Source organism: Hyalella azteca, unplaced genomic scaffold (assembly GCF_000764305.2).
Source record: "Hyalella azteca isolate HAZT.00-mixed unplaced genomic scaffold, Hazt_2.0.2 contig385, whole genome shotgun sequence".
In the NCBI taxonomy this organism is placed as follows: Eukaryota; Metazoa; Arthropoda; class Malacostraca; order Amphipoda; family Hyalellidae; genus Hyalella; species Hyalella azteca.
Window position 1 is genome coordinate 198484 of NW_025930738.1, and position 60948 is coordinate 259431.

At 37.6% G+C, this 60948-nt stretch overlaps 3 protein-coding genes and 1 long non-coding RNA gene across 4 annotated transcripts in view; 1 reads left to right on the top strand and 3 right to left on the bottom strand.

The window, feature by feature from the left end:
- The window catches only part of LOC108673685 (clotting factor G beta subunit), a 16783-nt gene extending 446 nt beyond the window's left edge, over positions 1 to 16337 (bottom strand). The window contains exons 1-9 of the mRNA XM_047879570.1: positions 16018 to 16337; positions 15562 to 15750; positions 14898 to 14957; positions 14421 to 14512; positions 12629 to 12760; positions 11727 to 11836; positions 11312 to 11489; positions 10928 to 11027; positions 346 to 518 (exon numbers count right to left, since the gene is read on the bottom strand). Coding sequence (XP_047735526.1) covers positions 346 to 518; positions 10928 to 11027; positions 11312 to 11489; positions 11727 to 11836; positions 12629 to 12760; positions 14421 to 14512; positions 14898 to 14957; positions 15562 to 15750; positions 16018 to 16078 — 1095 coding nt within the window. The 5' untranslated portion in view covers positions 16079 to 16337. The remainder of the gene's footprint in view (positions 1 to 345; positions 519 to 10927; positions 11028 to 11311; positions 11490 to 11726; positions 11837 to 12628; positions 12761 to 14420; positions 14513 to 14897; positions 14958 to 15561; positions 15751 to 16017) is intronic.
- On the bottom strand, positions 3312 to 6620 carry LOC108673684. Its single transcript, XM_047879575.1, has 5 exons — positions 6057 to 6620; positions 5520 to 5607; positions 5070 to 5261; positions 4777 to 4836; positions 3312 to 3362 (listed from the first exon to the last, which is right to left on the bottom strand). Exons 2-5 carry the CDS (start codon positions 5578 to 5580, stop codon positions 3325 to 3327), a joined length of 351 nt encoding a protein of 116 aa, XP_047735531.1. The 5' UTR covers positions 5581 to 5607; positions 6057 to 6620; the 3' UTR covers positions 3312 to 3324.
- A 3213-nt stretch (positions 16338 to 19550) lies between the features above and the next one.
- On the bottom strand, positions 19551 to 21972 carry LOC108673696. The gene is made up of 3 exons (XR_001930991.2): positions 21845 to 21972; positions 20660 to 20832; positions 19551 to 20332 (listed from the first exon to the last, which is right to left on the bottom strand). It is a non-coding gene; the product is annotated as an uncharacterized LOC108673696 (long non-coding RNA).
- An 11354-nt stretch (positions 21973 to 33326) lies between these two features.
- LOC108673691 lies at positions 33327 to 36994 on the top strand. The gene is made up of 5 exons (XM_018161551.2): positions 33327 to 33393; positions 33544 to 33862; positions 34105 to 34281; positions 34604 to 34768; positions 36569 to 36994. Exons 2-5 carry the CDS (start codon positions 33559 to 33561, stop codon positions 36808 to 36810), a joined length of 888 nt encoding a protein of 295 aa, XP_018017040.1. The 5' UTR covers positions 33327 to 33393; positions 33544 to 33558; the 3' UTR covers positions 36811 to 36994.
- Positions 36995 to 60948: the final 23954 nt, after the last annotated feature.

A 60948-nucleotide genomic window follows, 5' to 3' on the forward strand; every position in this document is an offset into this window, starting at 1 on the left:
AGCTAAGTGACAGCATCCATAGTCAATTACAAGGAATAAAAACATCAAAAGAAATGAGTGAGACTTTGTCCAAATAGTAATGCACTTTTGCCCTTGGGTGGATCATACTGACCTAATTTAGCCTGGCAAAATCAAATCGTCGCGAATAGTGCAACGTTCAATCTCTGGTCATACTATGGGCAAGAAAATGTCACTATTTCTACAATGCAACCCATCCATTTCTCTTAGTGAATTAAAAGTAATCAAAGTGGTGTGAGTAATTGTGCAATCAATTTAGAATTGGAATAGTAAGAAATAAATGAAGAATTAGTTGTAATTGTAGAGGCTGTTTAAGCTAGCAAGCACCTGGCAAGTGTCCGCGCCCCCATGAGGCTGGCCAGCACAAAGGAAAGTGTCCTCCGCGATGCCGCGCGGCCACCTGGCGGAGTAGAAAGGAAGCTTCGAGTAGGACGCGTTGCAGACCTCTGATGGGAACACCGTCACCGATGCTTCCTGCAGGATGGGACTGCCATCGCCTCCTGCGACGAGGAGTGTTAATGGTAATGTGTATTGTTGCTACAAGTTGTTGATGTACCAAGTTGGAGTCTTCAGTTGCCAATGGCGTGCTACAAACTAGTTTATTTGTTCATATATTTTCCTTTAAATGTGGGTCAAATGTCAGGTACACTTCAACTTCCAGAACCTCGTTGGGACCAACCACTGTGTATAATTTTTGCTCAAATTTTGGGAAAGTTATGAGTTGCACAGAAAACCAGTAGTCCTAGTTGCCCAATTCTGCAGGAGGCAGATGGACGATGCTGATTTATCGGCTATATGATTCTGCTTTGGACCATTACGATGCTGATTGTCGCGGTTCCCGAATGCTGAATTTGCAAGATTCCGCGAACAAAAACCTGCCAAGAAGTTGCTGAAAATACGCTCATTGCGCCGTTCTCACTAGCGTAGGGGGAAGTTGAGTCATACAAAGAGGCAGAAAGTATTTGTTATGAGTCGAATCCCAAGATGAAACATTCTCTGTGCTCTTCCAGATCAAAATACGAAACTAAGAAGAAAGGAAAGAACTAGTGAGCCGTGACATTAGGCCACACACTCCAGTAGTGCAAGAGAAGCAATTGTAAACATCACACATCAAATTCATCTATAAAAGCATAAATTTCTCTCGCGACTGTTTGATTTAAAGCGAACACTGCGGTGGTATAGAGCCACTCGATACTCAAATACGTAGATTGAAGCTGTGCGCCAAGTCTACGACTCACCGACGACTGTGGCACCCCAGCCTGTGATGGTGGCGTTTTCGTGATGGAGGTTATGTAAAGCTTCATCTCCCCACGGCAGACAAATGGGTATTACGCCCTCCTGAGTTCAATTTTCGTGAATAAGCTCCAACGTTCCCGAAATAAGTGGTAATTTTGAAACGAAGTAAATTTTTAGCTTATTTGTGTAAGTCAGGCTTTGGAGTGGTACGATCATGAAAAAATATCAAACAAAGCCCCGACATGCAAGATGATATCAAAGACGAAAAACAATCGCAAATAATTTAAAGAGTATGAAAATCCTAACTAAATTGACCATATTTCAATCGAAAATGTTTTCCTAGAACAGCTCTCTCATAAATTAGAAAATTAAACAATTTTCGAAAATTACCAGAAAAATAGTACAACTAAATTATACAGCAACGATTACAAAATATATGGTCCAATGAAGACGAAGTAACGTAAAAACCTATCAATTAAAAATGTTTTGCGCATAAAAAATATTGGTGATATTTAGACAAAGGTTCCTTTCAAAAGTACGCACAGTTTTCAAAATCCTAGAATATGAATCATCTTAAGTGTAAGCTGAAATTTAAAGTAATTTTCGAATGCAGACGCGTCGCATTGTTCGACGTGAATGAGCACTGATGAATGACGAGGGTGCGTAAGTAAGTTTCTAGATTACAAACCAGCGGAAATTTTTACGCCTCACCAGTCACTGTGGCGACATTAACAATAATAATAATACATTACAATCACAATATAATCCAATCGATTTATAGAACAAGGAAAAGCTGAGACTAACCAAGTCAATAATACCAAATAATTAACACAAATGGTTCAAGCAGTGATTATGCAAGACGTCTGTACCCTCATCATTTGTAAATTATTCAACAGCAAAAGTATACTTCATATAGAAAATAACAATGGCGTGTCCTTCGCAAGGTACGAATGTGACATACGTTTGAAAATAATTTATCTGTGCATTAGTGGCTGCACTAAACCTGCTTCTCATAATATGCCTGAACTAGCTCATATTTATTCATATTTATAGATCATACTGGAGCCAAGTATTTATAGGTTTTAGAGAAGTTAAAACTGTGAAGCCGGTCTGCCAGAGAGACGATGTGGCATAAAAAGCTATATTTCTTTGGATACGAGCGCTTGCTTATCAGTATCCACAATGCCAGTATAATACGCATCAGTAACGCATGTTAATGAATTTAGCAAACCTTCAATTATTTATCTACTCAAAACTCTGAAAAGTACGGGTAAATACACAGCGTATCATGTTCTGCAGAGTGATCGTTTTTAGCAGTGAGCATCTTTTGACAATAAAGAGTTTCCAATTATAGACGGGAAATGAATAGACAAAAATTGCTGACTGGCAAATAAATGCGAAGTAGTAACAACGAGCGATTCGTTACTGAGCAATTCTTGAATAGTTTTGGGGGCAGGTAAATAAGATGGGGTGCAGTACATCATGAATTTATATTAAATAGAATATATTGGAGGAGTTAGCAAGCTTGACAAATAATTTAATTTTGTTGTCGAAAATTTCATCAGCTTCTGTACCGGGAGCAAGTCTAACCACGATTATATGTGACAAAAGCTTCTTTGGTTTGTTGTCAGTTGCATGCTATCTTGTGCCAAAAAATATTGTTCGTGTAACAATTCATGCAACCAAAATGATTATAAGGGACAAATTTTGCTCATTATTCCATTTTAATTTTTTTTTTATTTTGATCAAATTAAAAAAAGGGCAATATTTTGTTTTGTCGATGGCTAACATGCTATGCAGTATGTAGCCAGTGAAGAAGTGCATGGACCTTTTATCTCCTTGGGAGGATAACCAAACAGGCAATCACTGGCCAAAACTGAGGAAATTTTGAGTAAATCGGGTATTAGGCAATCTTATCTGGCATAATCATAACTCAATTGAGGTGTGCATACGATATCTTCACATACCATCCACGGATGTCTGTTTTCAGGGGCGTTGAATCCCTCAACCAACCCAGCGTCAGTGACGGAGAACGGAGGTTCGGTGACACTGAACGAAGGTTCTTTGTCATCATCGGAGGGAGGTGCTTCCAATGACCTCTTCTCTCTCTGGAAAATATGATAGGTTTTACTCGGAGAATCATTCATAGCGACACAATTAAGAGATGAACTAATTTTTTTTCACCGCTAATTGTATCGGGGAAATTTGTCAACCCAACACAGGGACGAACTTGTGGCATGAGACATCATGCGGAATGCGAAAGACCGACAAAGCACCATTCTAAAAGCTGCTTTCAAAAAATGCAAGATTAATTAGGATAATTTGGTACGTCACCACGAGTTCTATTTTGAAGGCGACTACTTTGAAGTCTGACTTCCAAATCAATAAATATGTTTATGCCGACCAGTGGCTTAACACTTTTTGAAAACGGATCGTAGTCAAATTTTCAATTAGTTTGAACAATTCAACGAAACATTAATGATATCTGGAAAATTTTTGTTGAACACAAACTGACATAGAGTTGAATAAATTTAAATTGAATGGAACTAAAAATTTTTTTCATCGTTTAAGTTTCATGTTAAGGATTGAACTGAAATGTCTCGAAATGTATTTTGAATTCAGGAAAAAAATATGAATTCAGGAAAAGTATTGAACTTCAATTGAACCCCAAGCACCCTTCACAAATCGAATCATGCGTATAGTACCTAACATCCACTTGTCTTTGTATCATCTTCTGTCCTTTTTGGTCTTCATGTGCCATCACAAGGTGATGGCTTTTTCCTAATGACACTGTACTGCTACTATTACCAAACTTAACTCGAGTACAGTTGCTACAGTTGCAGTCGAGTTCAGTTGCTATGTCTTTGCGGTAAACAATTAATGGAACAAGTGTCCTTGTAGCAAACAGTTTGTGTACTATTGCTATATGCGGCCTGATAACGTGACTAGCTCCACCTGACATGTAATTGGTTAACATGCACCGAAACTTCACTTACTTTCCAGGGCGAAGTTTCCTCCTCTGGGACCTCTCTTCGGACGAAATATATTTTGCCTTCTATCAACGGACTAAGTACACCGCAGTCTGCGGCGCGTACCGGAGGCCATAGACAATAGTTGTTTAGTGAATAGAGTATTTTCACAGAGTTTTGAAAACATAATCACTAGTACATCATGCACATTATAAAAAAATTGTTGAAAATCTTTTTGGCAACAAGCAACATTTGTGTGAAAAAATATAGCTTTAAAAGACCAATTAACGTTCAAACTATAAGTCTCATTATTTATGCTGTTGGAAATTGAAAAATTTGTAATTCATTTCTTTCGTTCTAGGTTACTTTATTTTGTTATTCACCTTTTCTAAAATTGTCTTGTACCCGCATAATTAAATATTTTTAGAATCGTAGCAGAACGATATAATACAAATGATGATAAAAAGTCTCAAATCTTCCTATGAAAGCCTGGTAGATTTTACTATCATATATGTAGTTTAATATGTTTTAACGTGATATTTTTCACACTCACTTGGCACGTTTGGTGGAGCAGGAACACTTATTCGCAGTCTCTTTCCTTCCGTGAGGCGTTCTGTGAGGAAATTTATCCATTTGAGCACTTATACTTCTATTGAAGAGCTAATTTGCCTAATAATCTCTTTTGACTAGTGTCCTCTCGTTCTACGCCGTCTAGTCTACGTGTGAAATATTTAAAAACCCTTTTTTATAACCTAATCAATGAAATTTACAGATAGTAATTTGTTTAGTTTGCTCAAAAGAAACTCGCTTATTTAACCTTTAACAGTGCTTTCACTATCCGCTCACCAGCCGAACTGGGGCAGCAAAACTGGAGCTGCCCAAAGCTAACGCCGCACGCTTGCATTTCGATGAGAGTTCCATCAACAGGACTGATGAGGGCTGGACAGTCCTCGAATAGCTTACACTCCCCCTTCTGCCCCGTCCTTGTTATGGTGCACGACAGGGAGGGGGAGTCCGATGACCCGGGGAACACCAAACCTTCAAACATAATTTCTCTCATTAACATCTTGACTTGCTAATAATTGTAACATGACTGTAAGTTGTGCGAGATTTTCGGAAGAAAACCGAGCATGAAATTTACAATATAGTCGTGACTTGTAATAAATCATATGATGACATCATCTTGAATCGTTGCGTTACTCCAATCATTGTAGTCTCCTCACTCGCACCATGGGTGCGCTTTTGTACATTCAACATCCTACACTAACTGGTGTAGTGCCTCCATGGGGCGCTCACCTTGGCCCACGGCGCCCCGGGTGTTCACCAACGCCGCCAGCAACAAGCACCACCGCCACATCCCAGCGGGATTCCCTGCGGTCTTCCACTGAAAGTTATAATCGGTTATATACTTCTCTTAGAATAGGGGCTCCATTAATTGTTTAAAATAATGCTGACATAATATCAAATAATGTTCTAGCTAAATTTTCAATGTTTTTTATCATTTTAATTTTATTTCTCAATCGGAGGGATGTCGATTCGGAAAAATGTTGCAACTTGAATTGGCTCAGCCCAAAGAAAACTTAGAAGCAGCAAAAATAATTTCTCTTGTAATTTTTACAATTATTTTTCTCATAACGATGGCGAACCCTTTTGATATATAAGACACAATTTCGTTGTTATCTTTCCCAATTCATATTACGTACTCATTGCACTAAAATAGCAACAAAACATAGTCTTGCGCAACACACAATGAACAACACAGTGAACAGAATAAAATCTCCTATTAATCACAAAAAACTTGGCTCGACGATTTCCTGACGGTCAGTGCATCACCTGCTCGTGCAAGTTGCGTGGCGGGATGTACAGTATTTTCCTCGGCGGGATGTATAGTATTTTTCTCGGCGGGATGTATAGTATTTTCCTCGGCGGGATGTATAGTATATTCCTCGGCGGGATGTATAGTATTTTCCTGGAGTCTCACTCGCTTCTTCTGTTGCAGTGTTTCTCAAATTGCGGTACGCGTTAGCCGTCGAGATACGCGAACGCTTTTGACCGATTTTCTCAGTTAGGATTTTTCACGAGTACTTTAGCAATGCCCTAATCAGTAGCGTATTGAGAAAAACAAAATGCTACTAATGTTACATATCATCAGCTAATATGTAGTAATTGTGGTACGCTAGACTATACGGGACCTTAAAGTGGTATGCGATCACATAAGTTTTGGGAATTCCTGTGCAACAAACGAACTGAATATTTGAAAGCTCATTTTGTAACTGAATTCTCGAATATCGATTATATTTCAAGAATTTTATACAAATTTGAACTTCGGGTGTCCCAGTAAATGTGCTGAGAAACAAATTATCTTTGAATACGAAGAATTACACATCGACCAACACGTGAAAGTTTGTCAAACTGAAACTTTTGGCTATGCTATGCTGCGTGAGTGGCGTTATCAACAGCAAGCGTTTCCAAGCGATTGCAATTTCCTTCTCTGTATTGCCAAACATCCTGTGTTTGCTTCCGATGCCGTGACATGTAACGCTTTAGAAACTTATGAAAATTAACTTTCAGAGTTTATATTGCAAAAATATGTCAACGGTGTTTTATTCTTGAAATAACCACGAAGTGTTGATAATTCCCATTTTATTCGAATTGCATAGACGTAAATAATGTCTCAGCATAATTAGTGTAATGTTGAGTGAAAAAAATCATTATCTTTTTACTGAGAAAAGTAATTTTAAAGCCTCCTCTTTTGCTAAAAAGATTCTGATAAATAAGATCTTAATCTAGTGAAGCATGTAGTAGGTATGTTCTATAGTTCAAGTATTCAACATAGATTTTTTTGTAGCGACCTTTTTATCTGCAGATATTTCCTTGGAGATGTTTTTAAATCAGCTCATGATTAAGTCACGGCATAGATAAAAAGCTAAAACGAGTATATTCTGTTATTCAAAGAAAGTGCATTCACAAAAAAAAAAGAGCAAAATACCTGCTCAAAATTAATCATTCTTCCTCTTCTTAATTTTTCCACATTAATTTACAACCTCTGCCTATTGAACTACGCATAACCTATTCACCAACCAAGGACTGCTATACCGTATTTGATGGACGCTTGGGAATTACCGGGCAAAGTAGATCCGTTGAGCAATCTCTGCCGGTGCTTGCCGCGCGCAAAGGCTGATAAGTGCCTATAGGACCTCTAAGCTCACAAGTCTGTCAAATGACTTTCTCCTAATGCTTAGTTGTGATGAAATGCAATAGTTTTCTCAAGCTAATTAATAGGTAACGTTACTCTTCTACTGTGACACTTAGGCAATCTCTCCCCGACCGAACTTAGTGGTAGCACTAATGATCACACCACAGCTTTATCGATCTAACTTCCCACTTTGACGTAAACACCACGCTAGTGCGGTGATCAAGATTCTTGCGCGGTCCAATAAGACATTTAATATTTCTAATATCTACATGAATACTCTGTGCTTCGTGCATTTGTTCGATAGCACCCGCATTCGCGGCTATCATTTATCATTTTGGGGGTGTATAATGACCAAATCACGGAAACAGTAGTGCAAGATGCGCATTAAAACGAACTTCTGAAAGTTTAATAAATACTCAACTTTTACTGATTTCGGTATTATTTAATTTTCTTTTTCACCTTGTAAATCACCTCATTACATTTTTTCATGAAGTTTTGAAAATTGTAAATGTCAGATAGAGTCTATCATTATCTAGGCACTGATTGAGTCGGCTTCTGAAGTTTCGAGAAGCTCATTCATAGATAACCAGTATATATTTTAGCAATCCGAACGTTTTTCTTTAACGATAAGTCAAATGCTGTGGATGACCTTTGTAAACGATAAACTTCAAATAACTCCACAGGGTGAAGTAGTATGCAGCAAAACCTGGAGAGCGCGCAGGCCAAAAAAATTCTTCTTTGGGGGACGAGACGGTCAGGGAAATTTGATCTCAAATACAACAACATGGAAGCCCAATCTGTGCAGATTGATGCTTTATAGTAGGTACCACCCACAATAAACGTCCATTTCGTCAAGATAGTTAAAGAAAATTCTAATATTCTCCCTGCGTTGAGCGAATTCACTAGCTAAGACCACGCAATTGTTAATATGAGGAATAATATGCGTTTAAAAATTACTTTTAACACTTCTAAAGAATCCAGTGTCTCCAATGTTACACATGTACAATGAATTTATAATTTTATTATAAAGTATTACAAAAACTAATTTTTTAATTTTATTTATTAAATAAAAATAAATAAATCTAACAAAATTATTTATTCTGTCAATTGATTCATGCATTGCCTCCGACTTTACGCAAATGTGGAAAATTTCACATCGATTGGACAGGTAGAAGTGTGTTGAATATCGATTATAAGATTTGTAGCAGACAGACAAACAAACAAACAAACAACAAGAAGTGAAGTTAAAGAGAAGTTTTGTAAAAAGTAGGACCAAAGATAATCAATGACGAAATCGCTCACCAAGCGAAAAACGCTCACGATAGAGATGGCTTTGAGGAAGTTTTCGTTGATATATATATTCAGCACTCTACAAAGATGTAGAAACTCAAAAGATGTAGAAGCGCATGTTCTGTTTGATGACAGACATGCAATTTTGCTCCTGCAATATTTTATTTTTTGCAGCTCATAATCTACGTTTTATCTCACCGACTACTGAAATCAGCGAATGAATCAAAATCTTGCCAGATATCGCTCTGCGAGAACTTGACATTTAGCAATAGACCATTGAACGATAGACTAAATATTCAACAATAAAATTCAATTGCCCAAGAAAAACTTCGACAGAGAACAAGTGGCGCTTTCTCGTCCAAAGCGGGAATACACTTGCGCTGACAACTTAAATATGTGAACAAATCACAAATTACCAATTTTGTTCATCACTGTAAAGGAACTCTTCAAGAAAGCCGAGGTACTCGTATCGAGATACTCGTATTTATTGTCACGATCATCTTTTAATTTCACTAATATAATTTCAATGTTCATTTTAAATGATCAACAAAATATAGATTTTTATATGAGAAAAATTATTATTTCATTATATTAATTGATATTATGAACGCGAATTTTATGAAACAATACTAGAGTTCTGATACAAGGCAGTATTTTCGGTGTTCAGTAATCGCCGAAAGCCTCTTTTTTAATCCACTGAAGGTAATCCGGGTTGGAGAGGGGCACGTACAGGCCTGGGAAGTCTTCAAGTCCACAGCCGCAGCCTTGGGACAACACGCCCACCTGCGTGAAGTCCCTGCCGTTGAATTGGGAGTATACCAAAGGACCGCCGGAGTCACCCTGCTCAACAATAGTAACTTCCTTATTACAATCAATAGGATTTAAAAGAGAGTCCCATTTCTTGAAGATTATAGAACCAAGGGCAACTGAATAGTGTTTCTCTAAAATATCATAATCTTACACTATAAAATGAGAGATAAGAATGTTATAGAAAATAAAATACTTTTTAACTGAGTGATCGACAGCATTCATAGTCAATTACAAGGAATAATAACATCCAAAGAAATGAGTGAGACTTTGTCCGAATAGTAATGCTCTTTTTGCCTCCGTGTGGATCATACTGACCCAGTTTGTCTTGGCAAAAAAGTGTGGTCGTGCTGTGAGTAAGACAATGTCACTATTTAGACAATACTACCCTTTCTTTTCTCTGAGTGAATAAAAAGTAATGTCCGAGTGATGGGAGTAATTATGATATCAATTTAGAGCTGAAGCAGAGCGAAAAATATAATAAAGAATTAATTAGTATTGTTGGTATTGTAGAAAGTGGTTAAACTGGTACCTGGCAGGGGCCCACGCCTGCGATGGGCAGTCCAGCACAAAGGAAAGTGTCCTCCGCGATGCCGCGCGGCCACCTGGTGGAGTAGAAAGGAAGCTTCGCGTAGGACGCGTCGCAGACCTCTGATGGGAACACCGTCACCGATGCCTCCTGCAGGATGGGACTGCCATCGCCTCCTGCAACGAGGACTCGAGGAGTGGTATATGTGTATTGTTGCCTCGAGTAGTTCATGTACGAAGTTTAACTCCTCATTTACCAACGGCGGCAATTAACTAGTTTATTCTGTTCATTTATACGTTCCTGCATGGTAAGTTTTGAGAAATATAACATAAATCTCTGAAAAGTTTTGATTTCTATAGCACACCAATAGTCATAGCTGCCAAATTCTACAGAAAGCTACAGAACGATGATTTAGTGGATGTATGATTCTGGTTTAGACCGTTACGATGCTAATTGTTTCGGCCCCCGAATACTGAATTTGCAAGGTTCCGTTAACAAAGAACTGATAAGAAGTTGCTGAAAATACGCTCTCTCTAAGAACGACTTCACGCTCGTGAAGTCGTTCTTAGTACTATAGGAGAAAGTTGGTTCAAGCAAAGTAACAAAAAAAAGTTCGTAGTCTCATCTGAAAATAACTCATCTTCTGGTCTTCCAGACCAAAAGACAAAACTTAGAAGAAATAAAAGAACTTGTGAGACGTGAAATTGGGCCACTCACTCCAGAAGTATAGTGCAATAGAACCAGTTATCTACATCGCACAGCCATTTTAACTATCAAAGCATAAATTTCATTCATACAGGTCGATTTAAAGCGAACACTACCGTGCTAGAACCGCATGATACTCAGCAAAGAGTGAAGCGGTTCGCCAAGTCTACGACTCACCGACGACTGTGGCGCCCCAGCCTGTGATGGTGGCGTTTTGGTGATGGAGGTTACGAAGAGCTTTTTCCCCCCACGGCAGACAAATAGGTATTACACCCTCCTGAGTTCCATTTTCGTAAATAAGATCCAACGTTTCTAAAATTAGTGGTAATTTTCAAACGAAATAAATTTTTAGCTTAGTTGCTTGTAATTTGTTCGGCTGGTCTTAAGACAGATTTCAAATTGGCACGATCGTCAAAAAATATCAAACAAAATAATGCCCCTATAGGTAAATAATTACGTTCTATTTAATTTGATGAAACATAATGAGGATGAACCGCAATAAAATTTGTTCTATATGAATCACGAGCCGCCACAGTCTTGTCAAAAGAGGTCACGACGCACCTTGAATTCGATGACCTCCGTCAATTTGATGAGCGCGAGGTCGTGGTAGGAGGAGAAGATACCATCTTCTTGGTAGCCGGGGTGAACCACCACGTCGGCAACCGTGTAGTCGGTGTGGTTGAAGCGTTCTTGGGTGTGGTTGTAGTTGTGCTCACCGAGACGCACCACGTCAGGTCGGCTGCAACCGATGAAACTTCAGTTTATTTAAGCAAACCATTCTGAATAGGATATGCATAATGGCCGCTAAACACTTTATAATAAATATTATATTGTGTGTAACGTCTTTTTTCGACAGTTTTGGGTATGCCACGACTGCATCTTAAGGTAATCTGCAATTCGAAATAATAATTGTGTAAAATAGGGAGCATAAATAAGAATTTAACTCTCGTTTAAAATATTTATAATAATAACTGACCCGATGTTGAGGCAATGCGCCGCTGTCAACACCCAGCGGTCGTTGATGAGGGAGCCACCGCAGTGCCAAGTGAGGGCTGCACTTCCCTGCTGACGCCTCCCCAGCAGCGCCTGCGTCAGTGGGTATTACCAGCGCTTGTTCGTTATCACCTTTGCCTGTTTGATATGCATCACCAGCATTTGTTAATGAATTTATCATACCTTCAGTTATTTTTTCTCGAAACTTCAATAGTCCAGCAATAGCTACACCCAGCATCTCATGTTCAGCATAACGCTCGTCTTTATAGCCCACCTTACATTATGCACAGTATAGGAGTAGAGAGTTAAATACAGACGAGGAAGGGAATAAACAAGGAATGCCAACTAACCAATAAATGCGAGGAGTAACGAGGATTAAGTCTTGAATATTGATGATTGCTGGCAGTGAAACAAGAAGTATAAGCGCCGTGTATCGTAAATAGCTCATTGCTATTGCAAAAGCAATAACAAGTATTGGAGGAGTAATAAGAGCTTGACAAACAAATAAATTTGTGTCAATACTTCTTTCAGCTTCTGCACAGGGAGCAAGTATTGCCACGATCATATTTACCGAAAACTTCTTTGGTTTGTTGTCATTTGTTTGTTTTCGTGTGCCTAAAAGTGTTGTTCACTTAACAATTTCTGTCAACAGAATTATTATGATTGACAAAGGTTATTCCTAATTCCTTTTTGAGGCTTTTTGCTTTGAGCAAAATTACTATCATTATTACATGAGAAAATTCTCTAATTTTGTCAATATTAATGATAAGCATTCTATCTGCAGCTAAAGAAGAAGTTGATTTCAGGCGGACAATTAGAAGGCAACCACTGGCGAAATCTAAGGACATTTTTAGTAAATCGGATATATAGGTAAGCGTAACATACCATCCACGGATGTCTGCTCACATGAGCGTTGAATCCCTCCACAATTCTTAAGACAAAGAACGAAGGTTCAGTGACAGTGAACGAAGATTTACTGTCTCCATGGGAGGAAAGTGCTTCCAGTGAAATCTCGCTCTGAAAAATATGCTGGGTTTTATTCCGATAATCATTCAAATAAGAGACACAACGTAGTGCTGAACTGATTTTTTCACTGCTAATCGGGTTGGAAAATTTTCCCAACCCGAGATTCCCACGTGGACGAAATTGAGGCAATAGAATACATCATGCTGAATATGACGGACCGATAAAGCACCATTCCGAAAACTGCACTCCAGGCGTTTTTCTAAAAATGTCAACAAAAATGTTTACATCACCAAGAATTCTATTTTGAACTTTCGGATTTCTAATTAAAAAAATGTGCTCATTCCGACCACAGGCTTAACAATTTTTGAACACGTGTCGTAGTCAAATTGTCATTAAGTCTTATTGATGCAACGAAATAATATCTGTATCTGAAAAAATGTGAGGCTCAAAAACTGACAGTGTTAAAAATTTTAAATTAAAATGGAATTAAATTAAAAATATATTTCGTTACTTAGGTTTCATATTAAAGATTGAATTGGTATGTCTCGAGATGTATTCTGGGTATTCGAGGGTATTCTGGGAAAGTGTAAAGCTCCAATTTCGGACGAGACGACTCTTTTGGTCTCGGCATCTTTCCGAATATACACTCAAAGTTGAAAGTTGTCCTGCTGTTGACTAATAATTTTTTTAATATTTTTTAATCGGGACAAATATTTTTGAATGATTTCTTCCCAAATAAAAAAGTATAATGAGGCGAAATGCCTAATTACGACCACATATCCATAATATAAACAATATCTGTAAGCCAAATACGAAAACAAATCCGCTTCCGTAAATCCTTTCATTGAAAATTCTGGGCCTTCTGAAAACAATCATCATCGCAGCACATAGATTCACTCAACCTAACCCAACGCTGGAAAAAATGACTTATACTTAAACAAACATAGAGAATAATCTACAGAACGGCACAAAATCCCTATTTCCTGCTAAAAGGCACAGCGCATTGGTCCCGCGGATCAAACTCACTCGTTTTGCCCCCACCTTCTTCACTGTACAAAGTGTACGTAAAGCACCATCAAACCTATATACACCATAACCACCTAAAATCCAATATAACTGGCCAGCCGCACATAGACGACAATTATCATGACACGTCATAACAATTGCATAAACAAAAACGTTTAAAAAAACAAAAATATATTACACCCCACAAATATATTCTCGAGCGACCCACACCCATCGTCATTGTCTGAATTTCTAAAAGAACATGCAGAGATAAAATTTAAACCCAAGTAAATGGAAAATTCATATTTCTTCTATTATCTTTGTTGAACTAAAAAATGTTAGTTATGTAAATATGAATGAATAATCACTAACCTCACTCCACATAAACCCATCCCTGACCCTGAAGAGATCCCTCTCTTTCACCCTTAAACTTTGACCCAGCCACCAGCACTCTTCACGACTCTAATCATGCCTATAGTGCCTACTTTGGTCTCCACGTGTCTGTTTATCACCTGCATTGTTTGGCCTTCATGTGCCACCACAAAGACAACAATGTAACAATTGATGTTGTAGCAAGCGGTCTGCAATGTAACAATTGTTGTTGTAGCAAGCGGTCTGGACCATTGCTATATGCGACCTGACAACCTGACTATATATCACTGTACATTACATGTAGTTGGTCGACATCCACATACACGCCACGTACTTTCCAGGGCGAGTTGTCCTCCTGTGCTACCTCTCTTCGGACGAAGTCGAAAGAAATTCTGCCTTGCATCAACGGACTAAGAACTCCGCAGTCTGCCGCACGTATCGGAGGACCATAGGAAATTGTTGTTTCGCTAATTAAGTTTATTTTATGCCATGTTAAAAAGGGGATCAATATACAACATTTACGGCGTGATGAATTTTTTGAGAAGCTTTTCAGTTGCAAGAGACAAATGCTTGTCGAAGATATTTCTAAAAGAGACCAATCAACGTCAAACTACCAGCGTAATTATTGTGACTGTTATTTAATTCATTTTTATCACAATTTAAAGTACCGGTGTTAATAAAAATATTTATTAAAATCGCAGAAGAACGATATAATGAAATTAAAAATGACACAGATCTAGTCTGCCCATGGAAGCCTGCCAGGTCGTACTATCATGCATAACAACGTTTTAACGTGATTATTCGCACTCACTAGGTTCATTGGACGGAGCAGGAACAGTTATTCTCCCTCTCTTTCCCTCCATGAGGCGATCTGCGAAAAAGTGTAAACATTTTAGTAGTATCAGAATTTTTAAACATTGAGTATCAGAATTATAATCATACATTTATTTGCCATCTCCTTTAATCGTTAAAACTACTTTTAATAGTGAACTAATTTACCATATATCGGTTTTTGAGTAGGGTACTATCGTTCGACGCTGCCTATAGTCTGCGCTGTACAACACGTAAAAATCCTAAATTTTTATAATAATATTAATAAATATAATATAAATTGGTTAATTTTTTCGCACAAATATAGCTCCAGGCGTTAAATCTTCCACATGCAGTACTACATTAACGTTTTAGTAGTATCAGAATTTTTAAACATTGAGTATCAGAATTATAATCATACATTTATTTGCCATCTCCTTTAATCGTTAAAACTACTTCTAGAAGTGAACTAATCTACCATATATCGGTTTTTGAGAAGGGTTCTATCGTTCGACGCTGCCTAGTCTGCGCTGTAAAACACGTAAAAATCCTAAATTTTAGTAATAACCTAATAAATATAATATAAATTAGTTAATTTTTTCGCACAAATCGAGCTCCAGGCGTTAAATCTTCCACATGCAGTACTACTTCTACACGCAACTTACCATTCGACATGGGGCAGCAAACCAAGGGCAGTTCGCTGCTGACGCCGCACACGTGACTGACGGCCCCCTCGCCTGCCGCTCGCTGGTGGGAGGGGCAGTGAGTGGACAGCTTACACTCCCCCTTCTGCCCCGTCCTTGTTATGGTGCACGACAGGGAGGGGGAGTCCGATGACCCGGGGAACACCAAACCTTCAACCATAATTGTTCTTAATTAGTGCCATTCACATTTTGATATTTTTGACTTGAGTGGTTATGATTTTTAGGTCTTAGGATAATTTTAATTTAAATGGAATCCGGACATATTTATGTCTTGTATTAGTTTGCAAGACACCATCATCTCCAATCGCAAAGTTATTTCAATCTTGTAATCTCGTCATCCCTCACCATGGGTACACACTCCTTCGTATTTACAACACCCTACACTAAATGAATGTACCTCTGTAGGGCGCTGCTCACCTTGGCCCACGGTGCCCCAGACGTTCACCAACGCCGTTAGCAACAAGCACCACCGCCACATCCTAGCGGGACTCCCTGCGGTCTTCCACTGACAGGTAACATCAATAATTCTATTCTGTTCTGTTAAAAGTGAATGCTAGTACTTCTATACTTTTTGGGCCTACATCAAATAATTGTGGCACACGATGACTATATACGGGACAACCAAGTGGTATGCGATCACATAAATTGTTGCGAATCCTTGCTCAGCTAACGGACTAAATTCTTGAAAGCACCCATTGACAAATTCTTGAATTTCAATTAAATTTCAAGAATTTTTTACAAATTTAAATATCGAGTATGCAATAAGTGATTAAGAACCAAGTTATCCTTGAATGTAACGCAAATAATTGACCAACAAGCAACGGATGAAAGTTTACCAAAGTATACGCTCTGCTACGTGTGAGCGGTCTTAACAACAGCAAGCGTTTCCAAATGATAGCAATTTCCTTCTCTTGCCAAACATCCTGTGTTTGCGTTCGATGCCATGACATGTATCGCTTTGGAAACTAAATGAAAATTAACTGTCTTGATTTTTATAATATAAATAAGTAAACAGTGCTTTCTTCGTGAAATACCTTGAATTGTTGATAATTCGCATTTTATACGAATTGCTGATACATAATTCAGCATGTTCTCGAATAATGTTGAGTGAGAATAAATACAAATCTTTGGACTGCCGGAGGTCATTTTTATGCCTCCTATTCAGCAAAAACGGTTCTGCTAAATAGCATCTGTTTCATGGTAGTTTATTCAACATTTCATTTATTTGTATTGCATCGCATTTGGTTTTTGTATATATTTCCTAGGAGATGTTTTAAAATCCTCCAATCATTAAGTCACAGCAACGATAAAAAGTTATTCAAAGAAAGTCCACTCACGAAGCAGAGCTAAAGAAATAGCTGCAAAATTGATCACTCATCCTCTTCCTAATTTATCCATATTAATAAACAATTTCTACCTGATAAACTAAGCACAACCTCATCACCATCCACGGATTTCCTATTGTACTTGACGTGCACTGAGAATTACCGGGCTAAGGAAATCCGTTGAGCAATCTCTGCCTGTGCTTGCCGGGCGCAAATGTTGATAATAACAATAATAATAATAATAATAATAATAATTATAATAATAACAATAATAATAATATTAATAACAATAATAATAATAATATTATTATCAAATTGTACTTGACGTGCACTGAGAATTACCGGGCTAAGGAAATCCGTTGAGCAATCTCTGCCTGTGCTTGCCGGGCGCAAATGTTGATAATAACAACAATAATAATAATAATAATAATAATTATAATAATAACAATAATAATAATATTAATAACAATAATAATAATAATATTATTATCATTATTAATAGCGGTTTCAGCGAATAGTAAGCCGTAGGCCTTTCGCCAATTCTTTGCATCGCAAAACATTCACATTTTGCGGTCTCGTACTCGCAACTCACTGCTACAATTCTGCTGTGCTTAATTAACCGCCCGGCCTCCTTGCCGATTCTGACAAGAAACTGGCGCACAGAGCTGGGATCGAACCCTCTCTACTCCAATCTTGGTGCTCTGAACTTTAACCACCGAGCCACCAGTAGCCAGTACTGAATGCAGTAGCCAGACATCTCTTCACAAGAGATCCTTCGTCATTGACGCATTGCATCATTTACGTATTTCATTCTTATAGCAATTCGTCATTTACGCATTTCATCCATACAGCAATTCTTCATTTACGCATTTCATCCTTAAAGCAATTCATCATTGACACCTATGAGTGTCTATATAACCTATGAGTTCCTATACCGATGAGGACCTCTGAGCTCACAAGTCCTTACGAAATGGCGTACTCCTGATTTTCAGTTGTAATGAAATGCAGAGATTGGCTCAATTGTACTTATAGACAATGTTTATGCTCTGTTATGAAACTTATGCAATCTCTACCGAACTGAACTTGGTGATAGCACCGATGATCGCACCACAGATTTAGCGATCTATATACCTAAAGTTCAACTTCGAAGTCAACGTCGCGCTCAGTGTTCAGGATATTTGAGGCCCAAAAAGACAGATTTGTAGTTTCAAATATCTACAAGAATACTTAAGACTACAAAAATACTATGTTCTTTATGTATGTGTTCGATAGCACCTGTATTCGCGGCGGCCATTTTATCATAAACATTCTGGGGATGTAGAATGCAAAAATCACGGCAACAATAGTACAAGGTGCGGCAAAGAGACGAACTTTTAAAGGTTTAATAGATACTAAACGTTTGCAGATGTCGTTATGATTTAATTTTTACCTCTTTATATTTTTTCGCAAAATTTTAGAAATTGTAAATGTCAGATAACGTCCATCATTATCTGAGCCCCGGTTGTGTCGGTTTCTGAAGTTTCAAGACTCTCAAGCATGTCTTACAGATATTTAAACGATCCGAATGCTTTTCTTTAACGATTAATCATATGCTGTGGACGCTCGTTGTAAACGATAACGTTCAATTAACTCCATATGCAGGCCAAAGTTGCATAGATAGTGCGCAGGCCAAAGAAGTTCGCCTCACAGAGGTGAGACGGCCAGGGAAATGATTCATGTAGAATTTCATCGAGGCCAGGCCAGTGTGGACTGTAGCTCTAGTAGATACCACCAATTCCTTACGTCCAACTCGTTAAGCTGTTCAGTGCCAAATTCCCCGTTTATCTTATTGCATTGAGCTAATTCCCTGTGACAACGCACGCGTTTAAACGAGTGAAAAGTACTATGAAAGACAATCAATGACGAAATTGCGCACCGAGTGGAAAACGCTCACAATATAGAGGGTTTTGGTGAAGTTTTCCTGGATATTCAGCACCTCTAGAAGCGCAAGTTCTAATTAATTGTTGGGGACTATTCAATAGATAAGAAAACAAAACCTTCGGTTTCCCCAAACACTTGATGAATAACTATATAATAATAAACAAATGAGAGATACGAGAATAAAAATAAATACAAGAATATAACCGTGTGTTCTCGTTGCTCTTGTTCTTACTTCGGACTCAATATTCGGAGCCTTTCTGTAATGTAAAAACAAACCTAATTCATCACTAATCAACTACACACTGAATACGGAACCACCACTGAATACGGAAAGATGAATAAAAAATTCTATAAATTTAGGATAAATTTAAGCAATGCTAAATTTACACGAACAGAATAATAAAAAATATTATCAGAACAAATGCAACCTCGTAGCTCCGTTCTGGATCGAGCAAGAATGACAACTAAGGAACCATTCATGGATGAAGTCATATCGGTGATGATTCTAAAATTCAAATGACAAATTGCACGAGTCCTATTGCAATCCCTTACATAATGACAGCCTTGCAATTTTGCTCTTGCTACAGCTGATAATCTGCGTTTTAACTCACTGCTGAAATGCGGTAATCAGCAAAAGAATCATATCCTTTGTGCCGCCTACTTCGAGGATAATAAATCTTCTCCCGTAGGTGGAGTAACAGCCTCCAGGATTTGGGGTATATATTTGTTAAAACTGCAAGGAACCAGAAAACACGAGTCAATTCTAAAAGCTACGTTTCCCTTCTATTATATCAATATTCACAAGCACGGTCGCTTAATATAGAAATGAACAAAGCAATAACACATTGTCACTTCCTTTAAAATTTACGACAATGCTGCTTCGGGGCTAGTTCAGCGTCGACTAATTTATTTGCAAAAGCACCCGACAACGCATAAAAGGATGTTGCCACTAGCAGGGACATAAAAATTTCTCTGAATAAGTAATCTCGTGTTTCACACGAGACATCCTTGGATGGCACTATACGAGAATAACACTGAACATTGAATGATGGAAATTCAATTACCAAAGAAAATCTTTGACGGAAAACAAGCGACCCTTTTTCATCCAGTACGGGAGTACGCTTACGACGAAAACTTAATTAACTTCACATAATTCACTAATGTACGTTCAATATTCATGTTACATGATCAACAAAATATGGATCTTTCTATGAGAGAAACATTAATATTTAATTATGTTAATAAATATTATGAACATGAACTTTTTGAAACAAAAATAGAGTTCTGATACATGACAGTATTTTCGTTGCTCAATCTTCGCCGAAGGCCACCTCTTTAATCCACCTAAGGTAGTCCGGGTTCGAGAGAGGCACGTACAAGCCTGGGAAGTCTTCAAGTCCACAGCCATAGCCCGTGGACACAACGCCCACCTGCGTGTAGTCATGATTGTTGGTTGGGGAGTATACCAGAGGACCGCCGGAGTCACCCTGCTCAACGATCGTAACTTCTTTATTACGACCAACAGCAGGTATAAGAAAGAAGAAAATCAAGAGCAACTGAATAGTTTATCTATAAGAGACATTAATTGAAGGTATAAATAAACAATTTATAGTGAATAACTACTTTTTAAGTTAACTTCATCATCATAGTCTACTACGAGAAATAACAGTGGAGGTTGAAGTCGGAGTGGTGTCATCAAAAGTGAAATCAGTTTTCAGTTGGAATAAAATGAACCTATTTTAGACGCCATTCAAACTAGTCAGCGCCTTACAAAACCGAATAGATGAAGAAATAATTTGTGTTGGAGTAAGCACCTGGCAAGTGTCGATTCCGCCGCTGGAGTTTCCGGCGCACAAGAAAGTGTCCTCCACGATGCCGCGCGGCCACTTGGTGGAGTAGAAAGGAAGCTGCGAGTAGGACGCGTCGCAGACCTCTGATGGGAACACCGTCACCGATGCCTCCTGCAGGATGGGACTGCCATCGCCTCCTGCGACGAGGAATGTTGATTAATAGCGAATGCCTCTTGCTGCTTCTTGCTGCTGAAAAATAGCTCACTACTAATTTATTTTGTGTTAGGTAACTGCAACGATCAGCGCGTGCGAGCTGTAAAAGGCCTGTGAATCAAGTGAAGTGTTAATAGTAAATGCAAATTATTTCTAAGAGGTGTTAATAAACATTGTTGCACTCTTTTAGCTACCAACGGCGGACAACTCGCTAGTTTATTTGAAGGGTACATGTCACTATACAATACATGCAAGTATGTGAAAGCTGTCAAGTATATATCAACTTCCAAAAACTCAATGAAAAATCACTCTATAAATTATTAATTATTATTAACATTGAAAATTTCTGAACAATATAGCACATCAGTGTTCATAGTTGCCAATTTCTACAGAAGGCATCAGGTCGATCCCGGTTAAGTGGGTGTATGATTTTGCTTGAGACAGTTACGATGCTGGGGCCATACTTTCAAAACTGGCTAAGTGAACGTAATTACTTACGCTCATTTTTCTTGTCTATGATTGGTGATTTTGCTTGAATGGCCGTCAATGATTGGCTGAGGAACTTACGATCTCTTAATTTTTTTAACCCTGATTATCGCGTCCCTGAACGCTATATCTTTAAGATTCCGGGATTAAATACGTGTAAATAAGTAGCTGAATAGGCGCCCATGAAGTCATTCTCAGTACCACAGAAGAGAGCCAATTCAGGCAAAGAAACAGAAACGATTTATTTTGAATTTCTCTCAAGATTGTAGATGAAACTCAACAAAAATTAAAAGACTTTGTGAACCGTCAGAGACCTTAGGTAATGCAAGTAGACATGAGATATACAACGCATTGCAAGTCCATCTATGAATGTATAACTTTCTCGCAAAATCCTTCCCTCTCGAGTGAACTATACTGTTGTAGAGCTTCACGATACTCAGGTAGAGTGGGAGAGTCGCACTATACTCAGTTGCACTCAGACTGCAGAGGCAAGTTCGGTAGACAACTCACCGTAGACTTTGGCTCCCCAGCCGGTGATGGTAACGGTTTTGTTGTAGAGGTTACGTCGAGCTTCAGCCCCCCAAGGCAGACAAATGGGTAAAACGCCCTCCTGAAGAAAGTTCCATTTGCATGCATAAGCTCTAATTTCTCAGAAAAGCGTTGCAATTTTCAAACAGACAGTGCGTATAGTCAGTCGTCGCGTTTTTAAGTAGAGCGCATTTAAGTCAGTTTTTCAGGCTTGGAAGTTGCATGGCCATGAAAACAAAATGTTGGACAATGCTTCGGCGTGTAAAATTCTCAGACGAAAAATATTATTGCCATATAATTTAAAGTCAAGGATGATGCTGACAAAATTGACCGTAATGTTTTTGGAAACGTTTCGTAGAACAGCTCTCTCGTTAGTTCACAACCTAAAAAAAATTAAGTACAGTATGATCAAATAGTATAACAACATTTCTACGGTAGAGATTGAAAAATATGTTGAACAACAAAGTACGAAGCAACGTAAAACCTAAAACTTGGCCAACGGATGTTCATATATGCCATGTAAATTTAACCGTAAAAATTGTTTATATTTATGCAACTGAATTTTTAATAGATGATGGGGCTGGTCTCTACTGAACTTTTTAAATGAAAATATAGTGACTTTTCGCCCAATTTTTGTTCTCAGATTCTTGGCATGCGATTTAAGCAATCCAATAATCATAATATAACACAAAGTGATTTTCAAAATGTTTGGAGAGAGATTAGTAGTGCAGTGGCTTTCAAACTTTTTCCATCACTCTTCATAATAAGTCAGTCTGAATTTTTCGGCCCCACTTGTCTTTGAAGCGTCAACAATAATATTAATATAAATTATTTTAACCTCCATCAACCCACACAAACTAGCATATACTCTTCACAACGAATCGAGTCAATAATATCAAATAAATATAACAAGGTTCAGAAAGTGAAAATAACAACACGGTTATGGCCTCATTGTTAGAAGAATATTCTAGAATAAAAGTTAACACCAATAAATAACCGCGGCATTTCCATCACAATGCTTGGATATTTTGAAAGTCATAACTTTTCAGCGCATTAGTGGCTGCAGTGAGCCTGCTTTGCACAATACAACTTTTCAAATCTGGCTTGCTGCCTCCAAGCAGACGCTCTTAAATCGATGTTAAGCTGGGACTTGTATTTTGGTTTTAGAGTCGCCTCAGCTGTGAAGCCTGTCTGGCAGAAATACGATGTGCCAAACGGCGCACTCCCTATTTTTCTATTATGAATTATATTTGTCTAATAATTAGTTTCTAATTCCTATTTACTATCATATTCTGCTTTCTATAAACAGAATGAGGACGAACGGCGATGGAATTTGCGCTACATGAATTTATGAGCAGCCTCAGGCCTGCCACCAGTCGCCACGCACCCTGAATTAAAACAGAGTTGCTGGTAGAGGCGGGACGTAAACAGAGTTGCTGGTAGAGGCGGGACGTAAACAGAGTTGCTGGTAAGAGTTGCTTGGCGTAACCTCATAAGAAATAGTAACATGGGGTGAAATCAGGTGATCTCGGTGGCCATAAGTGTAGAGCCTGATCTTCATTTCCAATGCGTCCTTGGCAACGCTCAGGAAGTGACTGGTTCAAAAGGTTTATTAATATTAATAAATATAAATATTTATAAATATAAATATTTATAAATATCAATAAATATTAATAAATAAGTTTAAACAAAAGGTTAAAAAATATAGAACATGTTAAAAAATTAAATCTTTCTCTTTCCATTCGCGTATAAATTATTCATTTTAAATTGATACTGAAGCGAATACGAAGTTATTAAATTGGGTCTGTCATTTAGAATAACCCTGCACTACTATTATTCTAGGAGGAAATTTAATCAATTTTTTTGGCGGGCAGATGAGATGTGTCGAAAGTTATCACTGGCGAGTCCGGTTAAATTGCGGAAATTTTTTCCATACACTTCTATTTAACTTCACTTCTTAATTGTCGTTTGTCTGTTTACTTCATATCTTTTAATCAATATTTAACGCATTGCTACCTGTCCAATCGATCTGAAATTTTGCAAACATGCGTTAAGTCGAAGACAATCCATAAATCAATTGAAAAAAAAATAAAAAATTAATATTAAAATAAATAAAGTATTTAAAAATAAATTAAGAAATTCATTGTACATGTGTAACATCGAAGACACCGGCCTCCTTAGAAGATTGGTCTTTAAAAAGTATTTTATATTAGTATATAAATATTATATTAATTAGTAAATGAGCATATTAATTAGTAAATGAGATGTCAGGCAAGCGTATCTTGTATACTAATAACTCTCGAAAGTAAGGTGTGTATAAAATGCATGACCTTACTTACCATCCACGGATGTCTGCTCTCACGGGCGTTGCGTCCTCCGACTATCCAATCCTCAGGCGGAGGTTCAATGTAATCGTAGGGAAGAGCTTCAAGTGACCTCTTCCTTTTCTGAAAAATATGCATGATTTTACTCAGAGAATCTAATGTAAAAGCATGATAAAGTGTTTAAGAAAATTTTCACAGCTAACGTGGTTGAGAACATTCCCCAACCCGAGAACGCAACTGTGACGAATTTGAGGCAAAAGAAAACATCGTGCGGAGTGTGACAGTCCGACTGAGCCCCATTCTAAAACAATACCAAAAATATATGATGTATTGGCATAATTTAGTACATCAGCAAGAATTTTGCTTTGTAGGCGACTCCAGTTTCGGACTGTAGGAATCTTAGCTTAATATTCAAGAGTACATCGGGAAACAGAGGGAGAATAAGAACAATAGTAACCAATGTGTAGAACGTAGAATAAGTTGAGGTGTTGACGATCCGGTAGCAGCGTACGAATTCAGAGCAGACTTGTTGTGGGACAAAAGCAAGAACTAGTTTATGAATTCAGACAACTGCAGAGGTATGTGTGGTGTTCTAGACATTGTGGAGACATTCTACTGTCGATATTAATCAACATTGTATTTATTAGCTCTTTGTTGATACTATCTGAGATACCTAGTAGGGAAATTATTCAACTGATTGTAAATTTGATTTTGTTCATGTAGGGAGAAGTCAACCCGGATAGAAGATCACAGGAAGCTGGTATTTCTAGAAGATTCAGTGTTGATGCATATCGAAATCTACTACTGTGTTGTGAGGAACAACATCTACTGTGCTGTGCCCTGGCATATGAAAGAAGAAACAGTTTTGTGCCCTGTAAGTAACTATGCTCATATGTTCACGTTAACTTTGTTCAATGTTCGTAATTTAAGCGTTCACTTTTCATTAAAATTAAAGTAATTGTGTTAATCGGGAGACCTTTATGGAACCCTGGTACGAAAGATCATTACACGGACATATCAATAAATATGCTCAATTGCTGATGCCGGCCCGAGGCTCGATGCTTTTGAACACGTTGTCAGTCTAATTGCTGCAATGAAATAATAGCGATAACTGATTTTTTTGTGAAGAGCAAAAACTGACAAAAGGTTTAAAAATTTAAATAAAAAAGTTCTTAAGTATGTAATTTCATTCACATTAAGGAAAGAACTAGTTTGTCTCGTTATGTATTTTCAGGTCCAGTTAAAAAAAATTGTTAAGCTCCAATTTCGTCCAGGACTTCTCTGTTTTTTTTTTTTTTGACAATAAACTAAAAGCTTACAAATTGACTGGATTTTTGTCTAATCAAAAAATTTGCTTATTTCTCAATTTTCTAATTGGGGTAAATATTTTAAAATCTTATCGTTCCGAATAAAAAATATATAAATAGACGCAAATGCTTACGACAACATATACTCTTCATAACCTTTATATCTGCATACCAGAATCTAATTCAGAACCGCACCCGTAAATCCTTTCGTGGAGAATTCTGGGCCTTCTACAAATAAACACTATCGCTGCACACAGCACTCAAGCTCCCCGATCCAACACAAGAATAAATAGGCACATTTAAACAAATAGACTACATCAACAGAACGGCCCTGAATATCAAATTCCGGCTACTTAAATACACCTTATATTGTTACCGGTAACAATCTCACTCATTCACTATGCCCCCACTTATACGGCTCTGAATACATAGCCACCAGCCCCTACACACCAGCACATACAAAACAGGTCATGGCACATCATCACGGCAACAGGTTATGGAGCATTTAGATTCTAGGCGAATGTTTCCATAAAACGTCGTAGCTATTGCCTAAACAAAAACAGTCAAAATACGAACATATTCCATCCTTCAAATCTCGAGAACGATCCACACTATCGATGTTGCGGGACGCAGTGTAATAGTGTTTCATTACCAGTTTTTAACTTAGGTTTTGAGTCAACGCTTACTTGACCTCTTACAGACATGCTATGTGCTTCTTCATTGCTCTATGATCCTACGTTCTTTTATTTTGTCTGTTCATTTTGTGATAATCTATGTCGATTTAGTTATATTTTTCATTGGCTATCTGGAATAGTATTATTTTTTAGTCAATTATTTTTTGTCAAGCTATTCTTCTATATTTTTAAGTTTAATGGTAACTTTATTTTTAACTTAAGTTCTCAAGTTATTCTTCTTTATTGTTATTTTCTTTTTTATTAAGTTTAGAACATTACAAGCCCTTAATTGTGTTTGTGTATCTATTTGCAGAAAGCCTATGAAGCCGACACTAAATCACAGTTTAATAGACAAGGGTTCGGGGTTATTTTTATTTATTTGCATTTTTTCTTTGTTTATTGCTTTATATTTTTTATCATTTGTATTCATCTTTAGTGTAATAGTTGGCCGTACAAAAACGCAGGCCGAGTTGGTACGTTCCGGTGACCACACCATCGTCATCATTATTAATTCTAAAAATATAAGTAAGGAAAAAATGAAAAGCATGTTAATAGAAATTACACATTATCATTTTTCATCTTGATATCACTGTGAAATGTTAATCGTGCATGTAGATATGAACCATCATTATACTCAGCCCGTGCAAACCTATCGCAGTCCCGACGAGATCGCCATCCTTTCCTTCTCAAACTTTAAACCAACCTAAAGCATCCTTCGCAATCAACAATGTGAAGCATCCTTCACAATCGTGCGCATAGTGCGTATTGTTGGCTCCACCTACCTTTGTATCAACTTCTATCTTTTTTGCCTTCATGTGCTACGACAAAGTTGTGGCTTTTCTTAAAGACACTGCGCCGCTACTATCATCAAACTTAGAATCGGAAACAATTGTTGCTACATGCGGTCTGAGATCGTGGCTAGCACTTAATGACACGGCATTGGTCAAGATGCAACAAAACACTACCGGTACTTACTTTCGAAAGCGAGTTGTCCTCCTCTGGATCATCGACGTAGTCAAAAGATATTCTGCCTCTGAAGTCCGGTCTAAGAATTCCACAGTCTGCGGAGCGTTACGGAGGAAAGAGGAAATTATTGTTTAGTTAATCGTGTTTGTTTCGTTGTGCATTGAAAAAGTAATCACAAATACAAAATTTACACAATAAATTTTTTTTTTCAGAAGTAACTTGGCAACAAGCAGGTTACTCTTGTTGATAATTTATCAAAAAAAGACCGATCATGGCTGAAAATACAAGCCTCATTTTTGTAACTGTCAAAATTTAAAAATTTACGATTCAAGACTTTCTTCAAACGGTGTGAGTTAATTGATTATATGATTCACTTGTTCTCACACTTTAAAGTAAAAGTACCCGCATGAATACAAATATTTTTTTAATCGCTACAGAACGATATAATTAAATTAAAAATAAGAAGTCTCTAATTTTCCAATAGAAGACTGGTAGGTTTTACTATTATGCCTAACAACGTTTTAACGTGAATATTCACACTCACTTGGCTCGTTGCGCGGAACAGTAACAGTTTTTCGCTTGAGTTTTTCTCTGTTTCCCTCCGTGAGGCGTTCTGCGAGGGAATTTAAAAATTTGAATATCAGAATTATCATGAAACATTTTGATGTCATCTCCTTTATAATTAAAGCTATTTATGTTGGTGAACTAATTTGGCTAAAAATAGTTTTTGAGTAGTGTTTTCTCGTTCTCCTTCAACGGTGCCTAGTCTACGCTGTAAATCTGTTCAACAATCTTGAATGTTATGTAAAACATTTTTAAAATGCAAAATTTTTGTGAATTACCTAATGAATAGAATTTGTTTAGTGTTTGCTCGAAAAGAGCATCAGAGGGTTTTTCAGAAGTAGATGCATGAAATCAAGCGCATATATAGTTGTGCATGATTCGTACTTCTTACTGATATTATCTTTAATCGTTACGTTAATCCAATCATTTTAATCTCCTCACTCGCACCATGCGTGTGCACACGCTTTCGTATATTCAACATCCTGCGCTAATTGATGAACATTTTCTAACCTTGGCCCGCGGTGCCCCGGATGTTCACCAACGCCGTCAGTAACATGCAACACCGCCTCATCCTAGCGGGACTCCCTGCTGTCTTCCACTAAAAGTTATAATCGTTTATAGTGTATGGTTCTGTTAGAATATGAACTCGCTGTAAATAACTAATAATAATGTTTACATATTATAGAATAATGTTTATATAATATAATAATGTCATTAGAAATAATGTTTACATTTTATAGAAGGTGATGTTCTCTTTGACGAATAATCAAAAACGAAGATTTTTAAATTATTATTAATCAAACTTCATTAGCTTGTCATGGGTTGAGTGGTCTCCTAAATTGTGTGAAGTAAGATGGACTCAAGATCACAGAAGTATCGACTCAGATAAATTTTACAACTTGAATAGGCTCAGCGCAAATATATTATAAATGCGGCGTAAAAATCATTTTTATACAATTTTCTAATTCACTCCATTCTTACGAAATTTCGAAAGCTTCGGATAAATAAGACAAAATGTCGTTGTTATCTCTCTCAAACCAGATTTTAATTACCTTCATGTTACTCCCCGCATTAATGAGACAAAGTCATTGAACATAAGTACGCATAACACACAAATGAAGCATAGTGTTAAAAAAATAAAATCTTAAACTAATCTCAAAAAATTGGCTCGACGATTTCCTGCAAGACGGTCAGTGCATCGTCTGCTAAACTTGGACAGTGCTAGTCGCGTGGCGGGGTCCAGAATTTTCCTGGCGTAACTCACGCTTCTTCAATCGCTGCGTGATTCTCTAACTGTGGAATATCATATATCAAATGGCATATATGGGACGCGTGAGTCTTCCAGATAGTACGCGAACTCTTTTGAGGTCGTGACCGATTTCAGTTAGAAATTTTCAACTTCACCGATGCATTAAATAGTTGCGTTGTGATTAAAATAAAATGCTACTAGTGTTACATATCATTGGCTAATATGAAGTAACTGAGGTACGAGATGGCTAAACGGGACCTCCAGGTAGAAAGTGATCACATAGATATCGGGAAACCATTCTTAATTACAAGACTAAAAACGCGGATACACCTTCTTGAACTGAAATATCTAATTAAAAATACTTAAGAAATTCAAACTTTGGCTTTCGCAGAACAAGCGTTGAGAACAAATCGGTCATGAACATCACGCGAATAACTAACAACAACGAACCAACGCATGAATGTTAGACAAAGTTATGACAGATTTGGATGTGCTCTGCGTTTTGACTGCTTATCAACAGCACGAGTTTCCTAAAGATTGCAATTTCCTTTACAGTATTGCAAGACATACTGTGTATGCTTAAAGTTAAAACGAGTCTCCTACGTTACTCAAAGTGAGGCACTCACAAATCGGAGCAAAGTAACAGCTCAAGATCACTGACTCATTTTCTTCTTTATTTTTCCTAAATAATTAAGAAATTATGTCAGTTAAACTACCTGAATTCCCTTCACCTTCCACGGTTCAATGCCTTACTTCTTAAGCCTCAGAATTCCCGAGCGATAAGAGAATCCGTTGCACGATCTCTGCTTGCCGCGCGCATGACGAGTGCCAGTGACCCAGGCTCTCCTTTCCGGCCGAAATAGCGCACTGATGATATTCTGTTGTGATGTCGATGCATTAATTCTCTGAACCGCATTTATAGACAACTTTAATACTCATTTACGATATTTATTATACTTGCCGACCCGTCCGAGCTTTATAGTGACATTGATACTAACATATCAACTTTAGCAATGCAACTCCTATTTCGACAGCAGCGCTATAAGCTCACTGATCTAGAAACTTGAAGCTCAATAAGATGAGATTAGAATTTCAAAATTCTTTAAGAATAATCAGCGAACGGACATTTAAATATACATGATTTAAGCACAGACTGTGAAAGAAAAACCTAGCATCTGACTTGATTGTGTCAAATCACAAATGTCTCAATTCGGCAGAAGTCTGGAATTTTTTTACATGTCCTCCAGGTCGCAGACTGGCACGATGACTTCCAAATTAATTACGATAATTTCGTTGCACTGCAGTGTAAACCATTTTAACTGTGATAAAAGAATGATCGGAAGAAAAAATTAGTTTATTTGAGAAAACCAAAAAAAAAATTAAAATTTGTTAATGCCTTAATATTCCGTCCATCGCTTGAATTATTGCCCCAAGGAAAATCAAATTTGTCCGTGAAGAAGCCAACGCAGTAGAACTTGGTCTAAATTGTGGGTCGCCTGTCGAAGACCACCACTGCCCTGGATGTAATGGACTATCATGATTCCTGCCTTCCGGAACGTAGCCTTCAACACTTCAAGTCGTCCGTATCTAGGCCGTGCGTCGAACTAGCCCTCGGTCGAACGGCCAGTTGTCGAAGGACGATAAATTTTGGAACAGAACTATGCTATCTGAAACCTAACCTCAGATGCGGTGAACGAAAAATTACGTAATTTAACGATGCCCGGAAGTCATATTCGATCCGCGGCCTGTTGGTGCACGGCAGGTTCTATGCAAGGCTGGAGGAGGACGAAGCCGAGTGGTTCACGGCTGATTGATGGATGTCCGGAGAAATCCATAGCGTTCGATTCAAGGCTTGTTTGTGCACAAAACTGGTGGTGCACGGCTGCGCTCCCTAAATTGTTCATTCTTTTCCCCGCATTAATACGAAAAGCCCAGGAGTGCATGAAAGTGGTCACGGAGCAACTCTGCTCTCGGCTCGCTGCTGCTTCTTCTGTTGGCTTGCCCTATTACACTTTGCAGCTGTATGTGCGGTGTCGTTCGGAAGATTATACAAAGAATAATAAGTAACAGCGAAAGTTAAGAAAATAATTAAAAAATTAAAATACGCGACCAAAAAGTCACTGGCGCATGATTAGGTTCATTGTAAGTGCATCGGGTTGACTTGGGCTTGGTTGGGAACTGGACTGAAACCGACTGGGGCTATGGAGGGGATAGTTGGCTGGGAGGTTGATGATGGATCTATTTTATTGCTACTTAAATTTTGAGGAGATTCAAGAAAAGAATTAGATTCTGCATACTCCTTTTTAATCTCAATAATATAATTAATTTTTAGAATCCTTCAAATATAGAAGTTTTGTATGCTTGTTCTATTGTAATTGATTATTGTGGTTGCAGTCAGAGGTGTGGGTCGGAATTCGGGGTTGGGTACGGTTGGTTATCTTCTTTAAATTCAGTTAAGTAGTTATGTTCCTGACAATATTATGCAGTTGCGTAATTTGCTAATCATCTTTGTTTTGCTATCGACAAGGATGTGTGCTATTCACAATAATTAAATAGATATTGGCGCCATCACTGCGAACGTCATTGGGCAGTTAACAGATGAACGCTGGAACACAATTTCGCCAATTCCGGGTTAACAAATTCTCTGAAAAAGCTGGCCTTTAGTAGTTTAAAATTTTTGCACAATTTTTGAAAAATTTGGGACTGGGTAAATCTTTATTCCTAACGAACGTTTACCAGCTCATGATAACATCCTATCTCCGGAGCTTCTACTCCATAGATTTTCGATATTGAAAGGTTACGAATGTTGTTTTTGATTAATGTGTGGAGCTGTTGGTAACGAGCTTCTCTCGAACCATTATGTACCTGCGATACTAACGTGTATGATAGTAGCACGACTTGGGCAGGGTGGCCCAGTGGTTACAGTTCAGAGTACCAAGATTGGAGCAGAGAGGCGCGGGTTCGATCCCAGCTCTGTGCGCCAGTTTCTGGTCAGAATCGGCGAGGAGGCCGGGCGGTTAAGCATAGCAGAATTGTAGCAGTGAGTTGCGAGTTCGAGACCGCAAAATGCTGTGAACGTTCTGCGATGTTAAGAATCGGCGACAGGCCTACGGCCTAATAAACGCTGAAACCGCTATTATTATTATTGTCTGTATGCATATTTTATCTTCGTCGGGCGTAGACCCTAAATCCGCCTCCGCCGTGGTCAGTACATGTTCTTAGCCGACCAGTGTTTTACTATCTGTGTTGTTCAGTGGTAACGCTTATACAATTAATGATTTCAATTATAGTTTAAAGTAATGTTTAATAGTCTATTTGGTGTGAAATATAATCGCGATGTTCAAATTGTAAGAATAGCATTTAATTTCATGTTTCTAAAAGAATTCTCATTCATTTACCGTATAAAACTGAATAAAAAAGCAAATTCCGAAGAGCGTCTTTAAAGCGTACAATAAATCTCAGAAGTGCTGATTGCCAATAAATGAAGTTTGATCACTTCGGGCCCTGTAAGCCATTAGCAGCGTAATGAGAAAAAGATTTCAGTCATCATCATCAATCAAGTTAACGATTCCGCTTTCTGGCAGAATTTTGACTGAACTAAAGCCTGACTTATGTCTTCAACACATGAAATGTGTCAATAATTTACATATATTTAGTGGAACAACTTACAAATTTGTTATTTGAAAGCCTTGTACTTCAATGAAATATTGCAGACGAGCTCTACTAATTGCGAAGTATGCGTTTTCGATTTCTGCTTTTAACGTTCATTGCAATGTCTATTAAATTCTTAATTTATTATTAGAATATATTAAAGCTCTTAATCAGTTCTTTCACAATTCATTTGGAAATTTTCACAAATTAATTGTTCTTATGCAGCTGAAAATAAAAATAGAAATGTTACAGATAACTCATCGTACGATAATAGCGAGAGCCATCTTGTTAGAGCAATAGATACTGACAAAGAGAGAGTGTACTTTAGGGTGTTTAATCATGAGCGATATTGTTGTGGATGCAACAACAACACACGGCAAGGTGCATATAAGTATTCATAAGATGAGAAAAAAAATACGTTTAATGGCACGTCACCCAAAAACGCATACACACCTGCGGAAGATTTGGAACTAAGCTCGATGGTATAGATTTTACGATCAAAAACGACTCAATCATCGTTAGCAATGATCGAATTAGGAATATAAGTTGATATTAAGCTGCTATGAGCAGCATGTTAGGAACGATCGCTTCCAAAACGATGGCAAACATTTGTAGTGTCGCCTTAATGTTCGCATATACATTAAACTCATGGAATGCACTCAAGCGAAAAAGGGCAAATTCGGGGTATTTCTAGAGGTGCTGCTGCGTATTTTCGTCACAATGCTGAGGCTCTCGACACGGGCGGCCTGAAGGAGACGAATGAAAAATACGAATTTAACTTCGTGCTTTTTTCGAGGTAATAGTATATGAAAGATATGTCCCTCACGGATATAATTCGTTGGATAATACTTATAATTATTGCTTAGTGATGAAAAAATAACGTTTAACTTCGTACAAATCACTAAATGAATCCATTTCACCGCGTGAACAATCGGCTTCTTCGCAGGCTTTTCAGGACAAAATGTGGTTGAAGGTTTTGACATTGGCGTGCGTCGTAAACACGTTGCTGCCGTCCATGGCAGTGAACTCATCATTGGTCGACAATTTGTGGAAGATTGTACCTGGCGATGTCTCATCCGCCCCGGCAACCGACAAACTTCAATTCACTTCGCCATCGCTTGTTGTCTGCGCTGCTCAGGCTACTGCTGCTCAAAGCAGCTTCTTCTGCCACGACAAAGTCACGTGCGTCATCATCACAAAGAGTATATTAACTGGATACCTCGGTGTTCCATCAGCTTCGCTGGAATGGAAGTGCTACTTAACAGGTAAATCTCGAAGAAGACAAAGACCAGACTTGTATTAAAATTAGATTTAACAGAGAAACCCGTGATTGTGCTACACAAGGCCTCAGTAATAGATGATTTTTCAAAATTTATTAAACAAATAGCTTGATTTTATGAATATATTTTGTAGATATAACCGCTCATTCTCTTTTATCTAAAAAGTAATTATTGTTAGTTGCATTGCTGTCAATGGAGTATACAGCACATTTTTTATGGCATCACAGGCCCGTGGTGCCGTCCCCCCTTCATGCAAGTACGGGACTTGGGCTGCCTTCAGTTCGACATCAACAATTTGATGAATTTCTCAGCTGCGAGGACCTCCTGCCCGCCCCCCGCCACCCTCTGGTACCCCAAGTCCGACCAACAGGCTGCAACCATCGCCGACTACCTCACCAACCAAAGTGAGTACTCAATGTGTTGTTTCGGTTTTAAGGCTTACTCATCGATCATTGAAAATAGTGAGTTTTGCATAGTTGTGAATAAAAATTCCTATTCCTTGATAATCATTCCTCGTTGTTTAGTTTCGCCTTCGGTCTGAAATCCGTGAACTTCACACCAAGTAAAACTGATGCATTGGTATGACGACAATTTCAATTTATCGTCGTTAAAGGGAAGCTGTAAAATTTCATCTTTTCATATCAATACGAAACTCCACAACAAAGTATTTTAGGAAATATTTTTCATCGAAACATACCACAAATCAGAGAAATTTTGAAATTTCAGGGTACCCTGCCCCCGCTGGAGGAGTGTGTGGATCTTCGGTCCCTCTGCCGGACGGTTACCCTGGTCCCTGCCGCCCTACTGGAACAGCCACCTGCTGCAACGCGACAGGTGTTTGTGGAGGTACCACCGCCGACTGCACCTGCCCTACGTGTATCAACTACAGGAGTAATTTCATTTTTTCTTCCTGAATATATATATAATAAATATATGTTACACGCAAAATTATTGGATTACAGTTTTCTTCATATCTCAAGTTGACGTGCAAGATAATATTTTACCTAATACTTGGTCACTTTATTGCAAATGATACTAGAAACATTGTATAGAATGGATATTGAAAAGTAAGCAGTGTTTAGATTTATTAAACAAAATAGAAAAATTAACCCAAGCATAAGTATTGGGTACATGTTCAAAAATGAACAAATACAACTTTTTTAAAAATACTAAAAATTCGCATTTCACTTTATACGTTCCACTAATCTCATATCGTTATCTAACTGGCCAATCACATCAGTTAGCCAGTTTGCCATTGTTTGCAAGATTTTGTGTTACGGTGAAGATATTTATCAGCTTCATCTTTAAAATTTAATTTAAAATGCCTAAAACTCGAGAGTTGGCGACAGATTTGCGTCAAAAGATCATCGATTGTCACAAGAAAGGGGAGGGGTGTCGAATAGTAGCCAAGGAGCTTGATCTTTCATCAAGAACAGTTGGAAATATCATCAGGAAGCTATCATCCTGATTATATCATCCGAGCATGCTGCTGCTAACCTTCCAAGACCTGGTCGTCCATGTAAAATAATAGACGATAATGATAAGTGGATTAGTAGACAGGTACAGAAGAACCCGTTTTTTTCTCGCGGTGAAATTAAAAGTGACCTAGAGGAACCTAGGATTGATGTAGAAAATTACACAAACAGCAGAGCTCTAAATCGTACTGGTCTTATGTCAAGATTCGATCAAATTCCTTTTGCAAAGTTCGATTTTTGGTTTGTCCGACCAGGATTTTGTCTGATTTCACAATTCTTTTGGTTTTTCAATTGTCGGTACTTCAACAGAGGAACCTTTCATGAGGATCTCGACATAAGACCAATACGATTTAAAGCTCTGCTGATAGTGTAATTTTCTACATCATTCCCAGCTTCCTCCAGGTCACTTTTATTCTTACCACTAGTAACAAACGGTTTCTTCTGTGCCTTTCTACTAATTCACCTTTCATTACCGTCTGTTAGTTTTCTTGGCCAATCAGGTCTTGGAAGGTTAGAAACAGCATGCTCGGATAAAACCATCAGGATGATAGCTTCCTGATGATATTTCCAATTGTACTTAATGATAGACCAAGCTCCTTGGATATTATTCGATATACCCCTTCCCTTTGTTGTAAAAATCGACGATCTTTTGCCGCAAATCTGTCGTCAATGCTCGAGTTTTAGCCATTTTAAATAAATTTTAAATACGAAGCTGATTAATATCTTCACTGTAACACAAAATCTTGTAAACAATGGCAAACTGATATGATTGGCCGTATAGATAACGATATGAGATTAATGGAACGTCTAAAATGAAATGCGAATTTTGAGTATTTTTAAAAAAGTTATTTCTGTTCATTTATGCACATGTATACCCAATACTTTTGCTTGGGTTAATTTTTCTATTTTGTTGAATAAAATCTTGACACTGCTTACTTTTCAATATCCTTTCTACATAATGTTTCTAGTATCATTAGCAATATACTGATCATATATTAGGTAAAATATCGCACTTTAAATTGAGATATAAAGAAAACTACAATGAATCCAATACTTTTGGGTGTGGTTTTGAACACAAACTGTCCATGATATTCAACATTTGAGTGTCAAGATCCGTCATCTGGCAACATGTGTGATAATTTGGATAACAATGAATTGCACTTATGACCAGTTATTCATTTGACAAAGGCTTTATTGGTAATGCCCTTTGTAACAGCTGTAGCCAAGGCCTTCTGGACGGGATTCCAAAGAAAAGCCGGCGTCTGGACGTACGACGACAACCGCACCGTCATGGACACTCTGGGCGTGGCTCCCTGGGGTCCCATTGACCCGAAAAATACTTACGACTGTGCCGCGATCTTCTTCGCTCCCGCATATAATACCTACTACCAGTATTCGGATGTGAACTGCACCGCTTCTAGTTATGCCAGCATCTGCCTGTGGCCAGAACTAGCCTGAGCAAATCTATCAGTCCTTGACACTGAGACATTCATTAACAGGGCCAAGAAGTCCTTCACCATTGCCTCTGAACGAGTGAATTTTGACCATTCTACGTCTCTCACCTTCTGCACCGATAATTTGAGAAAATTATAAAGATATTTATTTGAATTTTGTGCTTTATTTACTACTTTCAAATCTCACTATAGCTAGTTTTAAAGTATCAATTATATGTGTTCAAACAAGAAGTGACTTCGCAATAAACTCTCAATTGGACGATGTTGCGCACTCCTTAGACTATTGAAAATAGACTGAATTAATTTCGATTACCAGGATTGCAACGCACTCGAGACCGGCACATTTAAGTTCATAACTTCTATGTATTCTAGAATCTGGATGAACGGCGTACACAACTGCTATTGATTTTGGTTCTCGTTTTTGGCAAGATTAGAAACAATGTGCATAAGATTTGAAACAATGTGCATATTTCATGCAGTTAAGTAATTGGATAATCGCCTTGTTGTGCCGTTTACCGGGCCAAGTATTATTCACAATAATCAGATCTCGGCGCCATCACTGCGAGCGTCATCGGGCAGTTCTAAATCTAGTAAATTATTTCTAAATCAAGTTCCAGATTCATGATTGCAAGGTCGCATACGTCTAACTTGTCACTCCTCCATCTTGACCCACGAACTCAATTTTTTTCGAGACTTTTTTATCCCAATTCCAAGTGATTGATTTATTAATAAGGGATGAATTTATAAATTCTGAATTATGGAGAGTTTTCTATGCAAATAACCCATTAAATTGTACTGATTCTTATGACCCGACGTCTGCCTCGTAACATATACAAGACGTGCAGAAATGAAATTTGCACGTCTTTGACATTTGAAATTTGGAAATGACATAAGTACGTAGAAAAGGTATCGTAGATACGGTTCAAAACAAAACTTGAAACTATTTATTGAACAACTTCAACGTGGTTTTCAAATTGATAGCTGGAGACTCATCCTTGATGACGAGTCTCTGATAGTCTTGATAGCCTCAGTTTTTGCCAGTCATATAGTATCGGGGCACCGCATGATGATGCTGCAGTGGAGGCTTCCAATGTCGCGCGGGTGATGGCTTCGCTGTGAGCCTCCCTCATATGGTTCTTTGGCCCTCCAGTTTAATTATAGGTGGCATATGAGTCGATGTCGCAAGGTTGTGCAGGCTAAACCGATATAATTTACAACTTGGAGGTCTACAACCTTCTTTCGTGCCGGAAAATCTGTAAATAACATTGGTTTCTTGCAGTGGTCCCGATTTTAAACGTGGTTTAGTTTTCATGATTAAATTCTTGATTTGCTTGTTTTTGTAGTTGTGACAATAAGGTAACAGAACGAAATGATAGTTTGTTTACTTTATTTTTTTATTATTATAACTGCATATAATCAGGAGCAAAAAATGATACTATGATCATCATTGCCCCATTTTGCGTTGTGCAGTTAATGCTATTTTGTACAATTGAATTGAGGACTCTTTCATCTGTCCCATAACTAATGTTTATCTGGTTTTGATAGCGAATTCTGGTGCGCAGTCTTTCAATGTGGATTCATACGTTTGTTTTAGATATGCTCGAAAATTTGAAATTTCTGTGTTGATAGTTTTGTTCGCATAACCGTTGTTTAAGAGAATTTTCTTACAGGTCCGGAGTTCAGCTTTGAAGTCACGAGCGTTCAATGTATGAGGGTGCGTATATATGATGCTGATTTTGTAGAGGAGGGGACATTCGCATTCTTCGTTCAGGACCTTTCCAACGTCCGTAGGTTTCCGATAAATTTTTGTGAAGAACGAAAGAACCTGTATGTTCAGGAAAGGAAAGGAAACCATCCATCATTTGATCTTCGTCTCAAGTGATAACGAAGATGTCGTCGATATATCGACAGTAAAGATCGGATTTAATATGTGAATCTAACAACATTTGGTTTTCGAATTCACACATGTAGAATTCGACGAATGTTGGACCATGAGGACTTCCCATGGCTACATCGTTTATTTGCTGATATATTTTGTTATCTGGAGTCCGGGAAGGCGATTCTGAAGTACAGAGGCGGAGGAGATCAAGTGAAATATTTTCAGGGATTGATGAGGCCGGCAAAGTTTCATTAGAGTAGACATGTTAGAGTAGAATAGAATAGAAGTGTCGGCGTTGAAGACATAGGCCCATGGCCTGTTGCCGATTCTTGAACTTTTCGTGACTTGATTCACAAGGGATCCGGCATTTGGAACCCGATCTTTCCATAACTGACATAACTGATTGATTGAGATAGCTGCTGGACTTATTGCCTGCTCCGTAATTTGCTAGGCATTTTAAGACTGAACATATGCTCCTGCATAGCTTCGTCTAAACTGTGTTAGCTGTATTTATTAATTTGTTAGCTCTCCATTGAAGTTATTCTATAGGGTCTCGTCCGACGCGACGGAATTTTGGATATGGTTTCACTTGTTTGTGATATATTGTCAGTTTTCTCCAAAATAGCGAAGATGTTGCTCTTTTCAGCTTTCCTAATTACAATTTTTGTTGTTATCTCTTAATTGTTTTGCTCTCAGGTGTAAAGCTGGGGTTAGGATGAGGTCGGCGAACCTCACTGCGGCTTCGGCTCGTAATTGATCTTTTAGGTCAGGGTTGATGTTGATTTTAACTTCGTTTTTGAGTTTCATAAAGGAATCCTTTAGCAACTCGTGTTCAATTTTATTCTTGGTTTTGCTGAATTTGGACATTAAAATACAATTCAGTCCAAGGTTCAGAAATTCCCTTTGCTCCTTGCTCAGGGTGTAAGAGGAGAAGTTGATGAATCCTTCCGTAATATTCGGTAGACAGATGTCCCATCTGTTCTGCGAAAATTGAGTTTGAGTTTGCGAAAAGTCCGAAGATTCGCACTTTCGTCGTAGGAGTCACGGAGCTTGTTTAATTCATCAGTGATCTTTAAACAGAGTTCGGGGCTTGGGATGTAAGAGGTAGACGCTAAATATTCTTCGAGTTTTCGAGCTTCAGATTTTCAAATGTCGAAAGTATTAATTTTGCATCTTGCAGGTGCAATATTATGATGCCCGATTTTAATGATGAAGCAGGAGTGAATCAAATTATAATGTCAATGGAAACAATTCTGTTCTGAAATTGATAAGATTTCTCCTCAACAATCAAGAGCTACAGAAATTGATTACAGAAATTGATTTTATTTTCAACATTCACGAATGAGCCACTGGACGTCAGGCTTCAAAAAAAATCGAAGTGATAACTTTACCAGCTCCAGCTGATTTAATATTCAGATTCTTCTACTCAACTTATGTTAGCCGTTACTAACTTTGTCCTTACCTTGAACTTGATAATTTCTCTTCGGTCTTGAAATCCAATCAAAATTCGGCATTTAACACGCTCAATTTAATCACCCAAATTTTGATCACTTGAGATCACAAACATGATAGGAAGTAAATATTATATTTCTTCAAACATATAACCTTTTGGGCTGCTTATCATGGTCAGAATTAAAATTTTTACTGAATAACTAAAAAAATCTAACTGGTCAACTTTGTGCGAGCTTGCGCTCATCAACATCTCTCAAAATGTACGATTTTTAATTTCGCCTATAGTTCGTTTATTGTTGTTAGAACAATAATTGAAGAACCAGTTTTTGTTTTTATATTATAATTATACATGGCTTAAATAGTAAAGTTGCGGCCCAGCATTCATCATGATGAACCCACCGTTCTGTTTGAACTTTTGTAGTCGAACCGCAGTTATTTTTAATTTATTCACCGAACTTTTTCATCATGAAACCAATCATTGATAGCAGGTGTATAATATAAATAATTAGAAACCAGTGTGTAATTGTGTATGGATGAGAATATATTATTGTATTAATAAATAAACGAGCCTATTATAAGGTTATGTAATGACGCTGCATTAAAAAAACTTTACTGTATGCCGAAAGAATATATAATATTTCTAAAACATTTCCTGCGCACCTTGTGTGAATTTTTATACTGTGACGTATGTATTTTCACTCTTAATGATAAATAACGGCCTGCTATCAAATGCAGTACACCATTAATGCCGAGCCATAGGCCCAAATGGCAGCATTAATCCCTATGCTTACTGAAATATAGTGACATATACCACTATAGTGATGTGGAATGAACAATATATACAAAAATGTATTCATATAACTTTGCTTAGAGTCAATTCATTTTTTTTATTTCGTGTACGTCGTTTAATCAGGTCGTGGCGGTTAAAATGTGGACGGCCATTTGGTTAGCAAATAAAACTACTGTGTGGCAAGACAATGTAAGCAAAAACGGGTTCTTTAGTTCAATTTATATTAGACAGACCTCCTCCATTAATATTAATATGTAATTGAAAACCTTATGAAGAATAATTCTTTTACTGCACATGCTGGCAGCTTCTATTCAAGCATGAATCAATGCGAACCAAAATGAGAGGCAGTTGTACATGGCGTGTATACCTCATTATCCTTTGTCTTGGAATTGATCCAATGAACACCGTGGTTGACAAGGCAAATAAATAGCGAGCTCTGAGCTAAAATCATGTGAGATTTCCTGGGCATTCCATATTATCTTCTGAAGATCCAAATCACAGACCCAGTGCAATACACATTGACTTCTCGTTTAAGAATATCAATGTTCACAGACGTTATCAATATTTAATAAATCACTGTCAGTGATCTCGGGGCTGCGTCTGACTGATAATCTATATGTGCTGACTCGGAGGGAAGTATCATGATAAAATATTAAATCCATTCGTGCTGTAATAGCGAATTTTCATTTTTGTTTTCTTATTATTTTTTATTCGTGGTATTTATGTTCATCGTGGTCACAGACTAAATATATTTTCATTTTAAATTTCAAATTAAATGCGTAATTTCACAACATACGTGATAAATTCAATATATAGATGAAACACCTGAAAGTTTGTGTAAAATGACTTAAGTATTACGAGTCTCTGAAAAATGTATGGAAAAAGTGGGTAAAAATATTTGTGAAATGCATGATAAGTATAAGGAAACGTATGTCAAATGTATGAAACATGGAAGAAAAATTTCTGAAAAATGCATGGAAAAGTATGCGATACATGTCGTTGAAAAAACCGAGCTCCAGTTAAATTGCATTGACGTCTGCTTCTTAGGCACAAAGAATACGACGACGGTATCCAGGATAATGGGCATCAAACACACTCACAAAAACGTACGTATAAATTGCCAGACAGTCCAATATATATTATAGATAATGTGAGGTCAATGTCATGAGCGGTCACTCTCTTCCTTGCCCTGTTGCTGTTGTCACCCAAAGTGCTCCGCTCTTCAGCTCCGAACACAAACACTGAGAAGAGAATGTGAGTTGAGCTTTCGTTTGTTTGCTCCTGTTTACCCCTTTGTTGAATTGAATGACTTTTATCCTGAGATATAATAAATATTTTAAAATTTAATAGGGCAAACTAAATTAATTCTACGCCTACTTCATATGCCTTCCATACCGGAATTACAGGGTATCGGTTTAATCCAGTTAGCCCACTCTGCCCCGTAAAAGTGTCATTCCGTTCATTTAATAATTGTTGTATTCAATAGAGCACGTGAGTCAGCATGAATTGCCCACATTGCCTGTGAATTTTATCCTTGTAATTCTCGTCTCGCTTGAAGGAAGACTTCCGACGTTCATCCTCGCTGGGTCGTCATCCTCGCGGGGCTGGTCACGGTCACCACGCTGGCCCACGCAGCAGACTCCTCGCTCTGGAGGAAGATGGTCGCTAACCCTGACGGGGCAGCAGTGGATGGAAAACTTGAACTAAATACTAGCTCGTGGATTTATTGTGGGACGAGGGCAGCCAATCGCGGCTCTAGTCTGTTCTGCCATGACGGTGTGATGGCGTGTATGATCGTCCTGACGACATCGTTGGTTGGTGTCCTGGGTGTCCCAAATAGCGCGTGGAACTGCTTTTTGAGAGGTGAGTCTAAATTAACTTTTAATCAATTTAATTTACCACAAAACTTCCAAGAAAGTGCTGCTATTCAGATATCTTGCAATACGGCAACATGTTTCCCTCACGCTTTTGCCTCGCTATTCTATTGAACACTAATGATGAAAATAAGATTGATATAATATTTGTCAACAGACAGCTTCGAAATTCCCATAATACTTGAAACTTATACATAATCAGACAATTTAGGCATAGGAATTCAAAATTTTATGATCAATTTCTTGGCATGGTGCAGAGCTGCATTTCGCCATTAGTGATGTAAAATTTATAAACGAATAAATGTGCAAAAAATTACATAAACCATGTTAATATACTGAGCTATGTAAAGTGGCATTTTTCGGTAATAGAAATTAGCATCTAGAAAATTTTAGCTCTGTTACTGTAACTAATTGGCATTAAATATGGTCTTAATACTTCTAACTTGAAAAAAGTGAAACAAGACGGAATTAGACACACTGGGGCAGACTATGTTGGAACATATTTCAATGACAGGTTTTCTATCAAAAATCGATAGTTGATTAAAACTAGTTCGCATTTCTTACTTATTGATATGTTCATTTTATCACATCGCTGACCAAATATCTCGTTGGTCGTGCAATAACAAAATATATTTCAATGATACATCTATGAAAATTTTGACACGTTAAAGTAAATTTTACACGGTCTCAGTAATTATTATAAAGAATATGGTTCTCTGTTCGGTAATAAAACTCGTTGTTGATTGTAACGGTTTTGGCAATATGGAATGACCAATTTGAACACAAAATTGAGGTTATTCGAAATTATAAACTATATAGAGAAAATAATCGAGGTCAACAAACAATAAAATGGTCATAACTCAATTAAATAATAACGTTCCAAATTGCTGAACAATCTAGGGCAAGTTTGGTTAAAACTGAATTTTGCCTGAGCTCATCAACTCTGGTCCTACCTAAAAGGTCCCAACCTTATGTACACGGGAGAAGTATATATGTACAGTAAAAAATTCTTTACAATAATTTCTGGAACTTTGGTCGATTTTTTGGCGTGGAACAATAAGGAAATCTTGAATAATTCAAGAAATCATTGATACAGGCTCTGTTGTGCTCATTAACCGAGCGTGAAAAAACTTACTGCTGGGATATTGTCGCTCGATCAGTACGAAACGATAAATTAAAAAACGTCACTAGAGGTCAATAGCCCCGAATATGAATTTTAAACTGATAATGTGAGATATGTTATGTTGCTAGAGTTATTCGGTCGCAAAAGCTATATCATAAACAGAAGCCCTTTCGCTAACGTGATTTTAAACCATTTTATTCGTGTGGTTCAGGTTAAAAAGTCTAGAGGAATAAATACTGCAACTAGTTTCGAATATTGATCAGCCAGGGAAAGTAATTCGAAAAAATTGCCTGGAATCTGGAATTTCTTCCGAATCCCAAATTTTGGGTTTGCGTGGAAACCCTTTACCCAATTTATTTAATATCTTGAAACCATTCTTTGCTCTTTAATGCTGATACTTCATGCAGTTAACAGGAAACACCTTTTCCCTATTTTCCAAATATTTCGCACGTTATCCTAAACATAAGTCTATTTCAATAAGTAAAACTTACATTGTTTACAAACCACTGGTTTACCATGGCAGGCCCATGGTGCCGCCCTCCTTACATGCCTGTGCGGGACTTGGGCTGCCTTCAGTTCGACCTCAAAACTCGTACGAACGCCTCATTTGCGAAGACCACATGTCTGCCTCCCGCCTTCCTTTGGTACCCCAAGTCCAATGCAGAGGCCGCGACCATGGCCGACTACCTAATGAATGAGAGTGAGCACTTTTTGTTTTTCTTCCATAAAATATCCCCACCCCTAAGTTAACTATGAATACTTTGGGGGAACAATTTAGCTTATATTATTACGATTTATTTTGATTATTTACAAGTATAAATTCCTCGTGCTTCTCTCCAATAATGCACTTCGTAAAGGTGATGAAGGATGAATTTGATCCCCCTACTAAAAATAATTATTCATTGCATTCCATTTATTTTTTGTTGATTGTAATCGCTTAATCATTCTATTAACTCGGTCTAGACTTGGTCTTTAATTCACTTAATTAATTTCAGGGTACGCTGCCCCCGCTGGGGGAGTGTGTGGCCCGTCGGTCCCCCTCCTGGACGGCCAGCCTGGCCCCTGTTCCCCTGGCACAAACTCTTGCTGCAGCGCCACTGGGTTTTGTGGAGCTACCGCGGCCTATTGCAGCTGCCCTACGTGTGTCAACTACAAGAGTAATGCAAAAACTATCATTATAATATATTTATTATAATTATTTTATTTAATAATTATAAATTATTAAAATTATATATATAATTATATAATTATTATAAAGTCACATTCAATTATTTCAATCATGACTACTCATAATTTTTAATACTCACGTTTTGAACAATTTATCCGTGCATGTATCAGACTTACTTTCATCATATATAGCATTTTGCTCATGAACTCGGTCCTTTGCATAGGTCAACGAGAATCTTGTGTGTGACACGCGTGCCCCGACATTCATGTGACATAGCTTGATTTTTTAATTTATTAATGCAGGCCTAGCCGCGGGATTCTACACGGGATTCATAAAGAAAAACGGCCAGTGGACGTACGACGACGGCCGTACAGTGAGCGCTACAGTCGGGGCCCCACCCTGGGGGAGTCAGTCCCCGTCAATTTATTATAACTGCGCCGTGATCGCCTACAATCCCGCGGGTGGCCTGAACTACACGTACCAAGACATGTACTGCAAAGTTCTGTACCCCAGCATCTGTTCGTGGCCAGTGAAGCCATAAGCAGGTCTCAACGATACAGCACCCATGCGGTGCTTCAAACTTCTCGGTCTTGCTCAAAAATGCTGAGAATCCCATTGGTTGATTCAGAACCAATGGGATCAACCAAATCAATCAAGAACCAACTCAAAGAGCATCAAATTCAGAAAGCATAAAAAACCAAACGCTAAAATTATAATTAAATTGGATATTTTCTTCTGATATTTCCGATAATAACTGAGATAAAATCAGCCAGAATAAAAAATGTTTATGTCAACCATGATGATCATTTCACTCTGCCTATAGAGATCACATCTAACGTGTCTGAGAATTTTTCTTCATTTAAAGAAAAAACAATAATAATTTCAACCTTCGTGAATTTACATCATGTAAACTTCCCAAATTTTTCTCCATTTACATTGTTATAAATATTTTCGTCGACGCAGTTTGCATAGAGTACGTAGCGGGGTAGGCATCAAATGCATGAAATTTTATTAATACTCAAAGTTTATATAATACTCAAAGTTATTCTTTAATACTGTTTAAACGCTTAGACACTGACGAAAAATTTCGAGAAGTACATCCAACAAGGAATTTAAAAGCAAATAAAACGCCAAGAAAATTCACCATATCGACAACATACAACAGTACTATTACTACAGTACACTCTCCTACTGGTTAGAGAGATAGTGTAATAAGTAATGTTCCTCGATATTTTAATATTGAATTAACAATAAACGATCATAAGAAACACCGGCACAGTGTAATAACAATAAGTGTGATTCAGCAGTGCACTATAAAAGAGAAATGCACTGTATTAGAATAATGCACGGTTAGCGATCAATGTACTGTGAGCGATCAATATGCTGTGAGCGAGCAATGTACTGTGAGCGAGCAATGTACTGTGAGCGAGCAATGTACTGTGAGCGAGCAATGTACTGTGAGCGATCAATGTACTGTGAGCGAGCAATGTACTGTGCGCGATCAATGTACTGTGAGCGAGGAATGTACTGTGAGCGAGCAATGTACTGTGAGCGATCAATGTACTGTGAGCGAGCAATGTACTGTGAGCGAGCAATATACTGTTAGCGAGCAACGCTCTTTGAGACAGCAATGTACTGGATAGAACAATGCACTGAGATCGAGCAATGTACTGGATAAAGTAATGTACTGATAGAACAGTTCGCTGGACAGAATCTTACTAAAAAATTTTAGGACGACGGAGTTAGAATTTTTTTGCCTTTCCATTGCTGCACCTTAATAATTTCTAATTTTTGTGATATTTGAGATGGGCAACGAATTTCTTCGGCGTCCATCAGCTAATTAGGTCATATTTTCCACTGAGCTTGAATTTTGTTTTGTTCTGAACTAATTAATCCAGAGTTACCGTTTGATTCATCCTGAAGAAAATTGTCCAACTTGATGTATTTTAATAATGAACTTCAGTTTTTATCAGTAAACGCTTCTTTGTACACTATCAACGCTGTGCTCCTCCGTCAATGAGTATTTATGTCCTTAGACATCAATTTTTTGTAGGCTATCGTTTTAAATTAGTTGATTATTAAGAAAATTTCATCAATGACTCTATATAGAAATGCATGATTCTAGATAATTTGCATGATTATAGTGAAAAATAAGTGTTTGGTTTCTGTATAAGAATCATTTCATGATTACTTATTGCGATATATCAATAATATTATTCTTGGTAGCATTATTATTATTATCATTATTTATAGTAACATATTATTCTCGATTGTATCTAAACCGACATGTATGCCGTGACCTATACACGCAGAGTCTCTGATTATGCAGGAAGACCTGCCATAAATATTGTTATTTTTCAGCACCAAAACCTGATAGAAATGAGCTCTGATAAAAATCTTATCTTGGTACACGTTTATACCTCATATATTCTTTACTGTTCTTTATTTTTATTTGCTCGTGTAGGAGTACTAAAACACAAAACAAAATAAAAATACAAGAAAATGAATTATTCCAAATTTCCCTAATTAAAACACATATACGCTGAAACCAAGCACATCATATTAAACTAGCCTCAAATAAAGATGAAAAAATTAGTGAAATAGTTTAAGTAAAATAATATTAGTGACAGATGTTAATGAAAATTATCATATCAGTAGCTTAACTAGATGAGACCGATTATAATTTGGATGAAACAAAGAAACATGTCGATGCAATAATAAAAACTGAAACTAAATTCATATTCTACTTAAAATGGGGAATAGAATGAAATCACGGAATTTAGTTTTTTAAACAAATTTCGTGCAACCTTCAATTCAATCATAAGGCGCTTCATTAAATTTTTCGCGCTAATAAAAGTTTTGCCGTTTTTTTATTTCGAAACAATCCGGAACAATTAAGATTGTGTGACTTGTGCAATCGTCCAATAATGAAGCAGTTCAGTCAATTAAATTGCATTCCCTGTAGGCTTCTGATAATTGTACGCGGGAACCAATACGGGTCAACGAGAACGCGATCATTCCGTATATTTCTTATTTTAAAAATGCAATACCGCCTCAACCTGAGCTGCGGAACAGAACCTATAACCGGTGATGAATGTGGACAATTGTTGCACGTGTCTTGGGAGATTTTAATTTATTAAGCCCCCATTAAGTGTTTCGTTATATATATACTGCCCTCGTGTGGATTTCTAAGAGTCAATACAAATGAATCCATTGAATATCATTCAGTTCCATGCAGAACCAGGTCACTGAGGTCGCGTTACTAAATTAGATGGAAGTAGAATAATGTTTATATATGATCTACTATCTTTCTACTACGGTTTAGAAGAGTGATTTGTAGACCCGTTTCCTTTCGCCATCTACCCTTAATTAAGGGTCAGGAGCTAGACAAGGATCATTAATCATGATCAACAGCATGAAAAATCGGGCGAGGGAGTATAGATCAGTCAATTACACGTGCCCTCGTTTAATTATAAATGATTTTGAGCGCCTACTTACGGTGCTACCAGAGGGCGCTCTGCTCTGTGCTGTGGTTGCTGTCGCTCCGAGCGTAGCGTCAGCCTCGGATCCAAAACTTCGCACACATCAGAATGTAAGTCAAGCTGGCGTCATTGTCTTCTGACTTTACTTTTTGCGAAAAAATGTTTGTTCCAAGCAAATCCAATTATATTATTTGATTTTGTTCCTGTAAAATAAATTAAGGCTAGCTTACTTTAGCGAAGTTGCCTTATAAATTTTTGCGGCAATGTGTTGAATTTTGAGCACACGTCAGAGCCACACATAAATAATAGCTGCATTCTCAGTAATGATCTGTATTTTAATGATTAGACTAAACATTAGTTGTTATTTTCCCCAGCATACAAGTTCTCTCGACTTTCACTCATGTACGACTTACATGTCATGTCCATGCAGGGGGACAATCAACCTTCGTCTTCGTGGCGTTGTCATCCTAGGGTTGTTCGTAGGGACAACGCTGGCAGTCACGGCTCAGTCGTCGCTATGGAAAAGGGTCCCTGCCAACCCTGACGGGGCTGCAGTGACTGGTAAACTGCAGTTCAAGACAGACTCACAAATTGTCTGCGCGATGCAGGCCGCGCAGCGCGGCTCTGATCTGCTCTGCCACGACGGTGTGATGGCGTGTGTGATCGTCCTGACGACGTCGCTGGTTGGGGTCCTGGGTGTGACCAACCACGCGTGGAACTGCTTCTTGAGAGGTGAATATACTGTACACTGTAGTTTCTTGTTAACTATATAACACTTAATATGCCTAGCACTTTTCTTCTTGCTAATGGAATTGATCACCTTTGTTTTATTTTATTTATCGTCGTTCTGTCGGCAGTTATTTGATGCATTTCCTTAGTCCGCCATTTTAATGGGTAGACGCAAAGCTGGTTTTTGGAATATAATGAATGATAAAGTGGATGAGTAAAATCCTAATGACTTACGTGGGCTTAAAATCGTAGCAAATAAAAAGGTCTGCATCATTCATCATTCTATAGTTCTAGATAAGCATCACCATTAGGCCTTGCGTGATATCTTATTTATACTGGATCGAGTCGCATTAATCCTAAAGTATAAGCTTCTTCATCATTGAGCCCGTTAATTTATGATAGTATATACAGAAACAAATGGAATGAAATGAGTACGTAATTCAACTTTATCACAAGAGATTGCTGCGTCGGAGTTCTAATTACAAATTATTTATTTAGAGAAAAGTCATAGAAAGGCATTATTTTATCACTCGGAATGTAGATCGGTTGAGGTGAAGGTCACGTGTCTCGTCTATTTGCAATGCCGATATCATTTATGCATATTTATGGGCGCAATTTGCTCTCGTCGAAAGTTATAAAGTGAAGACCTGCAAAATAAATATATTCGACAACTTATAATGATTTCTTCTAGATATGAAATAGTAAATAATGTATAGTTAACAATTTTTTATTCATTTTATTTTTTATCAAAAAATTTATTGAATAAACCAAATGGAGTCTCAAGGCACGTCGTGCGTCAATTTAATTAAGGGTCGATGGAAGTTCAATTTCGTATTCGATATATTCGAAAAATATTTTTTCGAAAATATTTTAGTATTTGTGTACTGAAATTATTTATTTGCGTTTTTTCTTCTCTCGTGTCTGAAATGCACCGGAAGACTATTTTCTTACTTGGCATAACGCGAAAATACTTATGCGGTTATGTGGTGAGTGTATGAACGACGTTCTACTTTATTGCAGCAATTGCACAAACAAGTTAATAAAATTCATGAACTAACTTTCACTCTAAGCCTAAGATGAAATGATGAGAAAAATAAAATAAAAATAAAATATGATGTGATATGATAAGAAAAAGAAAATCTTTTAGGCCCGTGGTGCCGTCCCCCTTTCATGCAAGTACGGGACTTGGGCTGCCTTCAGTTCGGCACAGGTTCTTATGTGGACTTTTCTGCTGCGAGGACCGCCTGCCCGCCCCCAGCCACCCTCTGGTACCCCAAGTCCAACGTGGAGGCCGCCGACATGCACGACTACCTGCAGAATGACAGTAAAGACTTCAGCACCTAACGCACCTAACTTCAGCACCTTCAGCACCTAATATTTATTTTGATTAAACTTTATTAGTATTATTATTATTGTGTGTGAAGGAGTCTGGTCTAACTAAATTACAACCTTAATTTTATTATTTGCAGAGCAGTCATGTTAAATTGTGTCACTGTAAAAGGTGATGCGAGAGCTTTATTATGAATTTTAAATATTTTTGTCGTTCCCAGATAAAAATCCAACGGCGATATTTCTCAAACTTCATAAACATGCATTTTATTCGTACACAACGTACATTGTTTTGATTTCCTATATCAAGGGTACGCGGCCCCCGCTGGGGGAGTGTGTGGGCCCTCGGTCCCCCTGCCGGACGGACAGCCTGGGCCCTGCTCCGCTGCTAACGGAACAAACACTTGCTGCAATGCGACCGGGTTTTGTGGAGCTACCACCGCCGACTGCTACTGCTCTACGTGTGCCAACTACAAGTGTAAATGATCTCTATACCGCCTAAAGTTTGCAGGTCTTGACAATTTTGACGCTAAATCTTTGAGCATTCCAAAGCATTCGACGGCGGTGAATATTAGTGACTGTGAAATAAAATGGCGATGGATAAGATTATTGATTAATATGGGAACAGCGCCGCTACTTATTGGTGCATTATATGCTTACCACTTTGAATATTCATACGTTTACTTTTTTTACTTATATTGTTTTCAGTTCTAGCTCAAGCCTTCTGGGTGGGGTTCGAGAGGATCAATGGCATCTGGACATACGACGACAACCGCACCGTGAGTAACGCCCGCGGGGAGGCCCCGTGGGGGTCTTGGGATCCCGTCAACATTACCAACTGTGCTGCGATGTCGAACCTTCGTCCCCCAGGCCAATACTATGAACATGTTGAGTTGTACTGCAACGGTACTGTACCTGTCATCTGTGCCTGGCCAAATGCGATCTGAGCTGGTTGATGCAAACCAATGACTCTCTCAAACTGAATTATTTTTATTTCATGCAAGGTGTGGAAGTTGCACGGACTTCAATACAAATCTTTCACTATGTTGTTCTCATTTCACCTCCTCCGTATAAACCGGTACTTCGGCAGGCAAAGCAGAGAGTGCAAATAATTTTTTGATATGGACGGGCGATAGCGTTATTTAATGAAGCCAATCAAATCTCGCGTGACAGTCAGCAATATGCGGTATATACGGTTTACAATATGTATCAGATTAATTAACTACCTATCATTTCGCATGTTTCTCCTGACGTGGCCACTTAACTATAGAAATTTTTTGACAATCAGTTTAGTTTAGATTTTTAGACGGAGTAGCAATTTAATTTTTTTTAATTTGTTTCAAATAGAAAATCGTTCCTCGATTAGGATGGCTACATATATTATGCTCACCGTAAAATACTCATACACCGTAAAATTAGTGAAATATAAGCAGCAGGTTCCATTATTTTTCCCTATAAATGAATAATTATAAATTAGACATATAAATACCTTATTCGTCCAAAAAGTACCTATACTACTGAACAACGGCCAATCCTAGTACAGGAATTGTCTAACTTCAATGGTGTGATTTTCAATAACTGCTGCGTTTGACGTGTCAAATGAAAGAGCAAGGCAATATTTACGCGTTCATCTTTAGCTTAAAATAATCGAAGAATTAGATCGAGGCATTGGAAAATGCAATCGAAGCATTGGATTAGATTTGGCCTATATTTATGGGTTATATATCAGTTTTACTCAAAAAATGTCTAGCTAGTGGTTTAGGAACATCAAACTTTTCATTTTTGGAACCACTATTACTTTTCAATTATGCAATTTTTCCTGGATGACTTCTACGCTAGGAATCAATTGATCATCATCAGTATGATCATTCATCATCAACTACAAAATAAAAACTCTAAACAGCCACACGAAAATACTGTAAATAAATGGCTTGCAGATTTATTTTTCGTACAAGGTTCACGAAATACATATTGTTTGAGATTTGAAACGTTTGTCAAAATTACCGTTAATGAAACTAGCATCAAACTTTGAAATCATCTGAACATTGGGCAAAATAGTGTACAATTAGGTATTTTATTTTCGCATGACAAATAGTTTTTTGAAAGTATGAATAGTTCGTCATTTCGACGCCCTGCTCTGTGCTGCGAGAGTTGTCTCTTGCATCGTTACAATCTCTGGTCGCACGCTTCATGCACAATGAACATGTAAGTAACTCCAATACCTTAACTGGTTTTCTTGTTTCAATGTGTCTGACTATTTAACGATAGCTATAATTTAACTTAGTCCATTTTTCAGATTGAAAAAAATTGAAACTTAAGTCTAGGAAAGTTGTGCTTATTATTGAAATTTTCGAATTATTTTTCTCGAATATATAATTTTGCCCCCATTTTTATTATGAGCTCACTGTCCTATAACTGTCTCTTATACACATCTAGATGTGTATAAGAGACAGAATAATAGCTGCATTCTCAATAATAATCTGTATTTTAATGATTAGACTAAACATTAGTTGTTATTTTCCCCAGCATACAAGTTCTCTCAACTTTCACTCATGTANGTGATTGATTTATTAATAAGGGATGAATTTATAAATTCTAAATTATGGAGAATTTTCTATACAAATAATCCATTAAATGACCCGACGTCTGCCTCGTAATATCTACAAGACGTGCATAAATGAAATTTGCACGTCTTTGACATTAGAAATTTTGAAATGACATAAGTACGTAGAAAAGGTATCATAGATACGGTTCAAACAAAACTTAAAACTATTTAGAGAAAAACTTCAACGTCATGACAAATCCAGTGGTTTTCAAATTGATAGCTGGAGACTCATCCTTGATGACGAGTCTCTGATAGTCTTGATAGCCTCAGTTTTCGCCAGTCACATATAGTATCGGGGCACCGCATGATGATGCTGGTGGAGGCTTTCAATGTCGCGCGGGTGATGGCTTCGCTGTGAGCCTCCCTCATATGGTTCTTTGGCCCTCCAGTTTAATTATAGGTGGCATATGAGTCGATGTCGCAAGGTTGTGCAGGCTAAACCGATATAATTTACAACTTGGAGGTCTAAAACCTTCTTTCATGCCGGAAAATCTGTAGATAACATTGGTTTCTTGCAGTGGTCCCGATTTTAAACGTGGTTTAGTTTTCATGATTAAATTCTTGATTTGCTTGTTTTTGTAGTTGTGATAATAAGGTAACAGAACGAATTGATAGTTTGTTTACTTTATTTTTGTTATTATTATAACTGCATATAATCAGGAGCAAAAAATGATACTATGATCATCATTGCCCCATTTTGCGTTGTGCAATTCATGTCATTTTTACAATTGAATTGAGGACTCTTTCATCTGTCCCATAACTAATGTTTATCTGGTTTTGACAGCGAATTCTGGTGCGCAGTCTTTTAATGTGGATTCATACGTTTGTTTTTGATATGCTCGCAAATTTGAAATTTCTGTGTTGATAGTTTTGTTTGCATAACCGTTGTTTACGAGAATTTTTTTGCAGGTCCGGAGTTCAGCTTTGAAATTACGAGCGTACGTACAGGTCTTGAACGTTCAATGTATGAGGGTGCGTATATATGGTGCTGATTTTGTAGCGGAGGGGACATTCGCTTTCTTCGTTCAGGACCTTTCCAACGTCCGTAGGTTTCCGATAAATTTTTATGAAGAACGAAAGAACCTGTATGTTCAGGAAAGGAAAGGAAACCATCTATCTTTTGATCTGCGTCTCAAGTGATAACGATGTCGTCGACATAGCGACAGTATAAGATCGGGTTTAATCTAACAACATTTGGTTTTCGAGTTCACACATGTAGAATTCGACGAATGTTGGACCAAGAGGACTTCCCAAGGCTACATCGTTTATTTGCTGATATATTTTGTTATCTGGAGTCCGAGAAGGCGATTCTGAAGTACAGAGGCGGAGGAGACCAAGTGAAATATTTTCAGGGATTGATGGGGTCAGCAAAGTTTCATTAGAGTAGACATGTTTGTCTATTATTTCCAAAGTTTCTTCAGTAGGTACGTTGGTGAATAAGCTATTGACTTCAAGTACAATGAGCACTCCTGATGGGCGCTGATTTCGAAGGATATCCAAGATATCGCCTTCAGATCTAAGCGAAAATTTCTTCGGATGTACGGTTTTATTATAGCATCCAATTTCTGTTTTTTTTATTGGAGAGGTAACTTGAGCGATTATGGGCCGGAGCGGATTGTTCACCTTGTGATTTTAACACCTCCGTAAAGGTAACCTGGCGAAAAACTCCCGACGATCGGGGTTAGTTTTATTGAGACAGCAACTGTGTTAGCTGTATTTATTAATTTGTTAGCTCTCCATTGAAGTTATTCTTTAGGGTCTCGTCCGACGCGACGGAATTTTGGATATGGTTTCACTTGTTTATGATATATTGTCAGTTTTCTCCAAAATAGCGAAGATGTTGCTCTTTTCAGCTTTCCTAATTACAATTTTGTTGTTATCTCTTAATTGTTTTGCTGTCAGGTGTAGAGCTGGGGTTAGGATGAGGTCGGCGAACCTCACTGCGGCTTCGGCTCGTAATTGATCTTTTAGGTCAGGGTTGATGTTGATTTTAACTTCGTTTTTGAGTTTCATAAGGGAATCATATATAGCAACTCGTGTTCAATTTTATTCTTGGTTTTGCTGAATTTGGACATTAAATTACAATTCAGTCCAAGGTTCAGAAATTCCCTTTGCTCCTTGCTCAGGGTGTAAGAGGAGAAGTTGATGAATCCTTCCGTAATATTCGGTAGACAGATGTCCCATCTGTTCTGCGAAAATTGAGTTTGAGTTTGCGAAAAGTCCGAAGATTCGCACTTTCGTCGTAGGAGTCACGGAGCTTGTTTAATTCATCAGTGATCTTTAAACGAAGTTTGGGGCTTGGGATGTAAGAGGTAGACGCTAAATATTCTTCGAGTTTTCGAGCTTCAGATTTTCAAATGTCGAAAGTATTAATTTTGCATCTTGCAGGTGCAATATTATGATGCCCGATTTTAATGATGAAGCAGGAGTGAATCAAATTATAATGTCAATGGAAACAATTCTGTTCTGAAATTGATAAGATTTCTCCTCAACAATCAAGAGCTACAGAAATTGATTACAGAAATTGATTTTATTTTCAACATTCGCGAATGAGCCACTGGACGTCAGGCTTCAAAAAAAATCGAAGTGATAACTATACCAGTTTCAGCTGATTTAATATTCAGATTCTTCTACTCAACTTATGTTAGCCGTTACTAACTTTGTCCTTACCTTGAACTTGATAATTTCTCTTCGGTCTTGAAATCCAATCAAAATTCGGCATTTAACACGCTCAATTTAATCACCCAAATTTTGATCGCTTGAGATCACAAACTTGATAGGAAGTAAATTTTATATTTCTTCAAACATATAACCTTTTGGGCTGTTTATCATGGTCAGAATTAGAATTTTTACTGAATAACTAAAAAAATCCAACTGGTCAACTTTGTGTGAGTTTGCGCTCATCAACATCTCTCATGAATGTAAAATTTTTAATTTCGCCTAGCCCGTTTATTATTGTTAGAACAATAATTGAAGAACAAGTTTTTGTATTTATATTATAATTATACATGGCTTAAATTGTAAAGTTGCGGCCCAGCATTCATCATGATAGATGTGTATAAGAGACAGGTTAAGCAAGCACAGGCTAGGCTGTACACTGTACAGCATGCANCCCTAAGTTAACTATGAATACTTTGGGGGAACAATTTAGCTTATATTATTACGATTTATTTTGATTATTTACAAGTATAAATTCCTCGTGCTTCTCTCCAATAATGCACTTCGTAAAGGTGATGAAGGATGAATTTGATCCCCCTACTAAAAATAATTATTCATTGCATTCCATTTATTTTTTGTTGATTGTAATCGCTTAATCATTCTATTAACTCGGTCTAGACTTGGTCTTTAATTCACTTAATTAATTTCAGGGTACGCTGCCCCCGCTGGGGGAGTGTGTGGCCCGTCGGTCCCCCTCCTGGACGGCCAGCCTGGCCCCTGTTCCCCTGGTACAAACTCTTGCTGCAACGCCACCGGGTTTTGTGGAGCTACCGCGGCCTATTGCAGCTGCCCTACGTGTGTCAACTACAAGAGTAATGCAAAAAACTATCAATATACACGTCACTTTCAATTATAATAATCATGACTACTCATTATTTTTAATACTCATGTTTTGAACAATTTATCCGTGCATGTATCAGACTTACTTTCTTCATACGTATCATTTTGCTAATTTGATCTTCGACGCTAATTTGATCCTCGATAGGATAGATCGACGATAATCTTAATTGTGTGTCACGCGTGCCCCGACATTCATGTGACATGTGACATAGCTTGATTTTTTAATTTGTTCATGCAGGTCTAGCCGCGGGATTCTACACGGGTTTCATAAAGAAAAACGGCAAGTGGACTTTCGACGACGGCCGTACAGTGAGCGCTACAGTCGGGGCCCCACCCTGGGGTAGTCAGTCCCCATCACCTTCTTATAACTGCGCCGTGATCGCCTACAATCCCGCGGGTGGCCTGAACTACACGTACCAAGACATGTTCTGCAAAGTTCTGTACCCAGCATCTGTTCGTGGCCGACGAAGCCATAATTAAGCAGGTCTCAAGTTCTCTCAACGTAATAACTCCCGGGCGGTGTTTCAAACTTCTCGGTCGTGCTCAAAAAGGCTGAGAATCCCATTGGTTGATTCAGAACCAATGGGATCAACCAAATCAATCAAGAACCAACTTAAAGAGCATCAAATTCAGAAAATATAATTTTCTTTCCTATTTCCGATAATAACTGGAACAAAATCAGCCCAAATGAAAAGTGCTTATGTCAACCATGATGATCATTTCACTTAGCCTATAGAGATCACATCTAACGTGTCTGAGAATTTTTCTTCATTTAAATAAAAAAACAATAATAATTTCAACCTTCGTGAATTTACATCATGTAAACTTCACAAATTTTTCTCCATTTACCTTATTATAAATATTTTCGTCGACGCGCTTTGCATAGAGTACGTAGCGGGGTAGGCATCAAATGCATGAAATTTAATTAATACTCAAAGTTTATATAATACTCAAAGTTATTCTTCAATACTGTTTAAACGCTTAGACACTGAGGGGGAAATATCGAGAAGTACATACAACAGCACTATTACTACAGTACACCCTCCTCCTGGTTAGAGAGATACAGTAGTGTAATAAGTAATGTACGTTGCTCGATATTTTAATATTGAATTAACAATAAACGAATCATCAGAAGCACAAGCACCATGTAATAACAATAAGTGTGATTGAGCTATGCACTATATAGAAGAGAAATGCACTGTATTAGAATAATGCACGGTTAGCGATAAATGTACTGTGAGCGATCAGTGTACTGTGAGCGATCAATGTACTGTGAGCGAGCAATGTACTGTGAGCGAATTTTTAACTTCTGTTTGTGTTTTTTTATTAACTCCAAACTAATTTTCTGCATTTATCTGTGTTCTAGATTTATCGAACTGACGATGGAGCTGGTCTCCGAAACGTTTTCAAAAGAGATATGCTAAATTTTTGTGGTGTTTTCTTCGCTTTTAAATTTCTAGTGAAATCAAATGGCGATGGATAAGATTATTGATTAACGTTGGAACAGCGCCGCTACTTATTGTTGCATCATATGTTTACCAATTTAAAGATTCATAGGTTTACTTTTATTTATTTATTTCTTCATATTGTTTGCAGTTCTAGCTCAAGCCTTCTGGATGGGGTTCGAGAGGATCAATGGCATCTGGACATACGATGACAACCGCACCGTGAGTAACGCCCGCGGGGAGGCACCGTGGGGGTCTTGGGATCCCGTCAACATTACCAACTGTGCTGCGATTTCGAACCTTCGTCCCCCAGGCCAATACTATGAACATGTTGAGTTGTACTGCAACGCTACTGTACCTGTCATCTGTGCCTGGCCAAATGCGATCTGAACTGGTTGATGCAAACCAATGACTCTCTCAAACTGAATTACTTTTATTTCACGCAAGGTGTGGAAGTTGGACGGACTTGAATATACATAAATCTCTCAACATGTTGTTCTCATTTCACCTCCTCCGTATGAACCGGTACTTCGGAAGGCAAAGCAAAGAGTGCAAGTAATTTCTTGATATTGACAGGCTATGGCGTTATTTAATGGAGTAAATCAAATCTCGCATGGTGACAGTCAGCATTACGCACAGTATATACGGTTTACATCGTGTATCACATTAATTAATTACCTATTATTTCGGGTGTTTTCTTCTGACGTGGCTATTCAACTGTAGAAATTTTCTAGCAATCAGTTAAATTTAGATTTTTAGACGGAGTAGCAATTTTTTTAAAACATTCGTTTGAAATAGATATAGTTTCTCGATTAGTATGGCTTCATATTATGCTTACCTGATACACTGAAAAATTAGTGATGTATAAGCAATAGTTTCGAATATTTTTTCCGTTAAACGAATAATTATAAATTAGACAGATAAATAATGTGAAGTATTCACACAATCGATAGGATGTCAAATTACAGCTATAATCAAGGAAGCTTTTATTTTAATTAATTCAACAAAGTTTTGAGTTTGATTTGACTAAAATTTTCTTTCGTGTAATGCAGACTAAGTTTGATGGTATAGAACCGAGTCCCAAAATTCAGAATGCGGTTCAAAAGAAGTTGAAGGTGGATGGTTGACAGAACACGTGACGAATGCGTGACGTAGAAATAAAGAAGGCCGGCCAGTCTCAGGATCAGATTAATGTATACTGTAGAAGAAATAAACTAATTTATAAACTTTGCGAAATGACGAGATGAACAAATTACAGACAAATTAATGATCAAAATGTCATTTGTGCAGAGAAAACACAACAAACCTGAGGTTTAAATGCCCAGTGTGGTGATCACTTTTTGAAGGAAGATTAATAAGAGGAAAATAGCGGAAATCAGTTTAAGGGGTGGGAAGTTGTACGAGAAAAATAGCTAGAACAGTTGAAGGTTCAGGGTCCATACTTTCAAAAGTCGCTAATTGAACGTAAGTACTTACGCTCCATTTTCTTGTCTATGATTGGTGGATTTTTCTTGAAAGGCCGTCAATGATTGGCTGATGAACTTACGATCTCCTAACTTTTTTTTGAAAGTATTGGCCCGGATGCTTAAGAAATTTCAGATAAAGACTTGAGGCTAAGGTTTAAATAATGATCTTCGCAGGTAACGTTAAAGAAAATAACGCACTTTCAGAGCGAAGAACATTAAATAAGGAATCAATTTGATTTGATTTGGATGAATTAGTATTTTAGTTCAAAGCATGAAATTTGCATTTGAATAAAATTTATTGCATCCATAAACTAAGTCCAACTTCCCAACAGATTAAATACAGGAGTTTAATAGGGCGAAAAATATAAACAAAACTAAATTTACACGACAGTCAAACAAACCAAAGGATAGAAAAGCAGGTTTATAGCAAGATGGTAGAAATACTTGAACTTCGATTGAGGTAACTTGTCCACCGGTTCAGAAACGGAGGTTTTGGTTTTGAGCTATGAATAATGAATTGCACAGAGATTTGAACACTGCGTGAAGGCGGTATAAGTTTGTACTGCCACTGTCGATAAATATCATTTGATGCAATTTATAACAGATGATTATGGAAACTCCCTAAAGACCCGCGGCAGAACCCCTGATTTCGACTAAATACTTTTTCTTCGGATGAAGTTAGAGAAGCGGAGTCAACAGCAATTCTAAGCTAAGAATAGATCTCATAAAAAATCCTAGCATATATATAAATTGACGGTGAGAAATGAGAAATTTCTCACAATACCTTATTCGTCCAAAAAGTACCTACTACTGAACTACGACCCATTCTGATACAAAAATAAATTGTTTAACGTCACTGGTGTAATTATTGGCGTGATTTTCAATAACCGCTGCGTTTGACGTATCAAATGAAAGAGCAAGGCAATATTTACGCACTCATCTGTGGTTTAAAACGATCGAAGCATTAGTTCGAGGCATTGGAAATGCAATCGAAGCATTGGATTGGATTTGGCCTGTATTTATGGATTATAAATCAGTTTTATTCAAAAAATGCCTAGTGGTTAATGAACATCAAACTTTTCATTTTTGGGACCACTATTTCTTTTCAATTATGCAATTTTTCCTGGATGACTTCTACGTTAGAAATCAATTGATCATCATCAGTAAGATCATTCATCATCAACTACAAAATAAAAATTCTAAACAGCCACACGAATATACTGTAAATAAATGGCTTGCGGA

What these genes read in the sequence shown, in the direction of transcription:
- LOC108673684 (XM_047879575.1), bottom strand. Translation starts at nt 5,580, where the DNA reads ATGTGGCGGTGGTGCTTGTTGCTGGCGGCGTTGGTGAACACCCGGGGC. An exon ending in TTGCTGCCCCAGTTCGGCTG is followed by an intron (nt 4,837 to 5,069) that starts GTGAGCGGATAG and finishes ATTTCCTCACAG; the next exon opens with AACGCCTCACGGAAGGAAAG. An exon ending in TGCTCCACCAAACGTGCCAA is followed by an intron (nt 3,363 to 4,776) that starts GTGAGTGTGAAA and finishes CATATTTTCCAG; the next exon opens with AGAGAGAAGAGGTCATTGGA.
- LOC108673691 (XM_018161551.2), top strand. Translation starts at nt 33,559, where the DNA reads ATGTGGTTGAAGGTTTTGACATTGGCGTGCGTCGTAAACACGTTGCTG. An exon ending in ATGGAAGTGCTACTTAACAG is followed by an intron (nt 33,863 to 34,104) that starts GTAAATCTCGAA and finishes ATGGCATCACAG; the next exon opens with GCCCGTGGTGCCGTCCCCCC. An exon ending in CGACTACCTCACCAACCAAA is followed by an intron (nt 34,282 to 34,603) that starts GTGAGTACTCAA and finishes TTGAAATTTCAG; the next exon opens with GGTACCCTGCCCCCGCTGGA.